This window comes from Hyla sarda, chromosome 9 (genome assembly GCF_029499605.1).
Source record: "Hyla sarda isolate aHylSar1 chromosome 9, aHylSar1.hap1, whole genome shotgun sequence".
Lineage (NCBI taxonomy): Eukaryota > Metazoa > Chordata > Amphibia > Anura > Hylidae > Hyla > Hyla sarda.
In genome coordinates this window covers 23,785,212-23,837,631 of record NC_079197.1, presented here as the reverse complement: position 1 = coordinate 23,837,631, position 52,420 = coordinate 23,785,212, and the positions used below count along the sequence as shown (strand labels likewise).

At 43.4% G+C, this 52,420-nt stretch overlaps 1 protein-coding gene across 1 annotated transcript; it reads right to left on the bottom strand.

The window, feature by feature from the left end:
• Nucleotides 1-1,894: 1,894 nt before the first annotated feature.
• CARD9 (caspase recruitment domain family member 9) lies at nucleotides 1,895-40,756 on the bottom strand. The gene is made up of 13 exons (XM_056540983.1): nucleotides 40,469-40,756; nucleotides 17,870-18,078; nucleotides 15,708-15,845; nucleotides 15,104-15,429; nucleotides 13,517-13,687; nucleotides 13,241-13,393; nucleotides 11,319-11,444; nucleotides 8,523-8,708; nucleotides 6,070-6,111; nucleotides 5,425-5,473; nucleotides 4,351-4,418; nucleotides 3,537-3,610; nucleotides 1,895-3,337 (listed from the first exon to the last, which is right to left on the bottom strand). The coding sequence occupies exons 2-13, from the start codon at nucleotides 18,048-18,050 to the stop codon at nucleotides 3,253-3,255; spliced, it is 1,599 nt and encodes a 532-aa protein (XP_056396958.1). The 5' UTR covers nucleotides 18,051-18,078; nucleotides 40,469-40,756; the 3' UTR covers nucleotides 1,895-3,252.
• Nucleotides 40,757-52,420: the final 11,664 nt, after the last annotated feature.

Sequence of the window (52,420 nt, the reverse complement as noted above, 5' to 3'; positions counted from 1 at the left end):
GGTTTAGGCTACAGGACAAACCAGTGACAGGATTGGATTATCAAGAACAGTGTTTCCTAAGCACATTCCTCAAATACAGTGGTCCCCCAAGGTACAATATTCATTGGTTCCAGGACAACCATTGTATGTTGAGACCATTGTATGTTGAGACCATAACCTTTTGGAAACCTGGTAATTGGTTCTGAAGCCCCAAAATGTCATCCAAAAATAGGAAAAAGTGAGGATTAAAGAGAAATAAGTAGATACCTAATACGGATAAAGCAAATCCTTTCACATAAGGGTAAAAAAAGATCTGCTGGGAGCTGTAATCACTGTCTATGTAGAGGACAGGAGCTTCTTCAGGGTCCTGTACAGTACACAGTGTCCTAAAAAGTAAAATGGAGCCGCCCTCACCTGTTGTCCAAAGGAGCAGCTAACCCTTGTACAGGTAAGGAGTAGTACAGAACATGTAATACCTCCCTGTACTGTAGGGGGTGCTACCAGACACCAGTCAGTGCATACACTTCAGTAATACAGGGGATTTACCAGTGAAATGCCCATTCTGATTGGTCAGTTCTTCCAACCATTGCCAGGTTTCACAGATCTGTATTGTATGTAGTATTGTATGGTGAGTCTGGTTTCAAGTTACAATAGTCCAGAAAAGACCATTGTATTTTGAAATATTGTAACCTGAGGCCATTAAAAGTTGAGGGATCACTGTACTTCCAACAGGTCATGATTTGAGGATATCCCATACAGAGAACACTACACAATGATTCCTGATTCACTGTCCATAATTAAATCACCTTTGAAAAAAAAAACTAAGGCTGCATTCACATCACGATTTCTCCATCCGACCTGATTAAACGTTTTTATAACTTAAAATCGTATGAAATCGTATATAAAGTCGGATCCATTGACCTCCATTAAAAAATCGGATCCATTACACACATCCGATTTGATCCGCATCCGATTTCACACAATTTTTGTTCGGGTCTGAAATCGGGGTTGACCACGATTTCAGACCTGAACAAAAATTGTGTGAGATCGGATGCGGATCAAATCGGATGTGTGTAATGGATCCGACTTTTTAATGGAGGTCAATGGATCCGACTTTATATACGATTTCATACGATTTTAAGTTATAAAAATCGTGTCCTCAGGTCGGATGGAGAAATTGGAGAAATCGTGATGTGAATGCAGCCTTAGGAAATCTTGAAAACATGGCCTGTTGGGGCGACTTGAGGACTGCGCTTGGGAAACACTGGTCAAGAAGATGTCAAGGAGGGGAGCTGTCGTAAAGGTTTATCACTAGATCTAGAAGCCCATTTTGAACAGATATTCCTTATGTCACATCGACGGCCATTCATCTAAGCTTTCACCAAAAAGCAGTATCAGCTGTGGCAGTGTCAGAAGTCAGCGTTCATTTCATATACAAGGGGTTGTCTGCGGTGGGAGGAGAACTATCTTACAACAAATTATGACCCTCTTATCTGTGGTGCAGGGGGGAGGGGGGTCAAATGTTGATACAAGGAATCTAGTTGAAACATTAAAGAAGTTCTTCAGCAAAATACATTAGTAAAACAATCTAATTCCGCAGCATGAGATCAGAAATGGCGCTGCAAGCTTCTCTTACCCAATTTTTGCCAATCCAGCCTTGAGCTAAATAATCCAGGTAAGATCTGTCGGCAATAGTGATAATGTGTGTGCCCATAAACCAGGATTGTAGCAATGGTAGAATAAACCCGACACTCCCAAATCTTCATGTAAATCTTATAATCTTTATTTAAGCAAAAGTAGGATACAACAAGAACACAGCATGCATTCCAGCATAGTAGCCTTTTTCAACTGCATATAGTAGACAGGCTCAGACGCACTAATGCGCCTGAGCCTGTCTACGATATGCAGTAGAAAATGGCTACTATGCCAGAGCATTCATATTGTATTTTACTTTTGCTTAAAGGAGAACTCCAGCGAAAATCCCCTTAGCAAACCTATCCTTCTCTGGACAGTTTCTGACATGGACAGAGGTGTCAGCAGAGAGCACTGTGGTCAGACAGAAAGGAAATTCAATAAAAAAAGAACTTCCTGTGGAGCATACAGCAACTGATAAGTACTGGAAGGATTAGGATTTTTTAATTGAAGTAATTTACAAATGTGTTTAACTTTCTGGCACCAGTTGATTAAAAAAAATATATATATAAAAAGTTTTCCAGTGGAGTACCCCTTTAATTTTCTATGGAAATCTCCCTTAAAGAGAATAAGATTTGCATGAAAATTTGGGAGTGTCGGGATTTATTCTATTATTGATCTAATTCCTAGCTGACAGACTGACAGACTGGTTGCTAGGAATAGACTTTCTAACAAACACTGTATTTCTATACGGTTGACTCAGAGCATTGTCAGGCTTCTATACAGTGGCTTATCTCCCTGAGAACAAAAGGATCGGAAATGTTAAAATCGAAATGTCTGATCCTTCTCTCCCCTGACATCATCTGTCGGAAGAGGCAAGAGGCTCATTAGTTGAGGAAACACATGAGATGGTCACCCAGTGTCACTGATATCGGTGGGTACTACTGTATATGACCAGTCAGTTTTTCATTCTTAGTTTCTTAGTCTTTGAATGTCATCTTATCAAACGGAGGCCTTGCGAAAAAGACAGCAACGAGAAGGGTCTAAAATGATATTCAGCCCTCAATTCCATGAATCCACAAGGCTGGGTTATCAATGTGAGCCTGATAGCAGGTATTGTTGGTAGTGGTAACCTGGAAACCCGTGTATGACCATCCATCTGGTAGCAGAGTGGCAGTAAAATAGAGTGAGGTATCTGCATTCAGATTCCCAGTCAGGTATGTTGTGCCATGTTCCATTCCTAGGTTTTTTATGACAGTATTGGGGCAGTGGAGAGTGCTTGGGTGGCAAATTTTCCACTTTACTACCCTAAGCATTGGACAAACTTACACGGTTGGACACGACTGGAACAACATGGCTCAATTCTTAGGCAGGATGTATGTGGTATTATGTACTCCCCTTCACTTCAATGGAGCGATACCACATTAACCTGCTGACAGGTGTGGTGCTGTTTCCGGAAGACAGCAACTGTATTTTTCTAATCTTGTATATCCCCTTAAAATTACACTTTACCTAAGGGCACAAATCAGGAGAAAAAGCAGACTTGGCAGCTAGGAAACTATGTTCTCGAGCTACTGTTCTCAGTGCTGTACATGGAGGTCTCCACCATTGGACTGGTCATAATGAGACTTGGAGCTGGTCCTATGATGTCCCATCGGTCTCGCTTTCTGATGTGTAGTATTCCATTTCTAGCTGGGAGGATGTTTTTTTTCTTAGGATTCCTTGTCTGAAAGACAAAAATGAAGAAAAGTCATATTAACATGTCAAGGCGATCAATGGGAATATTTCACAAGGTGGGAGATTGACGGTAGCCTCAGCAGTAAGTCTGCCGTCCATGTTACATAGGCCACCATTGACAAATAAGGGGAAATACAAAGTACTCACCTTCTAGTAAAAACAGTACAGATATAAACACTATACATTACCTGCGGCCACGATCAGCACCGTTTGAAACCCTTCTTTTTGATTTCACTTGGGCTCCGTTCTCTAGGCAGTGTTTCTGGACAGAAAGGAAAATATTCTATGACTGGAACATTTCTGAACATTGCAGACTTATGTGACTTAAAATCATAATATGAGAATAAAGTAACATCAAACGGCTGGCCTTTACAGGAGGGTCCCATGGGTTCCCAAAATGAAAAAAGGTAATAGTAGAAGAAGCGGAAAAGGTGCCAGCACCATTTGGATTGCTATAATATGGACCCAGGGTTAGTAAGGGGCCAAACTTCAATAATTTCCAAACCCCAGGGCTGAAGCCCGGGGTAAAAAAAAACCCTATATGCACACTTAAAATATTAACTTTAAATATAACTTTAAAATATAACTTTTAATGTAATCTCTTAAAGGAATGTGTATTGTCACATATAACGGAGAATTCCTCTCCAGGTACAGGTTATATAGCGGCGCTGCCGTCTACCGTGATTACCATCTGTCAATGTGTATTAAAAATTGCACATCATGCCGGCCTCTACGTGTTTCGCTGTTACAACGGCGTTCCCAAGAGGAATATTATGGCAATGTCAAGGATAAATCTACAATGGGGAGATTTATCAAACCTGTGTAGAGAAAATCTTGACCAGTTGCCCATAGCAACCACTTAGAGTGCTTCTTTCAATTTTAAAAAGGTCTCTCAGAAATGAAAGAGGCTACCTGATTGGCTGCTAGGGACGACTGGTCAACTTTTCCTCTGCACTGGTATTGATAAATCTCCCCCCATCATGTTTGTAAACCGGAACTCACATTGTCATGTGTTGTGGATGATGGATCAGGGTCTTGTGGTTCCTTGTGGTCCTCTCTTGGGGGTTCCTCTGTGTTTACATTGAAAAAACAGGTCAGTCTTCCAAAACAGAATACATCATAGGTTACAGTATGGGGGCAATGGGGGAGCTTGATCAAAACCTGTGTAGAGGAAGAGTAGAGCAAAGCAACCAATCAGATCACTTCTTTCATTTCCCAGAGACCTTTTGAAAATTGAAAGAAGCAATCTGATTGGTTGCTATGGGCAATTGCTCCACATTTCCTATAGTAGTACATTAAGGGTATAGATTAGAGGCTTTTTAGCTTTTTCAAAAACGACACCATCCGGTGGCTGCCACGGCATGATGGCGTCTGTTGTTTTGCAATAGCTGGAGCCACAGGTTGGTAAGCTGGCATGTAGCAAACTACAATTTCTTACAAACGCCTCATTCCCTTCCTTTTATTAAAGGGGTATTCCAGGAAAAAAAACTTTTTTTTATATCAACTGGCTCCAGAAAGTTAAACAGATTTGTAAATTACTTCTATTAAAAAATCTTAATCCTTTCATTAATTATCAGCTGCTGAAGTTGAGTTGTTGTTTTCTGTCTGGCAACAGTGCTCTCTGCTGACATCTCTGCTTGTCTCGGGAACTGCACAGAGTAGAAGAGGTTTGCTATTGGGATTTGCTTCTAAACTGGGCAGTTCCCGAGACAGGTGTCATCAGAGAGCACTTAGACAGAAAATAACAACTCAACTTCAGCAGCTCATAAGTACTGAAAGGATTAAGATTTTTAATAGAAGTAATTTACAAAACTGTTTAACTTTCTGGAGCCAGTTGAGATATATATATATATATATATATATATATATATATATATATAAAAAGTTTTTTCCTGGCTAACCCCTTTAAGTGTTGCACACATATTAACAGCTTGCTTTTGGGGACCGTGAGTATGGAAAAGTCTTGTTCATACCCTATTGGAGTTCATACCCCAACTCCTTTAAATGACATATCCATATGAAAACTGCAGTCCTTTACCGTGTCCACAATTCATCTCACAAGGCCTCACTACTTACTATGATTAGTCGTCGATGGCTGTTCAATGTTGAAATTTTGCACGTTGATCTTAAGATCAGAGAGAAACAGGAACGTCAGTAATTTTCGGCGCACTAGTCACAATATATCAAACACGAAGTTGAAGTTGTTAGCTCACTGAAACAAGCCCTTTCTTTTTAAGGGGGTACTCCACAGAAAAAACTAATTCAAATCAACTGGTGCTAGAAAATTATATAGATTTAGTAAATTACTTCTATGTAAAAACCTTAATCCTTCCAGTACTTATAAGCGGCTGTATGCTCCAGAGGAAGCTGTGTAGCTCTTTCCAGTCCTAGCACAGTTCTTTCTGCTGACACCTCTGTCCGTGTCAGGAACTGTCTGGAGCAGGAGTATATCCCTAAAGCAAACCTCTCCTTCTCCTGACAGTTCTTGACACGGACAGAGGTGTCAGCAGAGAGCACTGTGGTCAGACTGGAAATGAAATACATAACTTCTCTGGAGCATACAGCAGCTGATAAGTAGTGGAAGGATTGAGGTTTTAAAATAAAAATAGGAAAATTAATTAATTAATCAATCAATTACAAATCTGTATAACTTTGAGGCTGTTGAAGCATGTCATAACATCGCCCACCGTCCATTACACATAATCTCCTGAAATGACTTACTTCCTGGGAACTTCGGGAGGAAAGTTCATCTGCATCAGAGGACTAGAGGGGACACAAAAAGACAAGTTATTTCATGCTCACAGCTGTAAATAACCAAAATCATCTCTACAAAAAGAATGCATTGTTACTAACATAGTAGACTAATATCATCCAGGTGTTACCAAACCCCGGCATAATGCCCGGAGGATTTTGGAAAATGAGGAACAAAGACCATGCAGACATATGTATGTGTGTGTATATATATATATATATATATATATATATATATATATATATTGCTCAAAAAATAAAGGGAACACTTAAACAACACAATGTAACTCCAAGTCAATGACACTTCTGTGAAATCACACTGTCCACTCAGGAAGAACACTGATTGACAATCAATTTCACATGCTGTTGTGCAAATGGAACAGACAACTGGTGGAAATTCTAGGCAATTAGCAAGACACCCCCAATAAAGGAGTGGTTCTGCAGGTGGTGGCCACAGACCACTTCTCAGTTCCTATGCTTCCTGGCTGATGTTTTGGTCACTTTTGAATGCTGGCGGTGCTTTCACTCTAGTGGTAGCATGAGACGGGGTCTACAACCCACACAAGTGGCTCAGGTAGTGGAGCTCATCCAGGATGGCACATCAATGTGAGCTGTGGCAAGAAGGTTTGCTGTGTCTGTTAGCGTAGTGTACAGAGCATGGAGGTGCCAGGAGACAGGCCAGTACATCAGGAGGCGTGGAGGAGGCTGTAGGAGGGCAACAACCAAGCAGCAGGACCGCTACCTCTGCTTTGTGCAAGGAGGATCTGGAGGAGCACTGCCAGAGCCCTGCAAAATGACCTCCAGCAGGCCATAAATGTGCATGTGTCCACTCAGACAGTCAGGGTGGTATGAGACCCCTACGTCCACAGGTGGGGGTTGTGTTTACAGCCGAATTCCGTGCAGAACGTTTAGTATTTGCCAGAGAACTTCAAGATTGGCAAATTTGCCAGTGGCGCCCTGTGCTCTTCACAGAGGAAAGCAGGTTCACACTGAGCACATGTGACAGATGTGACAGAGTCTGGAGACGCCGTGGAGGACGTTCTGCTGCCTGCAACATCCTCCAGCATGACTGGTTTGGCGGTGGGTCAGTAATGGTGTGGGGTAGCATTTCTTTGGAGGGCCGCACAGCCCTCCATGTGCTTGCCAGAGGTAACCTGACTGCCATTAGGTACCGAGATGAGATCCTCAGACCTCTTGTGAGACCATATGCTGGTGCGGTTGGCCCTGGTTTCCTCCTAATGCAATGCTAGACCTCATGTGGCTGGAGTGTCAGCAGTTTCTGCAAGAGGAAGGCATTGATGCTATGGACTGACGCGCCCATTCCCCAGACCTGAATCCGATTGAGCACATCTGGGACATCATGTCTCGCTCCATCCAGTAACGCCAGGTTGCACCACAGACTGTCACGGAGTTGGTGGATGGTTTAGTCCAGGTCTGGGAGGACATCCCTCAGGAGACCATCCGCCACCTCATAAGCAGCATGCCCAGGCGTTGTAGGGAGGTCATACAGGCACGTGGAGGCCACACACACTACTGAGCCTCATTGGGACTTGTTTTAAGGACATTACATAAAGTTGGATCAGCCTGTAGGGGGGTTTTCCACTGTGATTTTGAGTGTGACTCCATATCCAGATTTCCATGGGTTGATAAATTTGATTTCCATTGATAATTTTTGTATGATTTTGTTGTCAGCAGAGACACCAGAGCTTCCCCATTGGGCCCCAGGATACAAAGGGTGTTGGATATCCATATAAAATCAAATAATACCTGTATATGCATAGATCCGCTCCTGCTAAAGCCGTATATTAGTTTCTGGGAAGGGTGGATGAGAAACCATCCAGCACATATATATGTAAAGGGGCATCACCCAGCTTTTTCATAGACTTGAACAGCAGATTTGTCTACTTTGGTCCTTTTCCCACCATGTTTTTGTCATACTCAGATTTCTCCTTTTAAATTTTTTTTATATCATGTGTTATACTTTTTTTTTATTTTTTTTTATAGGATCCTGTTCAATCACCCTAACGGAGGCCACATTTTTTTGGGCCTCCATCGGGCAATTAGGGGTCTATGAATATGTTTGCTGTTCACATTGAGTTGTTTCCCAATGCAGAGCAAACGGATATTACAAATGTGGTGTGAAAGTATCCTTGTGATGTTGTGTTTGCTTACCAGGGTGGTGCAAAACAACAACTCCCAGCATGCCTGGACAGCCATTGGCTGACCAGGCATGCTGGAAGTTGTAGCTTTGCAACAGCTGGAGGCACCCTGGTGTGGAAACACTGGTGTAGGATCAAAGTAGCATTGTTTTTGCATCTTTGAAAATAAAATCTGCCCACTGGCAACTCAATACAACAATAGAAAAAGTGAAATTCTTGACCCAAATACTTCTAATAATATTTATGAGAGTTTGTGTTCTGTACCAGTGGTGGCGAATCCATCCTTTTCAGCTTAGTCTCCAGAGCTAACAATTTTCCCTCGTTCCTGAACAGCTGGATTTGAAGGTCATCACATTTTTCCCCAAGTTCTCGCATCTGCTTTCTGTACAAGTCCTTCTCTGTCAGACATTTGGTATACTGCGCATAGAACTGTTCTCTTGTTGCAATGGCCTAGGACAAGGCAAAGATGGGAAGAAGATTATGCAGGTTGCATGATCACATCTAGAGAGTAAGAATCCTATGTTAAATCACCTCAAAGGGGTACTCCGGAGGAAAACAATTTTTTTCAAATCAACTGGTGCCAGAAAGTTAAACAGATTTGTAAATTACTTCTTAATCCTTAATCCTTCCAGTATGTATCAGCTGCTGTATGCTCCAGAGGAAGCTTTTTTCTTTTTGAATTTTTTTTCAGTCTGACCACAGTGCTCTCTGCTGACACCTCTGTCCATGTCAGGAACTGTCCAGAGTAGGAGCAAATCCGCATAGCAAACCTCTCCTGCTCTGGACAGTTCCTGATACGGGCAGAGGTGTCAGCAGAGAGCACTGTGGTCAGACTGGAAAGAACTCCAGAAAGAAATACAACTTCCTGTGGAGCATATAGCAGCTAAAAAGTACTGGATAGATTAAGATTTTTAAATAGAAGTAATTTACAAATCTGTTTAACTTTCTGGAATTAGTTGATTGAAAATTTTTTTTTCCACCAGAGTACCCCTTTAAATGGGTTTTCCAGGATTAGCAAATAATGGAATTTTTTTTTCCAGAACAATTCCTTATGTGTCTAAGGGCTGTAACGTCTACTGTTGCTCAGCTCTATAGAAGTGAATGAGGCTGAGCTGTAGTACCACACACAACCTGCGGACAGGAGTGGCACTGTTTTACTGGATCAGTAATATCGACCATATTAGAATTAAGAACTGGCAAAACATAAAGCTATTTGTGATGTGAAATATAATTTTATAACAAGACAGGAGACTCACATTATGCTAAATTCTTTCTTTACTGAATTGATAGCAGCAAACAAAGAGTTAATAAACAGTTCAAGCAGTACATTAAGTCCATCATTTAATCAGTAATGGTACAGTCCAGGGGAATATAAGGACCACTCAGGTGAAGCCCCTCCTCTTTCTTTGCTGCCAATGGTTAAGATAAGAGCAGTATTTTTGTTCTATGTATATATATATATATATATATATATATATATAATCATTTTCATTATATATATTCCCATATTGTTTTAATTCATTTTCTCAGTCTATATATTTAATCCCTTGTCAATTTCTATACATTTTCATCCCTTTCCTCCCTATTTTCTCTCATATCTATATATGCTATATATTTCTATTCTAAACTACTTTCTTTTCATAAATTTTTCCCTGTTACTGTGTTTTTAGAATTCATTGTCCAATTGTACAAGTGGTCAGAAACTTGTAAATAACTCATGAAAGAATAAAGTAACGTTAAAACCAAGCACATCATTGTTTTTCTTGTGAAATTCCCTATAAGTTTGATGTGTCACATGACCCTCTTCCTATTGAAAAAACAAAAGTTGGATTAAAAATGTCCGACTTCAAAATGGCCACCATGGTCACCACCCATCTTGAAAAGTTTCCCCCCTCACTAATGTGCCACAAATAGGAAGTTAATATCACCAATCATTCCCATTTTATTAAGGTGTATCCATATAAATGGCCCACCCTGTACTTGGGATGTCACGGTAGTCTAAAATTTGATCAATTCATGGCGAGATAATGATTCCATACGATTAAAATTATTATCTTTAAACCGGTTATTCCTTCTTATATAATGGATCACTCATCCTTAAGTTGATCTGCAATTGGTTCCAGTTCCTTCATTCTGTTTTTAACATGAGAACTTCAACGTTATATTATTCTCATCTACCGCTTCATCAAAGAAAGAGGAGGGGCTTCATCTGAGGGGTCCTTATATTAACCTGGACTGTACCATTACTGATTAAATGCTATCATTTCAGTAAAGAATGAATTTAGCATAATGTTCATCTCCTTTCTTTAATAAAATCTATATTTTCCATCACCAAGGGTGGGAAAATCTCCAATTATCACTACGGGACAAGCCATATGTTGTAATAGATGTCATGAAGAAAGGTAAAACCATTCCCACATCAGCTATAGAGGAGAGCAGCTGTAAAGAGGGGATTCTGCTCTGGAGAACTCAATATGATCATGAATCACACACTCACTTATACATTTGAATAAGCACCATGTAATACCACATTTCTCCTGTAGTGGCCACTGCAGGAGAAATGTGTATTATTAATTGTATTATTAATTATTATTATTATTATTATTATCATTATTATTGCACCTCCTGTACATTTGATTAGGGTTAAAATACATATCACAAACCCAAGTACAATGAATGTGATTACATGGCAGACTGATACAGAGGAACAGAGGGCCCTGCCCGCAAGGACCTACAATCTACAAGCTGCCCCAATCTTCCCCCAGTGGTTCAAAGGATAATTAAGGCTATGCACACACGGTGGAAATTTTTCGAAACGTCCACCCGGAAAACACAAGCGGACATTCCGCAAATAGCAGACACTGGTGGAAAATGCCGGTGCTAGGACCACAGATGATTAATATTAATATCATTTAATATCATGCGTGTAATTCAATGGATCACATGTACAAACTAGGTACTGTACATCAATCTCAGGTAAGGCTGAAACATCATAGCTCTTCGTCTTCCCAGGCAAAAAACTGTGTGAACTGGGTCTTAGAAGGTGGGGCGGTGTCTTACCTGGTTCCGCTCACTGCACACCTCCTCCAGCTGCTGTAGTATAGCTTCAATGCGTTCTTTGTACATTTTTGAGTCTTTCTTTAGCGTTGTACATTGCAGTTCTAGAACCTCCTTCTCTTCCAAGTACTAAGGGCAATAAATATTGAAAAATAATAAATGCTAAGGTTTTAGCATATTAATAATTTTAGAATAATATATTTACCCCCCCCCCCCCCCCCCCCCTTTAGAATCTATAGAATGATAGAGCAGGCATTTCAAAAATTCTCAGCAGGGATGACTCTGGGGCCCCAGTTAAAGAATATTATCTCATCATCAGGTTTTTCTCAACAAGAATGTTTGGCAGACCAAGCATTTTTGCCGGTTTGTTTTTGCCGGAGTAGTGCTGTTTCTGTAAAGTATAAGGCATTTTCTTCTAATCCTGAAGAAACCCCTTTAATTGCTGTGACCTACTCACTGATGGACCTTGCACTAATTTAACTGGTCAGTGGACACAGTATGCACTACCCCTCCTCTACCACTGTAATAGATAACCCTGTTTTAGTGCACCTCTTTCATGGTAGGTGATCTTTAAAGGGGTTTTCCAGGGATGAAAAATCTTTTTTAATATATGGCTTGGATGTTGTAAAAATAATAAGTGATACTCACTGACCCTGATTACCTGCAGATTCCACTCTGATGCTTCCTACATGCCATTGCATTGTTCATGTGACTCATTGTCCCCACAGATACTGCCCTACTGGCCACAGCAATGTCTCACCTTTGTCAGTGATTAACTGAAGGGCATAGTTTCTGCGGGGAAAACACGTCGCAGAAACAGGGAAGTAGAGGTGCCCAATGTGGACCAGCGGATGTGGACAGCAGATGCAGGGAATTAGGGTGAGTAAGTATCACTTCTTTTTTATTTACACACCACTCCAACCATACAAAAACAAACAGTAAAAAGGACACAGCACTACATCCTCCCAGGATCAGTGGAGTCTCAGAGGTCAGACCCTTGCTGATCATAAAGTGATAGGATATGCTAGCAATGGAAATACCCTTAGCGTACCTATCAGACCGCACAAAAAAAAAAACTGTTATATGTTACTCAGTACCTAATCCTGATCATGTACCGATATTTTACAAAAAAAAAAATAGCATATTACAGCTGCTAAATGTCTTTTTCATTTTTCCAGAGGGAGGAGGCGTGTCCTTCTCTTGCCTGCACTGTGATGACTCCTCCCCTCCCTCACTCTGCTGACTCACTGCTCTTGGAGCGAGCTTGGCAACCCTGCTCTGTAACCCTTTCCTCTCTGGTTTTATGCTGCACACACACACACACAATGAATATTGGAGATAGCATGTACTCTACCACCAAAGACAATATGGTAAGTGTATAACTTACATCTTCCTATGTCATTCATGTGTGTCATCCTTAGGCAGTTCTGTAATGCTGGGACTTGTAGTTTTGTAATGGTTGGAGGTACAGTGTTTGGATAACTCTTTTTTGTAGCTGTGTTGCCTTCAGCTGTGTGCCTACAACTTTTGCTAAACTACAACTCCCAGCATACCCAGACATCCTTTGACTGACCAGGCATGCTTGGAGTTGTAGTTTTGCTACAGCTGGAGGCACATGTTTGGTAAAACTCTGTGATACAGCAGTGTTCCTCCTGTAGCCTTGTCAATCAGCCATCTCGTGTCCATGACCCTTGGACACGCTCATGCTGCTGGGAGACTCATCAGTGTCCCAGGAAGTATGGGGACCCCTAGTGGTGGGATTTTCAAAGGTGTTTAAAGAAGTATATTAGAAAAACTATTGTTTTGCCAAGATGTACAACATTTAAAAAGTTTTTTATCTGACAGTGCCCATTTAAGCCTAAACAAATTAAGTATATTATAATGGGCACTTGGTGATAGTAAAGCTCAAGTGTATGATCAGTCACCTTATCTCGGAGGTCCTCAGCTTGTCTCAGGCTCAGCTTCAGGGTGTAGAGGTTATTGACTGATTCCTGATGCTGCTCCAGGGCCTGCCTGCGATCATTCTGTAGGTCCTGTATGTAAAATTTTGTCTTTTCCCCCTTTATATAACACGAATTCTAAAAGAGTTATATCACAAGTATTCATGAAAATGTTTTTAAAGCAAGAACAATACAGAACCTATTTAGATGGTTGGAATTATTGTATGGAGGGAATTGTGCAGTAGGTTTAGTCCACTCTACCTTTTCTAGCTCCTGTAGTTTGGCTTTCAGAAGATCGTTTTCTCTCTGCAGTTCATAGATGACGTCCTGACTCGGTCGCTTTTCTATTGCATGTTTTAGCTTTATTGTTTGCTTCCTCTCCAGCTTCCAGTCATCCTCTATCCTCATCAGGTTGTGTTTCAGCTTCTCGATCTAGATGAGTCAAGAAAGTAGCACAAATATTGGTTGGTGACTTAGATTGGCGTATAAGAGCTCCTAGAGGAGAAAATAATGTATTGTAGGTTATTGACATTATTTCAATTTGTGTCACATCCAAACATTGATCAATCGCTAGAAAGAAAACAAAAGTAATTGATTCAATAATAATAAGTCCCCTTACTGGATAGTGGTGAATGAGAGGACTTGTTGCTCTATAAACACCCACCTGAGGGCAGCCTCTCTGTAGTCACCACTGGGCACTGTGCTTTACAAAACAGCCACAAATGGACATTCTCTATTACAACCAGCTGTGTGGGGGCACTCTCCCTTACAACTAGCTACAAGTGGACTCCTTTTCAACAAGCAGCCACAAATGGACACTCATTCATCAACTACTAGCTGTCAGAAAGCACTCTTCTTAAAGGGCATATCCTTTACAACAAGCTGCCAGAAGGTACTTTTTGTACAACCAGCTGTGAGAAGGAATTTTCTTTACAACTAGCCATAAGTGGACACTCACTCCAGTCAATCATCAGAGAACAACCAGTTGTCACAGGGCATTCTCTTCTACCACCAGCCATCAGAGGGCACTCTCTTCTACAACCAGTTGTCATTAGGCACTCTCCTCTACACCAGCTGTAGTTAGGCACTCTTTTCTACAACTATTCATCATAGGGCACTCTCATCTACAACCACCTGTGAGAGGGCACTCTTTTTACAAGTAGTTATCAAAGGGCACTCTCCTCTACAACCAGTTGTAATTTGGCACACTGTCAAGGGCACTCTCTACTACAACCACCAGTGAGAGGGCACTCTCTTCTACTAGTCATAAGAGGGCACTCTCCTCTACAACCAGCTGTAATTGGGCACTCTCTTCTACAACTAGTCATCAGAGGCCACAGTCCTCTACAACTAGTCATCAGAGGGCACTCTCCTCTACAACTCGTCATCAGAGGGCACTCTCCTCTACAACTAGTGATCAGAGGGCACTCTCCTCTACAACTAGTCATCAGAGGGAACTCTCCTCTACAACTAGTCATCAGAGGGCACTGTCCTCTACAACTAGTCATCAGAGGGCACTCTCCTCTACAACTAGTCATCAGAGGGCACTGTCCTCTACAACTAGTCATCAGAGGGCACTCTCCTCTACAACTAGTCATCAGTTGGCACTCTCCTCTACAACTAGTCATCAGAGGGCACTCTCCTCTACAACTAGTCATCATAGGGCACTGTCCTCTAAAACTAGTCATCAGAGGGCACTCTCCTCTACAACTAGTCATCAGAGGGCACTCTCATTTACAACCACCAGTGAGAGGGCACTCTCCCTTACCATCAGCTACAGGAGGGCACTCTCCTCTACCAGTGTGAAACATTAGTCAATACTTGTCCACACAATCTACTACTACCAACCTCAAGCTGGAACTCTCGGCTCTTCATGAGTGCAGTGTTTCTCTCATCGCTCTGTCGGGCGTACTTCATGGCCAGGTCATAGTTCTCATCCTTGCACCTCTTGAGTTCCTTGTTTAAGTTGTCCACCTCCTCTTTCATCTTGAGGACCCTCTCCTGGTGTTTCTTCAGCTCGCTGTCCTTGACCTGCACTTTGCGAATGATATCATCCTTCTCCTGGACTACATCCTGCAACTCTTTGTATCTCTGCCTCTCCTCCTGAATGGTCTTCTGAAGTTTTAACATTTCATTCATGAGGAGCTGGGTCAGGCTGGATTCACCTGCTGTGTCTAAACAAAAGAACGAAACATTTGAGAACAAACATAGTACATCCTGGTCCCTGCAATGGGATTGTCATCACTTTCTAGGATACTGACTCCATTCTACAGTCTTTATTTTAGGCAACCAATGCACGGGTAGGGTTCTGAAGATATTGGGAGTTGTCCAGGGTTAGAAAAACATGGCTTCTTTGTTCCAAAAATAGGGCAACGTCTGTCTGCAGGTATTTGGTTCTGCATTTTAACAAAGTTGAACTGGAATATTAGACAGAACCCATGGAAATCCTTACCTATGATCATAGAGAAAACACGTGTGGGCTCTTTTCCAGTGATCTTCATGTATAAGTGAGGATAATACAGTTCAAGACTTTCAAGGAATGCGTTGTATCCTTTACAACCAGTTTTCTGGAGAATATCCAGCAACACACCTGTATGGAGGAAAATAGCGACTGTCAGTGTGGAGGTGTGACACAACCATAATAGTCATCAACATGAAGGTGGTTAAATCCTTTAGTCCCGGTGTAGTGTCCCAGTACCACTGTTCCAGCTACTATTCTTCAGAAGTTGTCTTGTGGCGGAGAGAAAAGGTATTTCCATACTGCATAAATTTGTGCAGGTACTTTTTTTTTGCATATTTATTGCATACGCTAAGCTAGTTTAAAGCAGGGTATAAAGGGGTAACATTTGTCTTTTTGTAACAGATGAATGATGCCTTGGTCACATGATCCTCCCCACCAATAACTGTGGGACTCCCAAGTGGTGCCTCCCTCCCCCCCAGGAGAAGGGGGAACCCAAACCTTCTAGTCAGGGAGTCTGGCCTAGGCAAGCTAAGGCCGGTTTCACACAGCCAAATTTCTGCTCTGAATTCTGCATGAAAATTTTGCATGAATTTATAGACAATATAATTCTATGGGATACCTGCAGCAGAAATTCTGAAGTGTGAATGGGACAGCACACAATTGGCTATAAATTCATGCAGAATTTTCATGCAGAATTCAGTGGTGTGAACCCGGCTTAAGAGTATGCTCAAACGGTGGAATTTCTGTGCAGAATTCGGCAGAAGTATTCTGATGGAAATTCTGCCAGAATGTACTTTAAATAAATTTCAATGAGATTCCACAATCCCATGAAGACAGCAGAATTTCTGTGGAAGACAGCAGAAATTCTGCTTTTCACATTGTAATATTTTGTGGATTGATTTGAAATCAATGGGACTTGAATTTCAGCGGAAAGCTGTGTTTAGATAACACAGAATTCCGCTGAAATTCCGACAATATCTGTGAAATTTCCACCAGAATATTCCGCACGGACATTCTGCTGCAGCATTTCAATGGAATTCTGCTGCACTGTGCACACGGTGGAATTTCATCTGCTGCGGAAATCCCCATTCCGGCGTCCGCAAAAAGATTAGACTTGTCTTTTCTTTTTACGGATTTCGCTTGGAAATGCATTGCCTGTGAGACAGTGCTCTGAGCTATCCTAGCATCCGCCGGATTTTTCAGATGTGTGAAATGTCCGCACGTGTTTTCCGTGTGGGAAATTCTGCACATTTTACGCCGTGTGAACATGGAATTAAAGGGGTACTCCGCCCCCAGACATCTTATCCCCTATCCAAAGGAAAGGGGATAAGATGTCTGATCGTGCGGGGGGGGTTTCTTGCCGCTGGGTCCCCTACATTCTCGGCTGCGGCACCCCAGACATCCGTGCACGGAGCGAACTTAGCCTCGTGCCGGATGACCGGCAATGGGGGGGCGAAGGCTAATGACGTCACGGCCACAGCCCGCTCGTCACAGCCATGCCCCCTCAATGCAAATCTATGGGAGGGGGCGTGACAGACGTCACGCCCCCTCCCATAGACCTGCATTGAGGAGGCGCAGGTTTCATGTCACAAGCCTCTGACGCTGCACCCGACGCTCTAAACGAAAGCTGGGTGCAGCAGGGAGATCGCACGGGTACCCAGCGGTGGGACCCCCGTGATCAGACATCTAATCCCTTTTCCTTTGGATAGGGGATAAGATGTCTTGGGGCAGAGTACCACTTTAAATCCCAAGGACTCAAGGATTCTGTGAAATAACTTTAAAGGGGAACTCCAGCGATAATTTTTATTATTCCCCCATTCCCCCATATGCCCCGGCTGCATGAATTTGCTGAAACTAGAATACCCAACACAAAGTCTGTCAGCTGCCTATGAATGAGCTTATGGTGCAATAGGACGTGACCACATCTTACTATAGATCAGTGGTCTCAAACTGTGGCCCTCCAGATGTTGCAAAACTTCAACTCCCAGCATGCCCGGACAGCCAACGGCTGTCCGGGCATGCTGGAAGTTGAAGTTTTGCAACATCTGGAGGGCCACAGTTTGAGACTACTGCTATAGATGTAAGATGTTCACCAGGGCCAAGCACTGGAGTTGGAAATGCTGACCGGATCTCATAGTCCATAGAAAACTCACCCACTTTCCTCTTGCGGATGACCAGGCTGGGGTCATTGAACACTTTCTCTTCATCATCACTGTTAAGAACGCGGCACTGGCGGAGGTACGGTGTTATGCGGTTAGGATCAATAACGGTGATCAGCTTAACCCGGAAAGAATCCAGTTGATTCCAACACTCCTCATCTTCATCTTCAGACATGGTGGAAATATGTCAAAAAGCAAAATACCTAAAGAGAAGGAAAAAAAATAAATATTCTTTTGTAATGGTCCAACCATGTGTAACAAATCCTGGTGCAGAAGATTTGTAGCTCTGAATCAGGGAAAACAAAGCTGTAACCCCTAAAAGGCTGGAATTCCACTTCCGCAAAAACACCCATTCTGGCCCACTGTGTTTTTTTTCCTTGATATTGGCTGCAAGTCAATAGGGAACTGCAAAATGCCATATCCACTTGCCGTTTTTCTTAATTCTTTTGGCGTTTTTATGCTATTTTGGGCTCAGTGGGAGATTTTTAAAAACTACCTTATTAGAGACTATGGTGTTTTTTTCAGGAAAATCATGGAGTTTTTCTCCCATAGAAGTCTATGGGAGTGGAAAAAAACGCCAAAAAAAGTCATGTGGGTTTTAAAATACAGTGTATTTGCCACTGAGAGTTGTGATTGGCCAGACGGTGCCGGCCAATCACAACTCTCAGCAGGAAATATAAATCAGTGATGTGAAGTTCTATTCACTTCACTGGCCGGCCGGAGTATAGTACAGTGCAGGCCGCCCACTTCTCTGGATCATAAGTTCCAATCACAACGGGTGACCCGGTGTGATCTGTCCCTTAGTGCAGGTACTACTGCTCCCAACATGGAACAGACTCTGTTTCATGCTGGAAGGAGTAGTAGTACCTCAATAATATACAGACATAGGGGGAGATTTATCATAAACCTGTGCAAAGGAAGAGCGGTGCAGTTGCCCATAGCAACTAGATTGCTTCTTTCATTTTAAAGAGACCTGTGAAAAATGAAAGAAGCGATCTGATTGGTTGCCATGGGAAACTGCACCACTCTTCCTCTACACAGGTCTTGATAACTCTCCCCCATATAGGGTAGAAAGGATATTACACTGTATTGTTTAGAAAGCAAATTATCAAAAGGCAGAAAATATATTATTAATAAAAAAAAATTTAAGGAAAAGTGTCGGCTTTCTTCCTCTGCACTAACCAGTGGTACTGGCTGGCAGTGCGGGGGACGCTGATCAGTTTCATGCTTACCGTGCCCGGATCCGCCGCTCCGCTCTGCCGTAATCTTCTATTTTCGGTATATGCTAATGAGGTGCTAACTGGCTACGGACGGGCTAACTGGCACTCTGACGTCAGTGCCGCCTATCGCAGCGCCGCCCAGCTCATCAATATTCCTCCCCTCTCTCTTCATTACAGAGCGGGGAGAAGAGGGAGAGGTGGAGGGATGTCAGAGTGCCAGTTAGCACAGCCGGTGCCAGTTAGCACCTTATTAGCATATACTGAAAATAGAAGATTACGGCAGAACGGCGAGGTGGATCCGGGCACGGTAAGCATTAAACTGATCAGCGTCCCCCGCACTACCAGCCAGTACCGCAGGTTAGTGCGGAGGGAGAAAGCTGGCAGTTTTCCTTTAATAAAAAAAAGAAGAAAATAGTTAAATTTAAAAATCACATTGACCCCTTTGCCATTTTTTATATTGTCGGCTACATTTTCACGGCCCTGCCCGCTCACATATACCCTGACAGAAAAAATAATAATAATTATTTAAAAAAATAACAAAATTTGTTCCCATAAAATTCTCCCATCCCTACTGTATCATTTATTATTTTTCAAAAAAATAAAAAAAAAACACCTGCAGGAAAACTGCCAAAGGTGACAAAAATTCAATTTTCACACAAAGGTAAAAACACAGGGAAAATCTGTTGCAGTTTTTTCAGTGGAATAATACACCCTAAGGGTACGTTCCCACGTGGCGTATTTTGCTGCGTATTTGCTGCGTATTTGGTGCTGCGTATTTTCCTACCCATTGACTTCAACAGAGAAAATAAAATACGCAGCAGCAAATACGCCGTGTGGGAATGTACCCTAAAGATGTATTAGAACATTTATCGGTACGGAATATTTTTTGGGAACTAAAAACGATGGTGTGACAAGGCAACGTCTTAGAATGTGATACAGAGTCTCTAAAGTCACGATGATAGAACTATGCTTGACATATGGCCTACAGATTCATCAGAAATAAAAAGAAGAAAAACTAAAAGAAAAGCAAAGGAGAAGTGTCAATTTTAGGGCTGATTCAGTCATTTTATCAGTTTTGAAATTAGGGATTTTTTCCGCACTCATGACAGTGCGTCTTAATGTTTAAGCCCCTTCGCAACTCCTCGAAGTTTGATCTGTGTGTGGTAGCTTGGGGGGTGTATGGTATGGGGAGTGTAGCTGTGCAGGTAATAAAGGGTGTTTGTTAAAGGGGTATTCCAGGCCAAAACTTTTTTTATATATATCAACTGGCTCCGGAAAGTTAAACAGATTTGTAAATTACTTCTATTAAAAAATCTTAATCCTTCCAATAGTTATTAGCGACTGAAGTTGAGTTGTTGTTTTCTGTCTAACTGCTCTCTGATGACTCATGTCCCAGGAGCTGTGCAGTTCCTATGGGGATATTCTCCCATCATGCACAGTTCCAGGGATGTGACATCATCATTGAGCAGTTAGACAGAAAACTTCAGAAGCTAATAACTATTGGAAGGATTAAGATTTTTTAATAGAAGTAATTTACAAATCTGTTTAACTTTCCGGAGCCAGTTGATATATATAAAAAAAGGTTTTGTCTGGAATACCCCTTTAATCCTTGCTATTCGTGACGCCAGGGTATGGACTCCTCAATAAAGCTTTTCCTACCGCCGCCCTTCCCAGGAACAATAGGGAGGTAGATGATACTGAGTTTAAGTAGATAGTAATAATGGATTGTCCACAACCGGAAAGCTTCTGTAAACAGCGTTAACTTTACTGAAGATTTTCTGTACACTTCATCAACAGAACAGTCTCTCATAAATACAGTTTCCTTTGGAGATTGACAATGGTGGGGACTTTAGCTTTAAGAGTCTCTAGACTATTGTGCTGCTCCCCTGGATTTAGGGGAATTAGTTGCGGTCCAGTAGTCAGGCCAGTATTAGCGGGAATTAGTATAAGACTCACGATTTTTGGTTCTGCTGAGGCCGTAGGTTTTGAGGCCTAGCGTTTTGTTGAAAGTTGCGTAGCACCGTCCTGTTAGTCCGGCATCCACGAGAGCAGCAACCCAAGAGAGCGATAATTGGACTCAGCTCCCTTTATATGGGCAGGGGCTGGACTAAAGCTAATTGGTCCATACGGATGTCAATCACCATTACAGAGAATGCTGGGTAACACGTGACCCAAGGACCCTGCAACATCCCATAGAGATTACTAGCTTGGTCACATGACCGAAGGTCCTGCGACGCTGAACAAGGTAAGTACTATACATTTCTATATAATATAGATAGAATTACTAATATATACATTTATTAATATACAAGTTAGACTTAAGGAGAGGCGACTAAGGGCTGTCCCACCTGAGGAAGCCTACCTGAACGTAGTTACTCTGACTTTGGGGACCTCTACACTAGGTACTGGATACAATACGGTACCGGGACACCACATATGGCTTACATTTTCTTCCTCCTGCTGAGACCCATAACTTTATTTTTCCACTTTGTCTACTCCAAGTTGTATTAGGGCCTTTTTTTGTGGGACAAGTTATACTTTTTAATGGTACACTTTATCCAAAGCTTTTCAAAATGAAAAAAAAAAAGGAATATCGCAATTTTCACGATTGACATGCTAACATTATTCTATGGGTAAGTACGGTTCCAATGATACCAAGCTTGGATAAGGCTGCATTCACACCACGTTTTTGCAATACAGTTCCCGTATCAGGAATTTGATGAAGAACGGATTCCACTAAACCGGACTAAAAAACCGTATCAAAACGTGTGTACAAAAATGCATCCGTTTAAAAAAAAAAAATAATAATAATAAAAATAAAAAAAGTATAAGTTTTTAACTTTTCATTCCATTCGGTGTGCCCTGCGCAAGGAACCGTACGCACATAGGGTTCTCTATGGTTGTCATTGACTCCAATGTTAAAGGAACCGTATAGGGTTTCAATACGGTTTTTCACCAGGAAAAAAAACTGTGGTAGGCTACGGTTTTGGGTACGAGAAAAAAATTGACTAAACCGTACAAGACACAAAGAGTGCACAACCGGATGCATCTTTTGACATACGGTTTTCAATGGAGAGTCAATGCATACGTTTTTCAATACGGTTCAAATGGAAAACGTATACGGGAACTGTATTGCAAAAACGTGGTGTGAATGCACCCTAATTTATGTTTCAGTTAATTAATTTGCACCCGCTTCTTATTTTGGGTACAAATCCTGACCATTTGGTTTAAAGGAGTACTCCGAGGGAACTTATCTTATAGTGCAAGTCTTTTTTTTTTACTTGCTTTCCCTCTATACTATAACAGTGGTCTCCAAACTGTGAACCTCCAGATGTTGTAAAACTACAACTCCCAGCATGCCCGGACAGCCGTTGGCTGTCCGGGCATGCTGGGAGTTGTAGTTTTGCAACATCTGGAGGTTCACAGTTTGGAGACCACTGTACTATTTACACACCTGATGTGATAGTTCCCTTGGCAGACTTTAATCTAGGACGGCAATCAAGATTTATTTTTGGCAGCATGAGACGCGCCATTTACGTCATCGCCCCAGCAGCTGACACTCAGAAAACACAGGGTTACAGTCATAGATAACGCAGCCTACACTAAACAATAGTAGAATGTTGGTCATAGACATTCGCTCCCTGACTCCTGTACTGGCATGTCTGGCTTGGCGGCCTAATAATAGTTCTCGGATATTACAAATGGCCACATTTCCGGCAGGTGAAAGACAGGTTTAACCACAGGATGACAAGATAAATACTATTAAGCCTTTTTAATACCACTTCACAAATGTGACTTATTGCACTGGATTTGAGGCGTAAAAATGGTTTTCATGAGATGTTATGACTGGTGACCCACAATGGTAATTGGCGTCATACCATACCACACCATACTTATCCATGACGTGCAATGTTGTTACATGGGGAACTTGTTCCCTGATAGACCCTAAAGCCAACCATAGACATTCGATAATTCTCTCAATTGGATGTATAATTTTAGTTGGGTTAAAAAAAATAATAAAATTTGTAAAATTTGTAAAATTCTGAGTTAGTGTAGGGTCACGCATAGTGTATTTCCTGCTATGTATACGTTTGCGCTATGCATAGTTAGTGTAGGGTCACGCATAGCATAAACATATATACGCTGCATAACGGGAAATATGCTGCGTATTCTTCCATGAGCAGATGCCCTGTGTGTGCAGTAAGGTTCGGAGCTGGCCCATGTGTAGTCATGTCTGTGCTGGCCCCGCCACCAAACCTCACTGCACACACAGGGCTGCGGCGGAAAAGCCCTGTGTGTCTGCTCATAGGAGCATACGCAGCAGCTATCCCGCTGTGCAGCAGATTTCGCGCAGCACACACTATGTGTGACATTAATCTGGTGGGTACTCTGGTGGAAAACTTTTTTTTTTTTTAAATCAACTGGTGCTAGAAAGTTAAACAGATTTGTAAATTACGTCTATTAAAACATCTTAATCCTTCCAGTACTTTTAAGCTGCTGAATACTACAGAGAAAATTATTTTCTTTTTGGAACACAGTGCTCTCTGGTGACATCATGACCACAGTGCTCTCTGCTGACATCTCTGTCCATTTTAAGAACTGTCCAAAGTAGGAGAAAATCCCCATAGAAAACATATGCTGCACTGGAGCACTGTGGTCATGATCTCAGCAGAGAGCACTGTGTTCCAAAAAGAAAAGAATTTCCTCTGTAGTATTCAGCAGCTTAAAAGTACTGGAAGGATTAAGATGTTTTAATAGACGTAATTTACAAATCTGTTTAACTTTCTCACACCAGTTGATAAAAAAAAAAAAAAAAAAAAGACGGAGTACCCCTTTAAGGAGATTCCACTCCACTCCTCTTTCGTCTTAAGGGTATGTTCAGATGAGCGGATCCACAGCCTATTTTATCCACCACCGAAGGACCCCTAGAGGGTGCCTTAGATGTGATTGCTTACAGCGGCAATATGCTGCTATGAGCAGACTAACTGTTGCGATGTGGGAGTCGCTGCACATGTGCGGTGTACTCGCAAACATTGCGGTTGCTCCCCCTGCTCCCTGAGCTAGGCCAAGAGCAGCTGCAAGTATACTGCGTATGCATGCGCCAATTCGCACATTGCAGTGTTTCTGCTCATAGAGGCATTTTGCCGCTCCGAGCAGGCACAACTGAGGCACCCTGTAGGAGTCCTTCGGAGGCGGATCCCCAGCGTAAAAATACGTGAGGATCCACTTGTCTGAACGTACCCTAAAGGAGAAGTATTATGCAGATAAATGTATCCCCTATCCTTTCAGGGGGTCCGACTTCTGGGACCCGCCTCGTGATCTCCTGCACAGGACCTTGGCTCTCCCCGGGAATGGAGTGTTTTGAACCCTGATTTCGAGCCCCCAAAGGTGGCAGCCGACATGCCCCCTCCATGTATCTCCGGCTCTCCAATAGAGATTCATGGGGGGGGGGGGTGTCGGCAGCCTGGGGGGTCCGTCCTTTGGTTAGGGCATATGTGTTCCTGCGAGATAGTTCTCTTTTAATAATAATAATTCCCCATAATATTGCTAATGCTAATTAGAACGGACAGAGAGGCTAAGGCACTATTTACATGGTGGAATTTCCAAGCAGAATCCAGCGGAAAAATTCTGCTCATAAAGTCCGTGGTTCCCAGTGGGATTCTGCTGCACTGTGCACACAGCAGAATTTCTGCGGGAGAAAGATCAGGCATGGAAATCCAAATTCTGAACTTCGCAGAAAGAATGAACATTTCAATTCTTCCTGCGGAATCTGCTCAGAAATGCATTGGTGTCTATGGAGATGGCGCATTTTCGAGCTGTCTTAGCACCAACTGATTAAGTTGGCGCCTCGCCTGTTCATAAATTCTGCCAACGGAATGGGGCCTAAGGGCATCCAAGAAGGAGTCAGCGAAGAAGGCAGAAGCCTGTAATGTTAGATTTAGAAGATGCTGCTATGTCCTACCAAGATTTTTCGATATCCATTGGATCTGTTAGGACCCCCAAATCGCCAAAGGGCAGACACCACCTTTCAGAAACCTTAGTGCAAGCAGCTGGTAAAATGGTGGCTGGGTGGTATGTATCACTTAGGCTTCTGGCCTTAGTGACATAAGACTGGAGTTTGGGTTCAGGTTTTGGAAGTGATTAAAGGTTCTGGAAATAAAGTCACTTCCATACTCACAGGCTGCCAGAGATCAGCGGAGCGGAGTTGCTCTGAAGCAGATCAGCGTATATGTGGTATGTTGGATACTAATACACTGTACCAAAAAGACTGACTTTGAATCTGAATATGCCAAGCTTTTTGGGTGAAAAGCTCAGAAGTTTATGTTTATGTAAAGAACCAGACGTGAAGGATGCTTAAATTGGTACTCCACTGGCCAGCTTTCGGAAGTAAATGTTCCGAACGCCCCCTCCCATAGACTTGCATTGAGGGGGCGTGTCAGACCCCCCACAGCACGAAAACATTGTTTTGGAACATTTACTTTGGAATGCTGGCCAGTGAAGTACCCCTTTAAGTTTTAGTTATACCGCATGGTGTAAGCGGAACAATTGTGGAATGTGAGGTTGTTCCAATAAACTCAGGACTACTGACCTATGACACCTGTCTGTTTGGTTGCCGGCAAGACAGTTTGAAAGGTCCCATTCTACACTTTGTTCTACGTTCCCAAGTTGAGGATCTGCATCACTGAAAGGTATTTCCTCTTCACTGCCCAGGTATGACAGATTTGCTATCATTATTTTTTTAATTAGACCTGCAACATTTCTGCATTTTCTTTTGTCCATCCCTTCAAACATTATTTCCTGGATGTATTTAAGCTCCGTCATAGCAGAGCGAACCGCCGTAATAAGCTGATCTGTTTTTTTCTTCTGGAGACATAGACTTCCCAGTACCATTATCCTCTGAGAATGATGAGTCAGAGTTACTAACGCTCATCAGGGTTTCTACTTATATCTTTTAACAAACTCTGATTCTCCTTCCTCATCATTTCCTGGACAGAGGAACAGAATGACTGAACTTAGTCAGCAATCATCCTGACAATATATGGGGCACAAGTCCATTTTTCATATTCTGAGGGCAGCTTTTACTTGAGGACAATTTTCAGTTGTCCCTTGGCTAGTGTATGAAGCATAACCTCTATGATAACTCCTATGTACAGCACACACACACGCAAAACAGGAAATCCTGCTATTTTATTTCTTTATAGTACAACCTTTAAAGCAGCAGCAGCATGAAGAACAGTATAGAGCAGCAGTGTACAGTCTTAGCTGTGAATGAAGCCCTGGGGGGATTTCATACTTAGAGTTGTCTTTTTGCAGTCTCCCTGTGACTGCATCTCTTTTCGCCTCTGCTGTCTTAACCCACATCGCCTCCCATGTCCCTCCTCACCCTACCGTCTCTATAGACTTCTATTGGCAGAGTGTAACCTGATGTCTCACTGAACTGCTACTCCCTCTTCTAAACAGACAACAGACCTTTCTCAGGTTTTTTAAGGACAAAAAAGTAAATGAAAGTTTAACTAGGTTTAAGGGGCAGAAAGAAGCCTGATAAGAGGAGAAAGAAGCATTTTCACTGATAAGATATGTTACAGAGTTCCTTATTGTTGCTTGAACTATTGATTTATGCAAAGTTTGTTGAAACAACAGTAACATTGTAAGATAAGGTTTACCTTCAGTCCTATGTTCATTCACAGATGTTAAAGTGAATCTGTCAGCTGTATTTGTATAAAAGGTGTTTAAATCACTTTGGCAACCACCGCCATCTCCAAGAAAGGTAGAGTTTGCCTTTATATCCTAATAGCTATCCAATGATGTCTGCCGCTATTAGCAGCCAATACAGCTGACAGATTCCCTTTAATTAATCGTTTTCTATAAATATCCCTATAACACTCCCATCGCTCCAGTGTCATAATAATGACGGTATAGTCACAGATGACCTATCGTTTAATTAAATAATATAATGACATAGAAGTTTATTTTTGGTAATGCACACAGGTTATAATCTGATTCACACACTATAATTGTCAATGCCATAATATCCCCCTTATAAAAATATTTCATCTATTTAAAGGGGTACTTTGGCCCTAAGACATCTTATCCCCTACCCGTCACGCCCCCTCCCATAAACTTGCATAGCGGGGGCGGGGCGTGACGTCACACGGGACGGCACGATACTCCGGTACTCCGGCCCCATTGTCGGCACCCGGCAGTTTGTGAGCGGGCAGCGCGGCGTGCAGCTCAAAGAGGTGGGTGCCGAATGCAAGACTGCGGGGGTCCCCTGCGGCGGGGATAAGATGTCTTAGGGACGGAGTACCCCTTTAATACATGTATTGCATAGCACAATCTCATTTCCCATGACTGTTGCATAATGGCAGACAGTAGCACAAGGCTCCATCCACAGTCACAAATAACTATTTTCATGTACCGTATTAGGTAATTTTGCACTAATAGAGGGGTCCTATGTCAGGATCTTCATCACTTTCAGTGGTTAGCGCTGTTACCTTGCAGCGCTGGGGTCCTAGGTTCAAATCCCACTAAGAATAACATCTAAAAAGAGTTTGTATATTCTCTCCATGTTTGCATGGGTTTCCTGACGATACTCCGGTTTCCTCCCACATTTCAAAACATACTGATAGGTTTACATTGTGAGCCCCAATAGGAACAGGGACCAATTTGAGTGTACAGCGCTGCGGAATTTCTGTGTGCTTTATAAATAAAGAATTATTATTATTATTATTTCTTGCCCAGAGTAGAAAACTGCTATAGACTGACTTTTGCTTTGGAGGACCTGTCCTGTCCTGCATTACACAAACAACCCTTGATTTCAATAGGCACAGTGTAATACTGAAAGAGTACCTGTCAGGATCTTGTTCAATTTTATAATCCTCCCAGTTCACTGCCCCCATCATGATAAACCACCCCCTGCCTTTATTTATTTATTTTTGTTAGTTGTCTGCCTTGATATTGCTCTGTATTTTCTGCTCAGTCTCACAGACTGGGAAGGGGCATTCCCCAGCAGGCGTGACATCATCTGAAGCCATACAGGGGAAAACTTCCTCCCTCACTCTGCTACACACAGCCCAGAGCAGTTCAGTGTGAAATGAGCTATGATTGGCTAAGGCTGCACCCCCCCCCCCCTCCCACCACCACTCCAGACTGCATTTCCTGATTTTGGACTTCTGCCAGGCCAGTAGCAGTCCAAAGTCTGTGCAAGAGATACAAATAAGAGGTGCGATGAGAGGTGGATGGGGCAGATGTTGTAGCTCAGGGGCAGATGGTGTTAACCGCCAAATGTTCCTGACGCCAGGGCATGGTTTTAACCGAGAACCACCCAAACGATAGCATAGCTAGTTCTAGTTAGGCAGGGCAAATAAGAGTCCAAGGCCAGGTCAGGGTTAACGGTAGCTTTACTGAAGTAGACAGATGGTACAGTCTTTACAGCTCGGCCAGGATCTCAGAGAGGTGACCAGTAACACAGGGGACCTCGCAGCTTGCTGGGACTTGCAGTGACTTGACAGACTTTAGGAAAGCCACGCTGACTATAATAGACTTGACTGAATATAGTGACAGCAGACAGAGATGACATGACTTACTGACTTATTGCTGTAATTTAGGCTTGGGGCCTCCAGATGTGCTGGACACTGGATCTGAGCTGTCTAGACTGGACTTGACCTCAGCAGAGAATGTGGTGGAAGAGAGAGATTGTAGTACCTCCCCCTCTTATAAAGGTGGCTGAGCAAGGAGCCCATAGGCTAGCTGCGGGTCATCTGGTCACCTGGTGCTCTCTGGGTAACAAAACATGTGACTTTAACATGTGACAACCATTATCATGTGACTAACAACCATGTGACCATATCAAAGGTCCATTCAATGTAAAACGAATTACTTTATGGGGGTACAATGCAGGGGAGCCCTGAGGACGTACAGGGACTCAAGCTGATAGGACTGTGGGATGCATATCCCATACCGGGACATCACACATAGAAAACTTAATTTATTTACCATAAGGAGTGTAATTGCAAAAATTAGTTTTAATGACAGTGCCCATTTAATTTCTCCTGTGGTGGTGCTGCAGGGGGATTTTACCACCAGGTTTTCACACAGATTACAGCTGATTAATGTCCAGGTCTCAGCAGGGGGACACTTTGTAATCTAATTGTCAAGGGACCCTTTTAACATGTACAAGATGAAGAACTACATGATGTCAAATGTTACTACCCGTCACAGCACACACAATCCTATTTCACCAATTAAGCCAGTTAGCAGATCATGTGAGTCCTCAGCGATCAGCTGCTGGTGAAAGTTGCAGCCAGACAGACACTTTCCCTGCTGCCGGAGCAATAGACTCATATGGAGGCCATTAAGAAGAATGGCTGATATCAGACATGCTGAGCCCACAAGGCCCTAATAGACAGTCATTAAAGGGGTACTCCGTTGAAAAACTTTTTTTTTTTTTCCATATCAACTAGTTCCAGAAAGTTAAAAAGATTTGTAAATTACTTCTACAGAAAAATCTTAATCCTTCCAGTACTTATCAGCTGCTGTATGCTCCTAAGGAAGTTGTATAGTTCTTTCCAGTCTGACCACAGTGCTCTCTACTGACACCTCTGTGCATGTCAGGAACTGTCCAGAGTAGGAGCAAATCCCCATAGCAAACCTTCCAAGCTGGAGCACCCCTTTAAAGGTAGGGCTGTACGAAGACTTACTCAACCGTAGAGTTGCACAACTGAACCTTCCAAAAAAATGTTTGAGGTTAACAGTTGGTGTAATGTAATGCTTCGGCATCTTTTGATGACAGCAAAGTTGATGCAAAACTGTCACATATGTTACAATGGGAGGCACCCAGTTTCATGTTGTGCAATTTACCAGTCAGACACAAAGGTAGACTTTCAATTAAACTGCACCAATGTTGCATGCTGGGATTAGTGCATTACCAACCTAATGGACAATTAAAGATATGAATGAATGGACTTTCTAAGATTAGGTTCACATTGCTGTTCGCATCCAACCCGTTAAAGGGGTTTATAAGGAAAAAACTGTTTTTTATATATCAACTGAATCCAGAAAATTAAACAGATTTGTAAATTACTTCTATTAAAAAATCTTAATCCTTTCAATACTTATGAGCTGCTGAAGTTGAGTTGTTCTTTTCTGTCTAAGTGCTCTCTGACAGAGGGAATACGCCTTTAAGGGTTTGATCAGCTCTTTTTTTTTTTTTAGCTGAACGGACCCTGAAACGGGTTGGGTGCAAACGTTACTACTGGCTACAAACGGCTACTACACTTGTATGGGGTCCGTCGGTGATTAGATAATTTAACAGAAATTTGGTGAAGAAAAAGTTAGTGCTTCCACAATTTTTTCCCCGCTATACTTGTGTCTTTCTGACCGGAGTGCTGACGGAACTCCGAATAGTGGAATTCGACGGCAATGTGAACAAAGCCTAAGAAGAAAGGATATCTCTCGGGCGCATCTCCAAAAAGGATTTTTTATTTTAGCATAAGACCATATGCAGTATATTGCTTGCATTTAGCGACGCGTTTCTGGCCCGAAATGGGCCTTTTTTTAAGGATGTACATGTCATCCATTAGTTCCTGTGAAATAACCGATCCTGCATGGTTTTCAGGAGGATCCACAGCAGCTGACACAATACCATGTCTTGGTAAGTGCACTACTTATTCTACGATAACTTTGCAATCGAGTCATAGTGCAAGGAGCGTGCAATCCCTTTGAAAGAGATGGGACTCTGCTGCAACAGAAATTTCGAGTGGAATTATTCTGCCTGGAAATTCCTTTGTGTGAACACGGCTTTAGGGTTACCTGCAGTCCTGTGCAAAAACACATTGTAGTAGACCGAAGAATAAAATACATACTCAGCTCTGCTATATGCCAGCATGGGAGATATGGAAAATGAACTTGCTGAGGTCACCAGCACAATTTATAAATTGTCGTTACACTGAATGACGATTAAGGTAAGAGTGTGCGTATGTAGGATGCGTGTAAATTCCTACATGTATCGGCATTTCAGCACATAGAGCCCTTTCTTTCTGCTAAATAAACATTCTTTCACTTTAACGCTACACTAGTCTGACCAGAAATAACACAAGAAAGTTCACAAAATGTTTTTCTTCCCTTATACCATAGAACACAGTTGTGGGCACCCAGCTTTTCAGAGGCACTGAACTTTGTATCTATTTGTATTGCAATACGGAGTTACGCTATATTCCTCTCTACTAATGAAAACTTGTTACCTCTCTACTAATGAATACCTATTTATCTGCATCTGTGGTGGGCACCCAGCTTTTCAGAGGCACTGAACTGCATATGTATTTGTGTATGTATTTGTATTTCAATGCAGAGTTATGCTATATGCCTTTTGTTACCTCTCTAATTCATACCTATTCATCTACGTCTTTGTGGTAGCCACAGGGGGACAAGGAATTCCTATTACTTCGTGACTCCAGGGCACCGTTAGCCTATACACGGTCCGAGGTGGAGACAGCTTCTCCTGGGCCAGACACATTGGGTAATAAACACACTGACATCGGATAATGGATAACTGCCTTTTGCTGAGCAGGAGCAGATCATATTACACACAGTACAGAGCAGAGTAGAAGGGACGCAGTGTAACCCTTGGGAGTCCTGTTGCCTTGCTGGGACTTAAGGTTGTGGTGTCCCTGTACCGCATCCTATCCAGTACCTTTGTATATAAGTCCCCATTGCCAGAGTCCCTAGGACGTCGGGGTTCTTCTTAACTAGCCCGCCCCTAGTCACCTCTCATCTAGGTATTAGTTATCTAACAATTCTTAGGATTTGTATATATATAGGCTTGTACAAGTGTATATAAATGGTTAATTACCTGTGCATAGCGTAACAGGACCTGCGGGTCACATGACCAGGTGAACTCTATGGTTTTATGCTTGAGGACCTTTGGAGGTCCTTGTGACGTTGATCTCCCATCGTTCCTTGTAACGGTGAGTGACAGTCTATTGGACCAGTAAAAACGGCCCTGCCCCTGCCCATATAAGGGAGCAGAGGCCATTGCTCACTCTCTTTCCTCGTGGGCTGTTGGTGGAGAAGGATCTGCGCTGCTGTCTTCAGTGAGTTTAGGCCTGAGCCTTGCGGCAACGGCTGATATCTTCTAAATTGTGAGTGTGTCAATCCCTAAACACTCTGCAAGATCACCGGACCTTATCTATCCCCTAAATCCGGATGGATCTTCGCAATATTCCCTAATTCAGAGACTTTTGTGAGACGTCAAGGTCCACAACAACTGTCAGTCATTGCACTAGATAGAGACTGTATTCCAGAGACTGTTACTGTTCATTGGATGTACCACAAGCATTTAAGTAAAGTTATCCAAGTTCAAGTACCTTGTGGACCTTCAGTCATTTTATGCATGCACCTATCGTTACTGGGAAGGGCGGCGATAGGCCGGAGAATTACCTCAGCATACTAGCCCTCAGCCTGGTGTCACGAACTATAGGGTTAACATTAACCCCTCATCTACCGAAACAACACCCCAACTACCATACACCCCCCAAGGGCTACCACATGGTGCTTTTCACCCACTTGATTGATATAGACTTTAGACTTGAGAATTGAAGATTCCCCACGCTGACTAGGGTTCTGACATGCTCCTATTACTATCACCCTCAGGATTTCTCCACACACCACTTCACCTCCTTTCCACAATGTACTAAGCACACTCCTTACTCTTAGACTGGGGCAAACCCCTACAGTATATACATACAATTTAGGGGTTTCCATTGGGCAGACAGGGTCACCTGATTAACACTGCTCTTCTCTCTCTTAAGGGCATCATACATAAATCATATACTGCACAATGAATACAGTAGATGTTATAAAGTGATGGAACATATTAAACATGGCAAACATTTTCACAGTGGGCCCAACACATGTGCAGCAGGCATGTCCAAGGAGATCTGCAGCCCATAGGACAGCCTTTAGTGCTGGGACACCACATCTTCATACCTTGGCTAGATTTCCATAAGGGTGTAAACTACAGACCCAATGTGAAACCATAGAGATATTGAATACAGAGATATTCTGGGGGATCCCTATGTTACCCTTATTTGGAGCAAGTCTGATATTGCTCATTGTCAGGCCCAAGGCCTGATTATGGAAACATATATGTGTATTATAAATTATAACTGTGTGTGATGGATTATCCAAGACATGGGTGAGAGGTCATTCAGAGTGTGGGTTTGTGTATTGCATTTTATTGGGGGTCTGGCTGTTTGTTTACATCTCCTTTGAAGTCAAAGGCTTTTTTGAAGTCATGCACTCTGGTCCCATCATATAATCAAACAGATAAGGGGCCAGGAAGAGAGAAGACCCCCTGGTGGGATCAGAGGGGAGGGGGGAATGGAGTCTCCCTTCCAAAAAGGCAGATATTTAATATTTAACAATGCTAGACTCAGGGTGTTCAATGCTGTGCAACAAGCTGACAAGACCATCCTAAGGACAAGAGCTGGACTCTCACTGACAAGGACTGCTATATCATCATGCTGTAAGAACTTCATCTTTTGTTTTCTGAACTTGTCTTGCTAAAATCTTTTATATATTTTTGTACCTGTATGTCATTTGTTCCTGTATTTTTATATATATAGCACTGTAATACCTTTTATCACATTAAATGTCTGACAGCCCAAGACAGCCATGGAAGCAGCAAAACTTGGAGATGACTTTGCCAACAACCGGGCACCAACAGCAAAGCGTGGATCTGCACAAGCTGGAGCAAGTACCTGGAGGGGAGCCACACAACCACGTAGCACCACCAGATCAGCCGGGAAATTCTTGCCATCATTCCCAAAAGCAACAGGAGCCACATTGGGTCAGGGGGACACCCGCCGATGTTACAGATGCAACAATATTGGGCACCTGAGTGCCACTTGCCCCAACAAAAAGAATTCTCCACCAGTAGCTGGAGGACACACAGCCGTTCTTCTGGTGTCCAGAGCGGTGGAGAAAAGAGCGGATAACCTGCAGAGTGTAACTGTGGGTGACCGGGTGACAGTGGATTTGCGAGATTTACCTTGGTGCGGCCTGAAGTGGTGGATACAGAGGACATCATCCCTGGAAGAACCATGGCTTTAAAAGGAATTGGAGGTGTGCGGCCTGCTGTGCCCATGGCCCGTGTGTACCTGGATTGGGGTACAGGCAAGGGTTTGCGGGAGGTGGGGGTCTCTGAGGACATCCCTGTTAATGTTCTGCTGGGGAATGATTTGGGTCGGATGCTCTGTCATTATGCTCCAGAGGACACTACCTGCACACCGGATGGGCTAGGAGAGAGCCCTGTTCATTCTGAGGTACTGTGCGAGACTTTGGGAGACACTGCGAAATGTGGAAACTGGGAGGGAGTGCAGGGGATTGATAATTGTTTACCTGTGACTGAACCAGTAATGTTTACCAAAAGTGGAATGGGGTGTATTGTAAAATGTGGTGACAATGCATTGCCAATGCCAAAACCAAGTGGAGATGGGCTAGGGGGAGGGGTTGGTGTGCCCCTGGTGACATGTAAGGATGAGGGACCAGCAGTGAGTGATATGTCCCAATCCTGTGAGCCTAAGGAGGAGGAGGGAAGGAGTGATAGCCCTGTGTATGATGCCTGTATTGCTATGTCTGGAACTGAGGGGGAGGAAGGTAAACCCCAGGGAGGCATACCAATGGTGGCAGTGGTAACGCGTCAGCAGCATGCCAGGGCTGCAGCTTTAAAAGGAAGGGAGGATGGTGATGCAAGGGGCAAGCTGTGTGACTTGCAAGCCCCAGCAGAGGAAGGTGGAGATGCTAGTTCACCTGGGGGAAATGTGCTCCCTGATACCACGAGATGGGGGAGGGAAATGAGCATTTCCGGGAAGCTCTGCGCAGTGACTCTTCCCTTGAAGGGCTGAGACAACGTGCTGAGCATACAGATGTTGACACAGATGGGCATCGGGTATATTGGGAAAATGATATCTTGTACTGGGAGTCCCTTTCCAAAGGCATGCTAGGGGCCCAGGAGGGAGAAAGGCCGTTAGTGGTTCCTAGGCAGTACAGGAAAGAGGTGCTGATGTTTGCCCATGAGACCCCCCTGGCAGGACATTTGGGAGTGGCCTATGCGGTCATAGAGAAGGAATGTCTAGCTGTGGTCTGGGCTTTGCAAAAATTACAGCCATACCTGTATGGCAGGGATTTTACTGTCATAACTGATCACAACCCTCTACATTGGTTGGACAGAGTGTCCGGTAACAATGGCACCTTGAAACAAATGCTAAAAACATTTGTAGAATCAGAGGGCAGAGACTGGGAAAAGTATTTACCCCATCTGTTATTCGCTTACAGGGAGGTACCCACCGAATCTACAGGTTTCTAGCTCTTTGAATAATTATATGGTCACAAAGTGCGGGGACCCCGAGATTTAGTTAGGGAAGAATGGGAAGGGGGACTCCCTGCCCCTGAGACTTCTGTGGTGGATTATGTTCTGAGATTCAGGGACAGGATGCAGGCATTGACTGGGCTGGTACAGGACCACCTCATAGCAGCACAGTCCAGGCAGAAGTCCTGGTATGATCACAATGCAAGGCACCGGGTCTATGAAGTGGGACAGAAGGTAATGGTTCTGAACCCCATCAGGCAGAATAAGTTGCAGGCTGCCTGGGAGGGTCCCTTCCCCATTCTGCAGCGCCTAGAACCCACCAGATATGTAGTTGCCCTTGTTGAGAAAGGTCAGAGGCAGAGACAGTACCACATTAATATGGCATACTATGACCCTGAGAAGGTGGTACTCAGTGTATGTAGTGCACCAGAGGAAGGGCTAGGTAGTGATCCCCTACTAGACCTAGTGGAGGAAGCTAAGAGCCAGGGATCCCTTCAGGATGTGGAGATCAATCCACAGCTCTCAGATGAAAGGAGGAGGCAGCTTAATCAGGTACTAGGCCCCTTCAATGCCATCTTTGCCTGGGAATGCAGGGCCTGTGGTGTCAAGAAAAGAAATAGATGGTTAATGGAGACAGATCTATTAGCCTGGAAAGGCAAGATCTCTCTGTCCCCATCTTAAGGGGGAGGTGTCAGGCCCAAGGCCTGAATATGGAAACATATATGTGTATTATAAATTATAACTGTGTGTGATGGATTATCCAAGACATGGGTGAGAGGTCATTCAGACTGTGGGTTTGCGTATTGCATTTTATTGGGGGTCTGGCTGTCTGTTTACATCTCCTTTGAAGTCAAAGGCTTTTTTGAAGTCATGCACTCTGGTCCCATCATATAATCAAACAGATAAGGGGCCAGGAAGAAAGAAGACCCCCTGGTGGGATCAGAGGGGAGGGGGGAATGGAGTCTCCCTTCCAAAAAGGCAGATATTTAATATTTAACAATGCTAGACTCAATTCAATGCTGTGCAACAAGCTGACAAGACCATCCTAAGAGCTGGACTCTCACTGACAAGGACTGCTATATCATCATGCTGTAAGAATTTCATCTTTTGTTTTCTGAACTTGCCTTGCAAAACTCTTTTATATATTTTTATACCTGTATGTAATTTGTTTCTGTATATATATATATATATATATATATATATATATAGCACTGTGATACCTGTGATATATCAGATTAAATGTTTAATTAATCAGCTCTGGTCTTTGATCTCTAAATATATGAGCTCACCTTTCTGAAGGCAGCTCTGGTGGAAACATGTTTATCTAAGGGTTAATTTGGTGACTTGCTGGGACTAGTAGTGGATACCCAGAGGTCCGGTGGCCTTAACCGTTGCACCATCACACTCTCTCTAATGTCTTGGCTGGACCGATAGGGTGTGATCGTGACACTCATGTATTGGTGAAACGTAACTTTTTGTTCTATTTTTCCCATCTGGCATTGGCGTAGCTATGGGGAGTGCAGAGGTAGCAGTCGCACCGGAGCCCTGGTGACTAAAGGGGCCCTAATGCACATCTGCCCCATAAGAGACCAGTTTTATAATTGGCACATGGTAGACATGGGACCCTGTTACAGAATTAGCATCAGGACCAAGAAGCTACAAGTTACACATCTGCCATCGGTGTAGCAGTAGGATGGTTTGATGACCATGGCATCTAAAGGGGTTAAACGTCCGGGATGTGAGTTATTTCAGATCACCTTGTGGGCTGCTATGTCCTATTACGTTGTAGGGTGGGAATGGTGTGTGCTGCATCTGTATACTGAAAAAATTACTTAGGTAAGTAAACTTATGGTTGTACATAGGGGGAAAAAGAACCTCTGCATGCCCTGAGGCTAGGAACCTTCCCACCGAACAAACCAGTTACCTATGAAAATATTTCCTGGCTCCTGTGCACACTCGGAAGCTGGAACAAGTGCAGCTACACTGCTGCAAGCTTAAAGGGGTTATCCAGGAAAAAACTTTTTTATATATTTCAACTGGCTCCAGAAAGTTAAACAGATTTGTAAATTACTTCTATAAAAAAAACCTTAATCCTTTCAGTACTTATGAGCTGCTGAAGTTGAGTTGTTCTTTTCTGTCTAAGTGCTCTCTGATGACACATCTCTCGGGAACCGCCCAGTTTAGAAGCAAATCCCCACAGCAAACTTCTACTCTGTGCTGTTCCCGAGACAAGCAGAGATGTCAGCAGAGAGCACTGTTGCCAAACAGAAAACAACAACTCAACTTCAGCAGCTGATAATTATTGAAAGGATTAAGATTTTTTAATAGAAGTAATTTACAAATCTGTTTAACTTTCTGGAGCCAGTTGATATAAAAAAATTTTTTTTTTCCTGGAATACCCCTTTGAACTGGATCAGGTTTTATCTGCGGGTCCATCTGATATTGGGGGAAGCCTGACAGAATTTATTATAATATCGACTTCTTAGTTTCTCCTGCTATAGGCTGCATAGTCTATCTCAATAATATTTTTGAGGATTTGGCCATTTTGGCTGACAACACAGCTACTCATTTCCGTAATCCAGTGTTTCCCCACCTGTGTGCTTCCAGCTGTTGCAAAACTACATCTCCCAGAATGCCCAGACAGCCTTCGGCAGCTCATATGTCTGGGCATGCTGGGAGATATAGTTTTGCAGCAGCTAGAGGCACTCTGGTTGGGAAACACTGCCGTTATAGAATATACATAGCTGAGCTGAACATGCGGATGTTTATGAGCCTGCGCCAAGTCTATGTGTTGTGAGGGTATGATGAGGGCAGATGGAATTACCCTAGGGGCAGATGGCATTAATCCCTTGTGTTCGTGACGCCAGGGCGTGGTTTATCCTCTACACCACCCGAAGGAATACCGCTGGATCCTGGGCTACTCATGGGAGCCAATAATGACTCCGACGCCAAGTTACAGAACAACGGCAGCTTTACTGAGTCAGACAGGTGTAACAGTCAACACAGCTTGGCTAGGCCCACGGAGGTGACCAGTGACTTCTGAGACCACAGGGCTTGCTGGGACTTATAGCGGACTTGGAAAATTTGGATGCAGTACACGCTGACTTGAGACAGGATAGAAACATAGAATGTGTCGGCAGATAAAAACCATTTGGCCCATCTAGTCTGCCCAATATCCTATCCTATCAATAGTCCCTGGCCCTATCTTATATGAAACCCCATGGGGCGTGGCTTGCAAGCCGGACTGCCACATTCACCAGGAGATGCAGAGCCGAGCTTGTGGAGTAAGGTAACGGAAGTCCCATATACTTGCACAGGACTTAAAACAAAACCCATCTTTTATATAAGGGTGTAGGTAAGGGTTAATTTACCTATCAGATATTTTTAGTTGACATATAAGTAATGGGACTTTAAACAAAAACCCTGACCCTGGCACATGGGGGTGAGTAAGGGTTAAATCACCTATCCTATGTTTGTTGTTGACATATAAGTAACATGTGGCTACGTTTCATGTTAATATCTTTAGCCGTTTGGACGTGATGCTGGAGCATACATACATACATACATACATACATACACACATACATACACACATACATACATACATACACACACATACATACATACATACACACACACACACACATTGGCCCAGATTTATCAAACTGTGTGAGAGAAAAAGTGGAGGGATTTTTCCACAGCAACCAATCACAGCTCAGCTAACAAGCTGAGGTAAAGTGAAAGCTGAGCTGTGATTGGTTGCTGTGGGAAAATCCCTCCACTTTTTCTCTCACACAGTTTGATAAATCTGGGCCATTGAGTTTTATATATATTGATGTATTTTTTATTATGGGTACCAATAAAGATTAGTATTATTTAGATAAAATTCACCTTGGTCTCTTGGTTTGGTGTATATAGGGATCAGCTAATCTACAGGGACGCCGTTTGTCGTGCTTCTCCCTTGGGTAATACACGAGGCGCTGGTGCACGGTCTTTGTTTGTTACTTTTTACAGGTTACTTATCATCAATGGACTCTTCTAAGAGAAAGAAAAAAGACTATCCCGCATGAATACCCCCTTTAAATGAAAGAATGCAGCTCCTGGAAGTGCTGCCTACAACAAAAGCTGCTGATTTTGCTTACACAGGTAGGTAGATATAACCGGAAGCTTTTACAGCCAGAAACAATAAAGTTATCAAATTACAATAGTTCAGAAGCTAAAAATTGACGTCTTCTCTGTCAATAAAACATAAAATAAAAGGATCATGTATCCATACACTGCGTAAAGCATTATCTAGAACAGTGGCCTCCAAACTGTGGACCTCCAGCTGTTGCAAAACTACAACTCCCAGCATGCCCGGACAGCCAACGGCTGTCCGGGCATGCTGGGAGTTGTAGTTTTGCAACAGCTGGACGTCCACAGTTTGAAGACCAATGATATAGAACCAAGGAGCTACTTGTCCTGGTTTCTCTTCAGAAGCCGGAAGCGAGCGACCAGGTATGGAAAGGTAGAAGAAATATGTGATGCATTCTTCTGCAAACTTTTTTTTTTTTTGTGTTCTCTCTATAGTTTGCATTGGACACACAGATAAAGCAGAGTTGAGTTTGTCATTTAACTCTTTGCACTACTAGTGCACCCCAATAATAGATAATGGGAATAAATTAAGGATTTTCGTTATGGATTACAAACCCAAGAATGGCTTTGTAAAAAGAGGAAATTCTCCGTCTTCCCTTTTAACGCGTCCTCCATTCATGATCTGTTTCTGGCTTTATATTCCACAATTGCATTTAAAAACCTGAATGTGCGAATACAGCCTCAGCTGCGGTGCTATGGGAAACCACAAATAATACCGTCGTATCCTGGCGAGCGAGTCGTGCCAAAGACAAAGCGATCTCTGCTGTGTTTGTACCTGGATTGCAGCATCAGCTGTTGCGTGACAGCTGTTGCTTCGTTTCGACAGCACCAGGAACCCAGAGGGCAGTACCGAATGAGATGGAAACTGACCTTAATGGAGGTGTTTTTCGGGCGCTGGGCTCATCCAGACGTCCTGTCTTGTTCCATGTAAGAGGCGGAATACGGAGTAAGGTGCAGAGGTTGTACACTGGGCTGGAGCAGGGAGGAGCAGTCTCACTTCCTTATGGGCAGACACATTCCACAGTGCAGCTGTATCATCTGTCCCAATTCCTCGAAAAGTAAAAAAAAGGCATAAAAGTATAGTGAATGACATAGGAAAGATAAATCGCATGCACCCGGCTGCCACCAAGAAAACCAGTAAAGGCTCAAAACTGATATTATTGGCTAGAAGCAGGCAAATGTCTCTTTCAGTGAAAGACCAAAAAAGAGGCAAGATCCATCAAGGACTTAACCCCTTAAGGACTCAGGGTTTTTCCGTTTTTGCACTTTCGTTTTTTCCTCCTTACCTTTTAAAAATCATAACCCTTTCAATTTTCCACCTAAAAATCCATATTATGGCTTATTTTTTGCGTCGCCAATTCTACTTTGCAGTGACATTAGTCATTTTACCAAAAAATGCACAGCGAAACGGAAAAAAAAATCATTGTGAGACAAAATCGAAAAAAAAACGCCATTTTGTAACTTTTGGGGGCTTCCGTTTCTACGCAGTGCATATTTCGGTAAAAATTACACCTTATCATTATTCTGTAGGTCCATACGGTTAAAATGATACCCTACTTATATAGGTTTGATTTTGTCGCACTTCTGGAAAAAATCATAACTACATGCAGGAAAATTTATACGTTTAAAAATGTCATCTTCTGACCCCTATAACTTTTTTATTTTTCCACGTACGGGGCGGTATGAGGACTCATTTTTTGCGCCGTGATCTGAAGTTTTTATCGGTATGATTTTTGTTTTGATCTGACTTTTTGATCACTTTTTATTCATTTTTTAATGTTATAAAAAGTTACCAAAATACGCTTTTTTGGACTTTGGAATTTTTTTGCGCGTACGCCATTGACCGTACGGCTTAATTAATGATATATTTTTATAGTTCGGACATTTACGCATGCGGCGATACCACATATGTTTATTTTTATTTTTTTTTACACTGTTTTATTTTTTTTATGGGAAAAGGGGGGTGATTCAAACTTTTATTAGGGAAGGGGTTAAATGACCTTTATTAACACTTTTTTTTTACTTTTTTTTTGCAGTGTTATAGGTCCCATAGGGACCTATAACACTGCACACACTGATCTCTCATCCTGATCACAGGCGTGTATTAACACGCCTGTGATCAGCATTATCAGCGCTTGACTGCTCCTGCCTGGATCTCAGGCACGGAGCAGTCATTCGTCGATCGGACACCGAGGAGGCAGGTAAGAGCCCTCCCGGTGTCCGATCAGCTGTTCGGGACGCCGCGATTTCACCGCGGCGGTCCCGAACAGCCCGACTGAGCAGCCGGGATACTTTCAGTTTCACTTTAGAAGCGGCGGTCAGCTTTGACCGCCGCTTCTAAAGTGTTAATACCGCACATCGCCCCGATCGGCGATGTGTGGTATTAGCCGCAGGTCCCGGCCGTTGATTAGGGCCGGGACCCACGCGATATGATGCGGGATCGCGGCGCGATCCCGCTTCATATCGCGGGAGCCGGCGCAGGACGTAAATATACGTCCTGCGTCGTTAAGGGGTTAAAGGGGTACTCCGGTGCTAAGACATCTTCTATCCAAAGGATAGGGCATAAGATGCCTGACCGCGGGGGTCCCGCCGCTGGGGACCCCCGTGATCTTCCACGCCGCACCCTGTTAGCATCAGCCTCCGGAGCGTGCTCGCTCTGGGTCTTATTACTAGCGATCACAGGGACGGAGCATAGTGACGTCACGGCTCCGCCCCCTCAATGCAAGCCTATGGAGGGGCGTGACAGCTGTTACGCCCCCGCGGTAAGGCATCTTATCCCCTATCCTTTGGATAGGGGATAAGATATCTTAGCGCCGGAGTACCCCTTTAAAGGGGTACTCTGGTGAAAACCTTTTTTTTTTTTTTAAATCAACTGGTGCCAGAACGTTAAACAGATTTGTAAATGACTTCTATTGAAAAATCTTAATCCTTCCAGTACTTATCAGCTGCTGTATGCTCCACAGGAAGTTCATTTCTTTTAGAATTTCCTTTCTGTCTGACCACAGTGCTCTCTGCTGACACCTCTGTCCATGTCAGGAACTGTCCAGAGTAGTAGCAAATCCCCATAGAAAACCTATCCTGCTCTGGACAGTTCCTAACATGGACAGAGGTGTCAGCAGAGAGCACTGTGGTCAGACGAAAAACAATTATACAACTTCCTCTGGAGCATACTTCCTCTACTGTCTCACACGTTCTAAGCACATGCACCCTTTTGATCAAGAGTGCGCATGCGCTTGGCTTGCACGAGACGGTAGAGGACACGGAGGTGGGCAGTCTTGTTTTTTTTTTTTTTTTTTTTAAAGGGGTACTCCGGTGAAAACCTTTTTTCTTTTAAATCAACTGGTGGCAGAAAGTTAAACATATTTGTAAATTACTTCTATTAAAAAAATCTTAATCCTTCCAGTACTTATTAGCTGCTGAATGCTACAGAGGAAATTCCTTTCTTTTTGGAACACTGATGACATCACGAACACACTGCTCTCTGCTGACATCTCTGTCCATTTTAGCAACCATGCATAGCAAATGTATGCTAAGGGCAGCATGGTGGGTCAGTGGTTAGCACTGCTGCCTTGCACTGCTGGGGACTTGGGTCCAAATCCCACTAAGGACAACAATAAATAAAGTGTTATTATTATTATTATTATAACGTCAGCAGAGAGAACTGTGGTCGTGATGTCATCAGAGAGCATTCCAAAAAGAAAAGAATTTCCTCTGTAGCATTCAGCAGCTAATAAGTACAGGAAGGATTAAGATTTTTAATATAAGTAATTTACAAATATGTTTAACTTTCTGCCACCAGTTGATTTAAAAGAAAAAAGGTTTTCACCGGAGTACCCCTTTAAGGAATTGAAGGAAGCCTTTAGGCTAAGTTTCTACTTGGTTTCTTTTCTGTCAGTTTTTGGAAAACTGCCACTACAGTTTTTGAGCCAAAGCCAGAAGAGTATTCAAAAGGAATAGGAAATATAATGGAAGGAATTATACTTCTCCTCCCTTATGGATCCACTTCTGACTTTGGCTCAAAAACTGCAATGGCAGTTTTCCAAAAACTGTCAGAAACCAAGTGGAAACTTAGCCTTAGAGTTTTTATTCTAAGACTGCTCTGGGTTCTCTACCATTTCACAGGTTTCAGGCGCATGCATGCTCTTGATCAAGAATGTGCATACGCCTGGATTGCGTAACCCGGTAGAGGACATAGAAGTGGAGCAGTCTTATTTTTTTATGGAATAATAAGAAGCCTTTAGAGTTTTTATTTCAAGTGCAGGATCTATCTTTCTTCTTTCTTGGACATTCACACTAAGCACGTATCTCGGTGCTGATCCACACACTATTACCAGAGGTGAGCTGGAAACTACATGAATATACAGTTGGACAATGGACATGGCTCTAGTCATAACCTTTCCTGTGGCTAAGTGATAACGTTTTTATCTTGGGAGAACCCTTTAAAAGGGGTATTCCAACTTATAGCACTGATCCATGGAATAGGGTATAAGTGTCTGATTGTGGGGGGTCCAACCACTAGAGCTGTGAGTTACACAAGTGCGCTGTTACTTCACTCATTATCTATGGATCTTCTGGAGATAGCCAAGTACCGCTCTCAGCTTATCCTGGCAGCTCCATAGACAATGAATACACTGGCAGCAAGTGTCGCGTGACTTACAGCTTTGTTCCGAAGTAAGACTTGGGTCCTTGTTGGACTTTATACAATGCAAAAATATGAGTTTTATGCTTAGTCTGTAGCATATATTGGCTTAGACTATGACTGCAGAAAATCTGAATTTCCCCAGCTGACTGACATACTCTATATTATTGTGGTTATCCACCTAAGTGTGAGTTCACTTTTCTCCCTCCCCCACATCAGTCACCCCACCCTGTTCAGCACACCTGAGCTACAATTCCCTTCAGCCCTGTGGAGAATGATCTCCCCTCTATTCAGCGGTAGCTCCACTCCTTGAAGCACAGAAAGGCTCCCTTTCAACACCTGACTAGTGATGTAATGTCTCGGGCTGCACTGCGACCTGGGAAAACCTGAGAAGACACTCATTTTGTATGCTGTTAAAAATAAACAACAGTGGCGTGGCTTGGCAGTTTAGATGAGCGGTTGCACGCTGTAGGAGCTCCCACTCAGAACCTGCATTTTTATCATCCTGAGCTGAATTCTGGATTCCCTAACACCCATAACTTGTTTTAGGATCCGTAATATGGCCCCTAAAACTGATCCTACTCAAGGGAAAGACCATATAGCAGTCGAAAATCTGCAAGAATATGCCCGTGCTGATAAACAAGATGGTGCCGGGCAGGCCACAGCGCACTCCTCTACCTCAACAGTGGCGGACCGTGAGGCCTCCCTGCTGGAGGGTCCGCAAGACTTGCCCGACCTCACACTGAAGGAGGTGAGTGATACCCTGTTGCAGGCCATCCATGACTGTAAAACATCCTTGACTGAGAAGATGGAAGAGGTCAAAATAGATGTCGGCCTCCTTAGGCAGGACCTCCAGAACCTCCGGGACAGGGTTGCCGAGTCTGAACACCGCATTTTCACCATAGTAGACACAGTGGCCCCCTCCCAGCCTCCCTGACTACAATGCAAGAGCAACTGGAACTTGCCCGCCAGAAAAATTCCGATTTAAAAATAGACTGCGTAGGAACAACATAAGGGTCATAGGCCTACTTGAGCGGGCAGAAGGCCAGAATCTGGGTGCTTTCGTGGAGGGGTGGATCAAGGACTTGTTCCCCAAGGTGTCCTTCTCCAAAGCATTCGCCGTAGAGCGAGCGCACCGAGTGCCTTCTAGGCCGCCGATCCCTGGGGTGCCGCCGCGTCCACTCCTAGCTCGGCTCTTATACTGCAATGACCGGGACCTGATCCTCCATTCAGTGTGGAGGCTGCCGGAGATCACCTTTAACAGCAACAGAGTATCGATCTTCCCGGATTTCTCCTCCAACCTAAAGCGTCGCAGAGCCGCCTTCACCTCTGTTAAAGCTCAGCTGCAGGAAAAAGGAGTTCCCTACTCTATGGCATACCCGGCCCACTTGCGGGTTGTGGACGGAGACAGAGCCCTCTTCTTTACTGTGCCGCAAGAGGCCAATGACTGGCTGAATCGGAGACGGACGGCCCAAAATGAATGTGTCGCTGAGCCATCCGTGGGTACTTACCTGTACAACAGTTTATCCAGAGTTCACCGTGAATCCACCGGTCTCCTGTTGATCCAGATTAGCTGTATGGCTGATCCTCTGCATGCATTGACAGTTTCTTCCTTTGGTTCTCCTCCTGGACCCGAGATGACTGCATAGCTGTCCTGCCGGAGGATCATGCTTTCCAAGGGTCAGGTACTGTGATTGCCCCCCCATGCCCCTTCTATTGGAACTCGGTTTCCTGGCCTTAGCTCCCTAATCCCTTCCCCCTTCTGGATCCCTGGTTTCCTTCCCACTTCAGATCTCTGGACATTTGGACATTTCCCAATGACACCCAATGACTGCTGCTGTGTGAGGTCCATTTCCTCCCCCCCCCCTCTTGCTCTCCTTCCCCAGCCAGTGCCATAACCCCATCCCTGAATGTTGACCACCACTGTGCCCCCCTCCCACTCTCCCTGTTCTCTTTTCCATTTGTCTCCATACCCCCATACCTGTCTCGCCACCCCATCTGCAACCTGATCCAGTGCCTCTACCTCTGCCCCCCCTGGGCGTGGGTGCAATGCTGTGCATTTTTTTGAACGCTATGCTGCTCTTGTACATAGTTAGACTATTGTACCGGACTCTGATTACCTGAGGGTCCTATTGAAAGGGGGTGGTTTCTATATACTCTCTTCAGATTATGGGGGTACTCTTCACTGCACGACCTCTGAATGTATGCAATATATTTTGTGCTATATTTTGTGATCCCTTTCCCGCTGAGATTTCCTGTGTCCCTTGATGGTTCCCCTTATCATTTTACTCCCGTTATCCTTGGCTTTTGTTCTGTTGAATGACCCCCCCCCCCTTTCCCATGCCCTTCTTCCCTACCATTTCATTCTCCCCCCTTCTTTTCTCTCCTTCCTCACGGATTTCTCGTATTCCCTCCCTCTCTATTCCCTCTTCTTCATTTACTTTATCCCCTCCTTCCCTTTTCCCCAATCTCCTCCTGTGACTTTTTCCCCCACCCCCCTCCTCCTTTTGTCTCTCTTTGGCCTCAGCCCCTTCTCCAGTATCCCCTTTTGTTTACCGTAAGGTATGTCCTTCCCTTTCTGTTGTTCCTTTTGGTCTATGTATACTCTGTTCTCAGGTTCTCCTGATGCTTACTTTGATCAGTTTTTTTAATCATATCTTCTCCTTGTTTTGTGTTATGTATCCCACAATTTGGTGGGTTAGCGATGTTGTTACTGTATAGCTCCAGCATCTCTCACCTAAATGTATGCACTACTATGTACCACATGGATCTTCACTGTTTCATAACCTACTATTGTTATTACTTCTCGGACAGGTGCTGACGTTTCCAATTTTTTCAGATTTTGGGTCATGGCAGATATTCAAGTAATGTCCTGGAACATCAGGGGAGCCCGCACCCCACAAAAAAGGGCTCTGATTTTTGCCCACATTAGGAGGTACCACCCACATATCATTGCATTACAGGAAACACATCTCACTCCTGACAGAGCTAATCAGTTGTCAAGGCCTTGGGTTCAGTGGTTGCAGCACTTATATCCCACGTCCTTTTCCAGGGTGTGACTGTCCTGGTTAATTGTATGGTGAGGTGGGAGCCGATCACTGTCCGCAAACACCCTTCTGGTCTATACATACTTGTGCATGCATATCTGAATAACGTTCAATTTGTGTTTTTATTTATCTATAACCCTCCCACCCAGCCTGAGGTCTTGCCCCTCACTGTTACGGATACCCATCTGCGTGTGTTTTGTGCATTGGGGATTTAAATTTGGTCCCAGACCCGTTAATGGATAGACACAGCCCTAGGGGTGTCCCCTTGACCCTGTTCACAGATGCTGGCAGCACTCCACTCTCTCAGTTCCTTACCGAGGTGGGATGGGTTGATTTTTTAGACTAAGGTGTCTAAACAATACTCCTGTCATACATTGGGTAGAAACGCACTGTCCAGAATTGACCATGCTTGTGGTAACTCGCTTCTAAACTCTCAGGTCTTGGACGTCTCCTATGAGCCCCGAGCGATTTCAGATCATTCTCCCCTTTTGCTTGATATCTCATTCACCAATTCTGGAACACCGTGTCGCTGGAAGATCCATCCTTTTTGGTTGGATCTTATTGGTCCTAATGATCGAATACCGGACTAGCTCCAGGTTTTCCTTCAGGCTAACATACCCGGTAGTTCACCTATGCTGGTTTGGGAGACGTTGAAGGCGCACCTGAGGGTCTATTTAAGGTCGACTATTTCCTTCATTAAAAAATCTTCCTCCAGGAGGGAGGAGGAATTAGTGCAGAGTTGTTTGGCCCTTGAAGAGTGGTATGTTGTAGATCCATCTGAGGCCAAGAAGGCTGCCTAGTTGTCTGAGGGTCGTCAATATATGTTGCATCTTCATGAAAAAGCAAACAGGAAATTATTCTTTACTAAACAGTTTTATTTTGAACATGGGAATCAATCCAGTAAAATGTTGGCCCACATAGTGCGCCAGAATTCAAATAATATACATGGAGTTCAGACGGCAGTCCAGGTGCAAAAACAGCATTGGGGGAGGGGGGGGGATTGGGCCTTGGCGTCATTAGATTATGTGGAATGGGGTTACCTACTTGAAGTACTTTCTAGGTTTGGGTTTTCCCCAACTTTAGGAAATTGATCTCTATCCTGTATAGGCATCCTAGGGCTCAGGTGCTTGTGAACAGTCTCTGTTTGCTCCCGTTTGCCTTGGGACGCGGCAGGGGTGCCCTCTGTCCCCGCTCCTGTTTGTGGTGGCGGTGGAGCCCCTTGCTTTGCGTGTCTGGTAGGACCACGACTACCTTGGGATGTCTCTAGTAGTAAGAGAGGAGCATATCGGGTTGTACACTGATGACTATTTCTCTCTCTAACCCAACCCAAAAATGACCCCATATTATTGATTTAATGGACCGCTTCAGTTATTTCTCTGGTCATTTCATTAATTGGACCAAATCGGCAATCATGCCGTTATTGGACAAGAGCTGTCCTACTACGATGTGTGGACTTCCGGTGGTGTCTGAGTTTAAATACTTGGGGGTGCATATAAATAAGAATTCGTCCCTTGATCTGGCTACTAATATTCTTACCCTTTTACCGTATGTTCTGAATAAGTTCCGCATATGGGGGACGCTGTCACTCACGGTTTCTCGCCGCATTAATCTCATAAAACTCATTATTTTGCCTAAGTGTCCTTACACTTTAGAACATGCCTCAGTCCCAGTGCCCAAATCATTTTTTTTATGCCTTGCACTCTCTCTTTTATCTGGGGACCTAATAGACCTAAAATTCGCCTTACTACCCTTCAATGTCCAAAGTCGGAAGCTGGTATGTCACTGCCTGACTTCTTCTTCTATTATCTAGCTGGTCAACTTAGGTACATCAGACACTGGGTTCTGGATGACGAACAGTCCCTATCTTGCTCAATTGTTCCTATGGCTTATCTCAGAAAATCCAACTATGGGTGGCCGGACCATCTCGCCCCTTCATAAGCTGGTCCTTCAAGTTTGGTGGGCTGCTAAGTCTGTAGATCATGATATAGATATACCCTCAGATACCCCGCTATGGCATAACCCGAGTTTCACACTTCTGAACGGCACTCTTGATACTTTTTTAAGTATTTACAATTACGTCATGTTCCTCATATTCAGGTCCCGATGTGTGCCTTTTCCATTTCTGAGTTCCTGCTGATTGGGATCTTGAAGTCTTAGGGTCCTGTATCTCAGGGTCAGTGTCTTGTATCAATCCTCTATCCATGCCAAGAACTCACAAGTGCAGTTGCCTGCAGTCGGGTATTGGTAGTCGTATATCCCTACTCTTACAGATGATGATTAGGAGGAGATTCTATCTTCTCATATGTTAGTGTCCCTGGCTGCCAAAAATAAACTAATTCAATTGAATATCATACATAATAGTTACATCACTCCCATAAGGTTGAACAGAATGGGTAGGTCAACTTCTGATGCCTGCCACCATTGCCGTGTGGCTCGGGACGATTTTTGGCACCTCCTGTGTGTGTGCCCTTACATTGTTGATTTCTGGATGGCAGTCCTTCGACTTCTGGCAGCACTTGTGCAACCCCTCCTCCGCTTAACCCTTTAGTCTGTATATTTGGTGTACTTAATGAGGAGGTGTGGACTTATCATACTCATGCTATCATCCCATTCTCTCACTTGGTGTACAAGAACAAAAAATGCCCTGCTAAATTTATTCAGGTGTGGGGTGCATGGTGCTCTTCTCTCCTGACTCAATGTTCCTATTCCATGACCAATTCCAGGAGCCCGTAAGAGGCTGATATATTTTCCCAATTGTTTTTTATTTCCATTATATGATCTATACTCATGTCAGTGCCTGTCCGGTTCATATGTTATTTATATGTACCTTGCTCTGTGGTGCAGTACGATGTTGGAGATGCTACAACTTCCGAGACTCAGCCAATTCTATATGGCATACTGTTATGCAACTGTTAACTGATACTATCCATCAAACACAGATTTATACACTATGTTATAAACCACAAATAAAAATAAATCTTGGAATATCTCTTTATTGCAAACTAGGCTCTTGTACAGGGCAGCATGTATACTATTAATACTTGTTTTTTTTAACCACACTGATTTTTTTCAGGAAAGGTTAAGCAATAAAGCATAGGCATTTTAGGGAAAAAATCTCGTGATTCAGATACCCACGCACCATGTACATGTGACCTTTTCAGAATAACTACAGCACATCTATGATAAGGAAGTTTTTTGCTTTCCACCAGTTGAAGTACAAGTGACCTACTTCCCACTCTACTACTGCTGACTAAGCATTCTGAGATGCATTCTTTCAGAAAAATAGCTATAAAGCAAGATGACACTAGATGGTGATCCTAGATGACCGTGCTTCTTACCCACCAAGAGTGACATAGGATGACCTTTAAAAATACAAAAGAAACATTAAGAAGAAAGCCTCTTCGGGCCTCATTTAGAAAATCCATTTTCTCGGGTCTACGGTCATGTACATTACATGGACAACCTATTTATTTCCCTGTGGTGGCGCTGTAGGGAAATTGAAAACATGCTGCCATGGTCCTCACCAGATCAGGACTGATTGGAGGGATCTCAGCAGCAGGACCTGTGAGTAGACAGGGACTGGAGTTAACGATTTTACGGTAAGATTATACTCCTTCCACACTTCTTCAGGGAATCAGAACACTTAGAAAACAGAAAGACTTTTACAAGACCAAATAAATCAACAACCAATTCATTGGATTTGGGTTTGGGGAACTTTACAGCAGATTCACTCAACGCTGCTAGGGCCCCTTCTTACATGAAGTGGTGTACATAACAACACACACTAGTGAAGCTTTCTATATATATTTCTGGGGATACCTTAGTACTCCTTCCACCGAACTATTGCATCTTACAAGACCCAGGACAGCTTAGATATCACAACACGTCCCAGTTATAAAGTAGACTATATAGCCACAGTGACTAACCCAACACAACAGGATGTAGGTTGTCTTTAGATAGGCTTGGTTCCTCCTTTTTCTTCCTTATTTTGTAAAAATCATATTGATGATGTTATGATTTTAATATATAATTTTCAACTCACTTCTTAAGCAAATCATTCAAGTCACTCAAGTCACATATTTGTCTGTGCAAAAGGGTATAAAGAAGATACTGTTAATATGTAGATGACTAAGACAACCTGGGCACCACCTATTAGTTTCCATTAAAAATATGCACATGCACAATGCACAACAGTGCTAAGAGAGGGCAAATTAACAAATTATAATAGTCATCAAATGGAGACTGTATCAGGACCTTTCAACAGGAAAACAGGAGTGTAAATAAGCCCAAAACTAGATAGAGCTAGTCATCAGGATTCCGGGCATACCTTTTTTATTTTATTTTAGTAGTCTATTCCCACACTAAGGTAGAAGCCTTTTTGTAACTTTGTAAATAAGGGCTATGGGGCGTTCCCTAGCATGGCAAGAGCCCAGGTTCTCTCTTCTTTTTCACTCCCCCTCAGTTCGCCGTCAATCAAAAGGCAGGTTAAGAGGAAATGGTTTCTTAGGGAACACTCCCTGGGCACTTGACCCTCATTTACATATTAACAAAAAGGCTTATATCTTGGTGCTAGAAAGAACTATGGAGATTAAAGGAAATCTGTCATTAGTGTCACCTGCACTAACCTGTCGGTACAGACAGGTAGTGCAGGTGACACTGATGACAACCATACTTACCTGATCCTTTTCCATGCTCTGGTTCTCCCACTATCTTCCCTTCCGCGGCCTACTTAGTGCATGGGCGGAACTTCCTGACGTCAGGAAGCTCTGTCCGTGCACCAAGTCGGCCCCAGAAGGGAAGATACGGCGGAAGATAGTGGGAGAACCAGAGCATGGAAAGGGATCAGGTAAGTATGGTTGTCATCAGTGTCACCTGCACTACCTGCCTGTACCGACAGGTTAGTGCAGGTGACACTGATGACAAATTTCCTTTAAAAAAGTATGCCCAAAATTGTGGTAAGAAGCCCCATCTAGCCATATGCTTATTCTCAACCGTTTACTAAATTAAAGCTTTCACCGATATATCCATAATTGAATAAAAAAACAAAAAAAAAAAAAACTTGGGTGGCACCTACTTAAAGGGGTACTCCACTGGAAAACATTTTCTTTTAAAGCAACTGGCACCAGAAAGCTAAAC

Coding starts and splice junctions, on each gene's coding strand:
- CARD9 (XM_056540983.1), bottom strand. CDS start 18,050: ATGTCTGAAGATGAAGATGAGGAGTGTTGGAATCAACTGGATTCTTTC. Junction 4,419..5,424: donor GCCATCGACGACTAATCATA/GTAAGTAGTGAG, acceptor ATGTAAACACAG/AGGAACCCCCAAGAGAGGAC. Junction 3,338..3,536: donor GGTGCTGATCGTGGCCGCAG/GTAATGTATAGT, acceptor TTTGTCTTTCAG/ACAAGGAATCCTAAGAAAAA.